Below are 72,089 nucleotides of genomic sequence, written 5' to 3'. Positions count from 1 at the left end.
CATCGTTTGTAAAAATTGAAAGTTCACAGTTCAATAGGCTTGGATCTTTGTGCGATTAGTGTTCTGATGTTGTTTGAGGTGATTTGAGAGCTCGACTAAGAGAGTATCCTATTTTGGGACTTGTTGGTATGTTTTGTTGAGGTCCCCGGCACTTCGGGTGACTTTCGGATGGTTAATGGATCAAATTTGGAACTTAGAGAATTGCTGAAGTTGGAAGTTGCTGGGGTAATCGCACCTGCCGAAGTCTCATCGCAGGTGCAAGCTCGCAGAAGCGAGAAGTGGAGCGTAGAAGCGGCCTTGGGAAAGGTATGAGCGGTGGTTGCAGGTGCGAAGGATTTGCTGCACGTGTGTTGGCGCAGATGCGGCGAATGAGCGCAAAAGCGGAAGTAGAGAGGTAAGTTGGGTCCGTAGAAGCGAGTCCGCAGGAGCGGATGGTTGGGTTGCGGGTTCAGAGGAAACCGTAGAAGCGGGTGTGGAGTCGCTCCTGTGAAACCACAGAATCGGCTAAATTGGCTGTATAAGCGAGATTGCCGTGCAAAAAATTTAAAATTGAGGGTTCCAAGATTTTCAGTAGTTCTAACATTTTGAGGTCGGGTTTTGGAGATTTGTGAGAGGGATTTCGAAGAGATTCTTGAGTTAAGTCACTTGTGGTTAAATTTATTCAATAATTATGTGTCCTTATTGATTTTCCCACCTAGTTTATGTATTTTTGAGGTGTATGTTGGGGCTTTGAGGCTAAGGATTTGGAGTGTTTGATTTAGGGATTTGGGTGACGATTTGGTGTAGGATTTTGATAAAATTTTGTAGGATTAGACTCTTGGTTGAATGAGCTTCCAGGATTTTTGAACTTTTGTCAAATTTCGTGACGTGGGACCAGGGGCCGGCTTTGAGCCAATTTTGGATTTTGATTAATAACTTCGTATTTTATTGTGAAATTGATTCCTTTTGCCCATGTTGATTGAATTGTATTGTTGTGGCTAGCTTCGGGACATTTGGATGCCGATTCGCGAAGCAAAGGTGTGTTAGAGTAGAGACTTGCTCGGATTGAGGTACGTAACAGTTCTAAATTTGGTTCTGACGGTATTAAAGCCCAAACTATGTGTCATGTGATTGGTTATGAAGTGACGCACATGTCATTAGTGATTCACAAAGTATCGTTAGTAGTTTGCAAAACATCTTTAAGGATTTAAAAAGTACCTTAGTAATTCACAAAGCACCGCTAGCGGTACTTAGAGTGTCGTTAACGGTTTTCAATACTTCGTTAGCTCTATTAGAGGTTCACAAACATTGTTAGTAATTCACAGAGTACCATTAATAGTAGGAAACATTATTGGACCAAATTTTCAAAACATAAGATATACTTAATTTTTTTTTTGTAGAGGATTCAAAATACACACACATTCTCGGTTGGGTTTGGATATTTAGTTTTGGTTCAACTATTTTTGATTAATACCAAATTAATTTATATATATTGATATTATTATTCAAACTTAACACGAAATCTAGTCAAGTCAAACGAATCAAAGTTTTTTTTTCCCAATCAATTGATCTGAATTTTCTGTTTGGTTTGATCTTATGATTTTTCTTAAATATTTCTAGCTTACATACTTGGAAAAACTCTCACTTTGAACAATATTTTAGAAGTAAGTAAAGAACGTTATTTTAGTTCAAAATTTCATACATGAGCAATTTACGTCAAAGAGTCAATAGGTTTAGTCAAAATAATCTCAGATTTAATTTATATAATTATCTACCAATTATGGCAGTTAGAAGGACATAATTTGTTTGACGCTTTTAATGAATTTATTAGAAACGAATCTGAATTTATATTACTTGTCAAACATCAACGGGAAATTAAGGGACTCACTTTCCAAAGTAATTCTTGCAAAATAAGATTGTGTTACCATAGTATTAGATTTAATTTCTTTAGTTTATGGAAATGACCTAAAGTTATTTATCTTGGTTACTATATCGTCATCAATTGAAAATTTGGTGCATATCTTTTGCTTCCCTATAAATACATTCTTAAAGTAACAGTTAAAACATCAATAATAGCAGTCATATAGCTACAATAGTGCTACCACAATACTTCGAAGACAATGGAGAAGACAACATTTCTTAAGATTTTCTTGGTCTCGTTTTTGCTTATTTTGCTAGGTAAGCAATTTAGATCTATTTACATATTTTATATAGTAGTTAATAATTAACCAGGTTATAGTCACACTTATCTTATAACTATGAGGTAATTAATACTCTATTCATTTTTTTTATTGTCATGTTACCCTTTCGCATGCCATGATGAAATAACTTTCTTACTCGCAACTTTTACTCTAGAAATAATTTGTGTGTCTTTCTTATATTATGAATATGATAGCTTTAGTTAATAATTCTTTTTTCTTTTTAATAGCTTATTTAATATTGTCAATATTGTTAGGACAATCAAGCAATGCGGCGTTTAAATGCACCAAAGATATTGAATGCACAATCAACTGCATAGGACATCCCAAATGTGACTTGACTACGCACAAGTGCGTCTGTGTGCCAGCTCCAGTAGTTAATAATGGAGCAGAGAGAGTTCACAAGACAGATCGGGACTAATTTATGTTTGTTATTGTGCAAATTGAACCATGACTTTTTGTTCTAAATTTTCATAAGTAATAAGGTTCTTAAGGTGCATTAATTTCATATTGATATGTTGGAAAAGGAAATATTCAAAAATATTTTCTTGTGGTCCTTTTTTCGCTTATTTTCTTATTTACATAATCTAGCTATCCTTCTCTATATTCCACTTTTAATGGGGTTGTCTACACAAAAAAATACGACAACCTCCTCCAATATTTTAGGTCACAATTTGAACAGTAATATTAAAAATTTCAAACTCATTAAGTATAAAATCACCATTGACTCAATTGGTGTTGGATTATATAACGCAGTGGAAGCAATGCTACTATTGAATTCACTTGTAAATTAAACAATTAGTTGTAACGACCTGACCGATCCTTTTACGCTTCAGAGTTCCGTTCAGTAGTTCGAGTTATTGAGTGGCTTTATATCGTATATTATGACTTGCGTGCATAATCGATTTCGCTTTTCGAACAATTTGGGATTGCGTGCATGATCAATTTCAATTTTCGAGCAATTCGAGATTGATTTGGAAAAATATTTCCATTTTAGAAGCTTAAGTTGGAAATGTTGACCGAGGTTTGACTTTTATAAAACGTCACTAGAATGGTGTTTTAATAATCGGTAAGTTTGTATCATGCTTTTAGACTTGGGCGTATGCCTAGAATCGAATTCGGAATTCCCTGGGTTGATTCGACTATGGTTAGTCTTTATGGATACTAGGTTCGGATGGTTGTTTTGAGACTTGGAATAAGTCCGTTTTGTTATTTGGAACTTCTCCGCAAGGTTTGGTATCATTCCGAGATGATTTGATGGGAATCAGATGCTCGGTTGGGATTTCAGAAGTTATTGAGTTTCATTGTAAATTTTATGTGTTTTGATGTCTGATTTTTTGTTCTAGATCTTTGTGACGACCCTGAAACCGACCCGGTCGTAATGGTGCTTATCGTGAAACTATTCCAGCCGACACAATTCTTGAATCAAACCATTATTTAATAAAAGTCATTTTTCAGCCATTAATTAACAAGAAATCTCATAATATAAGTCTACATAACCAGTGCAGAATAGATACACAAGCCCGACATCGGGGTGTCACAAGTCATGAGCAACTGCAAATCTGTCTCAATACAATAAAGTCTAAAAAAGACTGGAAAACCATACTAAATAAATCTAGGGAAGATATGAGGGAGAAGAACAAGGTTGCAAGCACCATGCAGCTACCTTGTTGACTCCGAGACCTGCTGAATGAATGAACAATGCTCACTATCGTGACCCACAACTCCTAGATCTGCACACAAGGTGCAGGGAGTAATGTGAGTACGCCAACTCAGTAAGTAATGAGAGTAAATAAAGACTGAGCAATAAGAAAATACATAATCCACGTCATAACACCACAGTAAGTACATTGTTTTTCCAAAATATTATATAAATCAAATCATTTCATTAAAAATCTAGTTTATAGTAGAAATCATTTGAAGATGTGAAAAATTCGTTTAAAACTTCTTTCAGCAGTTTTCAAACAAGTGGTGAAACAGTGAGTAGAAATGATGAAAACATAGTCAGCCCGGGCAAAAACTCGCTCATATACAGCCCCTCGGGAAAAAAAGAACCATAAACTGCCCCTCGGGCAAAATATCAACAGAACCAACCCTCGGGCTACCTCACAATCACTCGTAATCAGCCCCTCGGGCAAAACATAAATCAATAACAACCCCTCGGGCAACATCACATCACTCACATTGTGTATCTGCGTTCACTGGGGGTGTTCAGACTCCAGAGGGGCTCCTACAGCCCAAGCGCTATAACAAGCCATCTCGTGGTATAATCAATCAGGCCCTCGGGCTCTCATATATCACAAATTAGTACAGCATGTTGCGGTGCTCTGCTCAATCCCATGATATCCTCACAACAAAGGCCCTCGGGCGATAGTAAAACAGGATGCTCAGCCCAAAAATATTATTTAAAATATCAAAATAGTGTAAATATGATTGAGTTGTGAAATCAGTAAAACACAGCATGACTGAGCACAAATATTAAGTCAAAATGGTGAGGAATAGTAGTAAAAGCCCCTGAGGGTCCAAAACAGTTATCACGAGGCCCAAATATGGCACTCAGCCCACAACATAGTAATACTTTCCAAAACACAATAGTATAAAATAGTTTTCAATCAAATACGCGACATAAAAATTGTACATGACGGACCAAGTCACAGTCCCCAACGGTGTACGTCCCTACGCTAGTCATCTAGCGTGTGTGTCACCTCAAGATAGCACCACGAAGTGAAATCCGGGGTTTCACACCCTCAGGACAACATTTACCATCATTATTTACCTCAAACCAGTCAAAACTCTAACTTGTGATGCCTTTGCCGCTCGAATCGGTCTCCAAATGCTCCGAATCTAACCAAAATCAGTTTCATGTCATTAATACACGCCAAAGGAACAAAGCCCAAGCGAAAATAATTAAATTAACTCAAAAATCCCGAAATTAGCCAAACTCGACCCCCGGCCCCATGTCTCGGAATCCGATAAAAATTACATCACTAAAATCCTAATCCTCTCACGAGTCTATACATACCAAGAACATCAAAATCGGACCTCAAATGGCCCCTCAAATCCCAAAGTTAAACTCTCCAATTTTTCTTCCATTTTTCCCCAATTTTCACCCCATATTCCCAAATTAAATAATAAAAATTATGACATAATCATGGGATTTTACAAAATTTGAGTGAAGAATACTTACCACAATCAATCCTCTAAAAATCCCCTCCAAAATCGCCTTCTCCCAAGCTCCATAGCTCCAAAAATGCAAAAATAGCCAAAATCCTCGAAATAGAGTACTTTATGAGGCTGCCCAGGCTTCCTCTTTCGTGAACGCGAGACAACCATCGCATCCGCGATGAAGAAAAATATCGGCTCCCAAATATTCTCTACGCGTTCGTGGCATAAGCCTCGTGAACGCGATACATACTGAAGACATAACTACACAAAGGCGATACGCCATTTGCGAACGCGAAGAACACAGCATCAACATATTGCAAACGCGACCACCAAAGCACGAACATGAAGAACAAAACTGTGCTCTGGCCAAATTACCCTTCGTGAGCGTGATGCTCCATCCGCGATCATGAAGAACATCTGAGACACCACAAAACTAGCAAACATAGTAATGCAAAATGAAGGAAAAATAGCCCGAAATCAATCTGAAACACGCCCGGGCCCCTCAAGACCACGACCAAACATGCCAACACATCCCATAACATCATTCAAACTTATTCGAGCCTTTGAATTACTCAAAACAACACCAAAACACCAAATTAACCTCAGATTCAAACTTAAGAACTTATAAAATTTCAAATTCCACAAACGACGTTGAAACCTATCAAATCACCTTCGAATGACCTGAAATTTGCATACACATCCCAAATGATACAACGGACATAATCCAATTTCCGGAATTCCATTCCAACCTCTATATAAAGATTTCCACTGCCGACCGGAAAATGCTAAATTTCCAATTTAACCAATTCAAGCCTAAATCTACCACGGACCTCCAAAATTCATTCCGAACGCACTCCCAATTCCATAATCACCTAACGAAGCTAACCAAATCATAGAAATTTAAATATGAGATCGAATGCTACGAAGTTAAACTTGGTCAAACCTTTCAAATTTAAAGCTTTAAACTGAGAATTATTCTTCCAAATCTATTCTGATTATCCTGAAAACCAAAACCGACGATTTACATAAGTCATCATACATCACACAGGGCTAGTCATGCTTGAGAACTGGCGAGCGAAATGCAAATGCTCAAAATGACTGGTTGGGTCGTTACATCCTCCCCCACTTAAATATGCGTTCACCCTCGAACGTGCCCAGAGTTGTTCCAAAAACTATCGAATCAATGTGTAACCTTACCTTGCACATACCGAGGGTGATCCCACGTCACCCTATCCCATATAAGTCTGATAATGCAACATAACTGAAATTTCGCAATCCAAACAAACCCATGAACCTTAGAACCAAATTTCCATTTCCGTACTTATCTATAATATTACAATCTCTCATCTATATGCTGGATAAGTCCAAACAAGCTGTAGCAAACCATTTCTACAACACAAGATGCAATTACATGATATACCACATAACTCAATCACTCGTAGCGATAACTTCAACTCACGACAGTTGCACACAACAACCAAATACCGATAATAAACCTCTTATCAAATAAAGTCTCATTCTGACCCTTTAGTATACTACCAATGATGAAAGAAACACGCAAGAAGTCATAACCATTCCTCAAATCAATCATTCATGAAGCTCCCTCTCCTTTAGCAAGGACCATAGTAAATTTCTAAGCCGAATCCCGATATTATCCTTCCAACATGCTGCAATCAAATCCGATAGTATTCATTCTAGACCCCAATGACCTCATCTCATCTAACACGACCACTATAATGACGTGACACATCGATACAATCTAAATCCACAACCCTTGCGACCTAAGCACCAATAAGCAACAGTCCAAATGTACTCAAATCATGGGAAAAAATGACTCAAATGAGAGAGTTGTATCGCAAGCTCACCAGTACCACCACAACACAATGCTGAGAACCCGTCACACATCGTAGAACAAGAATACACGAATCTAACCTAAAGGATCATACTTCCACAAAACTTCGCTGCAATGCACGACCCTGTCCAAACACCAGTCCACATGAAACACCTCAAGTAGCTATGCTCAAAATCAATAACCACGTGCAATTTGATGTCTAGTACCAAAACAAATCATCATAACCACGGAAAAGCAAATGACATAACACCACACAAACCCGAAAAAACACAACCGATACGCCATCCACTGAGCAATACCACATACTCTTCCCGCTCGAGTTCCACTATGAGACCCCAATAGAACCGCACCATATGTGCCTATAACCAATAATTCATAACGCCTCACAGCACAGAAGGTAACTCATACATCTCCAAGAATACTAATAAGCTCAATAACAATTAAATCAGCACATCCCTCAACAATAGCAACTCGGAGTCCACAAAGTCGACTCGATGCAGAACATACATCCATATTGGCCTACCAATGAACCCCTTATCAAGGAGTTCCTGAAGTTGCTCCTTCAACTCCTTTAACTCCGCCGGTGCCATACGATACAGTGCCCGACACCAAATCAATACTGAAATCAACAACCATGTCTAGCGTCATGCCTGGCAGTAGGAAACACATCCAGAAAATCCCTCACCACCGGAACCCAATCAATGGTAGGAGTCTCTGGACTGACATTCCTCACGAAGGCCAACTAAGAAAGGCAACCCTTCCCAACCATCAGTTGGGTCTTCAAAAATGAAATCACTCTATTGGGAACATAACCCCTCGAACCTTGCCACTCAATCTGTGGCATCCCCGGCATAAACAACGTCGCCGTCTTAGCATAACAGTCCAGAATAGCACAACACGGAGACAGCTAATCCATACCCAATATCAAATCAAAATCCACCATGCTAAGCAACAATGGATCCACTCGGGCCCCCCAACCTCCAATAGTCACCACACAAAACCGATATACGTGGTCCATAACCACGCCATAACTTGCCTATGAGAACTCCCAGTCTCTTGATCCATAAGGCACACGAATCACCATATCCGATCCCAACTCCACTACCCGAACATCTAACACACATCTGATACTCGGTCATTCCACGAGGGATACTCCTATAATTCTTTTGTGTTACCAAGCAAACTTGAATATCAACAGTCGATCCAACAAGAGAGTGTCGCAATGCTAATGAAGTATCCATAACCCAAATACATTGCCCTTTCTGAGATGTATACCCTCATCAAGCCACACCAATCAGTACTATCATTTCCATAATCTTTTGAAACTGCCTGTGCTGCCTAAGAATTTATGACCTTCATTTCAGAACTGAACCGTGACCTTACACATGCAAATCTCAATCCTACACAACATACTGCATATACCATACCATCCTAGGATAAACATAATAACTTCGTAGCCATTCCAAGCTACAAGCAACTACGTACTCAACTAGCTAAGAAATTTCCATTTGATCCCATCTAGAAGAAAATCATTATACATCATATGCTCCTCACTCTAGTAGAAAATATACATCTCTAACCGTAGTGGAAACCATCAAGAGCTCTCCGAATCCCATTTGCACAAAACTAAACCATCATGACTGAATTCCTCTAACTCAACCAAAGCTATGTAGGTCACCAAAAACCCAAGAGCATTGCCATGAAACACCTGTAGAAACTCATTACCTCATAAGAACCCAAAGAACCAATCATATCCCTTACCATGCCGATCCGACCTACTACCAAGCTATCCTATTCATCCAAGTTCCCTCTAGGTTACCTTCAAATTAATACTCCTCCTCACTATAATACCGCAATCCTCAACTCAGACTCGCCTCACGAGACCCAAGCATAAAACTACACCGTCTAAAGGCTCATAAGTCGTTGAATACTCTCTTAAATATCCCCCAAAAGCACCACATTCAAAATACTCACCCTGAAGAGACTTCCTGTGAATCCAAAACCATTACCTTCACCTTCCTGATACTGGTATGCAGAATCCTTAGTTGATATAAAAATGCCACGAGTCTTGACACCCTCCAACGTAAACCTTATTTTCAGACAAATACACATCCTAAAAATCTCTAATTATTACATGTAAATCTTGAACCCTTTAGAACCATTCTTGAGAGCCATCCACTCTACTCAAACCTCAATTGCACTAATCAAAAATCGGAGGACATGTGCTCCATTAGCACTCCAACACCGCAGAAAGTAACCCTACCTTAATACAACCAAATAAATTCCTACTCCATGTACATTACATCCTTTACCAATAACAACTCGAGTCATTCCATAATTCTTATACACCCATAATGCATAACACAATCCCTATCCAAAATTTCCTTTATTCGGGTCATCCTCGATCTCAACCTCTATAAGCCATAACTGATTCACCAGTATGCCTCAAAGTGGAGCCAACATAGCACATAATCTGCAATCAATTGATCAATAGCAGACTCCCACACTTGTCTCAAAACCATAGATCAAAACACACAATAACTTATAATGTGTATACTCTAATACCACCATAATACCATAGTGAGATTAAACTCAATCCTTCATAAGCTCGTGCAACACAAGCCATCTAGTACTTCAAATCTTATGCGAATCTCACATTCACCCTCGTAGAAGTCAAGCCCACTCTCTTAAGTGATCCAAATTCAAATTGTAACACATATATTTTACTGGTAAAAAAGGTCTTCCAACAAACAACATAAGGATCACACAAACTTCAGAACACTCCGCGGGAGATAACCCAACTGCTTCACCTCAAACTGATATCTCTTTATGCCCTTCCACCGTCATAAACATCACGCAATCACTTAATCTTCCTGAGTCTGAACTCGTATTACAACATGAAATCTACTTCACTTCCCAACTAGACAACATGAAAAGATCCCTCAACACACCCACAACTCGGGGCTATGCATCAAATCACGATGGAAATCAAGCACTAGACAATTCATTCTACCCTTAAGCAGATCCTTCTCGTCATATTCAAATCATATGAATCTATCTCGCAGTCACATCATACTCGCCACGTAGCTACCAACCATCACTTCTCCTAATAGGGACACTATCAAACATATAAATCCAAAAACACGCGCTCACATAATCAACAACTCAGGGCTCAAGCTAGAGGAAAAGCCCGGCCTCAAGTCCTCTAGGCTGGCCCAACATCAACACACAGAACTCACATCTCGCCCCTCGATCAGGGAATCACAAGCCATCAATGCACAACCGATATCGAGTGCTCATGCGTGCATACAAACGCATGGAAGGAATTCAAAGAGTTACATTTCAAGTTGAATCAATGACGCATGATAAGAATTCAAGAATGTGGGATTTCCTAAAGGTTCTACAGCCTCTCGAAGATAAGTACAGACGTCTCCGTACCGATCCGCAAAACTCTACTAAACCTGCTCATAACTTGTGAGACCTATGTAACCTAGGCTCTGATACCAACTTGTCACAACCCTAAAACTGACCCGGTCATGATGGCGCCTATCGTGAAACTAGGCCAGCTGATACAATTCCCGAATCAAACCATTATTCTATAAAAATTCATTTTTATCCCATTTAATTAACAATAAATCTCATAATATAAGTTTAAATAACCAGTGTGGAATATATACACAAGCCCGACATTGGGGTATCACAAGTCACGAGCAACTACAAATCTGTCTCAATACAATAAAGTCTAAACAAGACTGGAAGACCATACTAAATAAATCTAGGGAAGATATGAGAGAGAAGAACAGGGCTGCGAATGCCAAGCAGCTACCTTGTCGACTCCGAGACCTGCTGAATGAATGAAGTATGCTCACTCTCGCGACCTGCAACTTTTGGATCTGCACACAAGGTGCAGGGAACAATGTGAGTACGCCAACTCAGTAAGTAATAAGAGTAAATAAAGATTGAGCAGTAAGAAAACACATAATTCACGTCATAACACCACAGTAAGTACTATGTTATTCCAAAACAGTATATAAATCAAATCATTTCATTAAAAAACAAGTTTATGGTAGAAATCATTTGAAGATGTGAAAAATCCATTTAAAACATCTTTCAGTAGTTTACAAACAAGTGATGGAACAGTGAGTAGAAATGGTGAAAACATAGTCAGCCCCTCGGGCAAAAACTCACTCATATATGCCCCTCGGGCAAAAAGTATCATAAACCGCCCCTTTGGCAAAATATCAACAGAACTAGCCCCTCGAGCTACCTCACAATCACTCATAATCAGCCCCTCGGGCACAATATAAATCAATAACAACCCCTCGGGCAACATCACATCACTAACACTGGGTACCCGCGCTCACTGGGGTGTTCAGACTCCAGAGGGGGTCCTATAGCCCAAGCATTATAACAAGCCATCTTGTGGCATAATCAATCAGGCCCTCGGCCTCACATAACAAGCCACCTCGTAGCATAATAAATCAGGCCCTCGGCCTCTCATATATCACAAATCAGTACAACATGTTGTAGCGCACTGCCCGATCTCGTGATATCCTCACAACACAGGCCCTTGGCCTCTGTCAGTCAGAAACCTCTCAAGCCACTCGGGAGATAGTAAAATAGGATGCTCTGCCAAAAAATATCATTTAAAATATCAAAACAGTGTAAATATGGCTGAGTTGTGAAATCAGTAAAACACAACATGACTGAGCACAGATATTAAGTCAAAATAGTAAGGAATAGTAGTAAAATTCCCCTAAGGATCCAAAACAGTTGGCACGAGGCCCAAATATGGCATTCAGCTCACAACATAGTAATAATTTCCAAAACACAATAGTATCAAATAGTTTTCAATCAAATACGCGACTTAAAAATCGTACGAGACGGACTAAGTCACAATCCCCAACAATGCATGCCTCCACGCTCATCATCTAGCATGTGCGTTACCTCAAGGTAGAACCACGATGTGAAATCCGATGTTTCATATCCTCTAGACAACATTTACAATCATTACTTACCTCAAACCGGTCCAAACTCTAACTGGCGATGCCTTTGCCTCTCGAATCGATCTCCAAATGCTCCGAATCTAACAAAAATCATTTTCACATAATTAATACACGCCAAAGGAACAAAGCCCAAGCAAAAATAATCAAATTAACTTAAAAATCCTGAAATTGGCCAAACCCGACCCCTGGGCCCACATCTCGAAATCCGATAAAAATTACATCACTAGAATCTTTATCCTTCCACGAGTCTATACATACCAAGAACATCAAAATCGGACCTCAAATTCCCAAGTAACTCTCCAATTTTCTTCCATTTTCCCCCAATTTTCAACCAAATTCCCAAATTAAGTGATAAAAATTAAGACATAATCATAGGATTTAACCAAATTTGAGTGAAGAACACTTACCCCAATCAATTCTCTGAAAATCCCCTCCAAAATTGCCTTCTCCCGAGCTCCATAGCTCCAAAAATGCAAAAATGGTCGAAATCCTCGAAATAGAGTAGTTTATAAGGCTGCCCAGGCTTCCTCTTTCGTTAACGCGGGACAAACACCGCGTTCGCGATGAATTAAAATATCAGCTCCCAAAAATTCTCTACGTGTTCACGGTACAAGCCTCGCGAACGTGATACATACTGGAGACATAACTACATGAACGTGATACGCCATTTGCGAATGCGAAGAACATAACATCAACACATCGCGAACGCGACCACCAAAGAGCGAACGCGAAGAACAAAACTCTGCTCTGGCCAAATTAACCTTCGCAAATGCGATGCTCCATCCGCGATCGCGAAGCACATCTTAGACACCAGATAACCAGCAAACACAGCAATGCAAAATGAAGGAAAAATAGCCTGAAATCAATCCGAAACACGGTCAGGCCCCTCTGGACCACGACCAAATATGCCAATACATCCCATAACACCATTCAAACTTAGTCGAACCTTTGAATCACTCAAAACAATGCCAAAACACCAAATTAACCTCATATTCAAACCTAAGAACTTATAAACTTTCAAATTCCACAAAGGATGCTAAAACCTATCAAATCACCTCCGAATGACCTAAAATTTTGCACACACTTCCCAAATGACACAACAGACCTAGTCTAATTTCCGAAATTCCATTCCAACCTCTTTATCAAAATTTCCACTGCCGACTGGAAAACGCCAAATTTCCAATTTCACCAATTCAAGCCTAAATCTACCACGGACCTCCAAAATACATTCCGGATGCGCTTCCAAGTCTATAATCACCTAACAGAGCTAACCAAATCATAAAATCCAAATCCGAGATCGAATACTACGAAGTCAAAACATGGTCAAACCTTTCAGATTAAAAACTTCAAACTGAGAATTGTTCTTCCAAATCTATTCTGATTATCCTAAAAACCAAAACTAACAATTTACATAAGTCATAATACATCACACGAGGCTAGTCATGCTCGAGAACTGGCGAGAAAAGTGCAAATGCTCAAAACGACCGATCGGGTCATTACAATCTTGACTTCCTCTAACCCCGCGAGTCCATATATGTGTTTTATTTTCAAATCTGAGTCTAATTCCACTCTCAAATCCCAAATTCATTTTTCAAAAAATAGAAAAAATTCCTAAAGTTTCTCTTTGATTCTCATAAATTTGATGTTAAATCTCATGTATGATCATGTAAAATAATTGAAAAAGGATTAAAATCACTTATTTATTGATTGTAGGTAAAATTACCTCTATAAATAGCCTCCTACCAAGTCTAGGATTGTAAAATATGAAAATGAGACCAAAATCCCGTCTTCCGGCCCTTTTCTTCAGGTGCAAATTTCGCAATTGTGAATGCAAACACACCATTAAAATTGTGTGTAACGAACCGGCCTGGCCCCATTTCACCATTTATTGCTAATTTTGTTCTTTACAGTGGCTATATGGCCTACCCTATTAGTCGGTTTGGGTCCGGCAGGATTTCGGAATGAATTGAGACACTTAGTCTCATAATGGAAAGCTTAAGTTAAAAAGGTTGACGTGATGTTGACTTATGTGTAAACGACTCCGGATTGAAGTTTTGATGATTTCGTTAGCTTTGTTGGGTGATTTTGGACTTAGGAGCGTGTCTGAATTATGATTTGGAGGCCCGTAGTTAAATTAGACTCGAAATGGCAAAAGTTGGAAATTTGGAAAGTTTGCCCGGGAGTGAATTTTTTTATATCATGGTCGGATATGGATTCCGAAAGTTGGAGTAGGTATGTGGTGTAATTTGTGGCTTGTGTTCAAAATTTGGGATCAATCAGATGTGATTTGATAGGTTTCAACATCGCTTGTGGAAATTGGAAGTTCAAAGTTCAATAGGCTTGAATCTTTGTGTGATTCGTGTTTTTGATGTTGTTTGAGGTGATTTGAGAGATCGACTAAGTTCGTATCCTATTTTGGGACTTGTCTATATGTTTGTTTGAGTTCCCGGGGCTTCGGGTGAGTTTCGGATGGTTAACGAATCAAGTTTGGAACTTAAAGAATTGTTGAAGTTGGAAGTTGCTAGGGTAATCGCACCTGCTGTCATAACCCAAAAACTGACCCGGTCGTAATAGCACCTATCGTGATACTGGGCCAGAAAACTTTACCCATTTACTCTGTTTTTCAATTAAAACTTAAGAAAAGTCATATTTTTAATAGAAATCCAATAAGATAAAAGTAGAAATCAAATCCAGCGGAAAAGAAATACAAGCCCGAACTCGGGTGTCACTAAGTCATGAGCAAAATACTACCACCGTTTGAAAAAACCAAGACTACATAGTCTGAGAAAAATCCAATAAAAGTACTACAAGGAAGATAAGGAAGGAGAAGGTGGAACTGCGGTCGCCAGGAAGCTACCTCACAATCTCCAAAGAAGAGTCTCCAACTGGTATGATCAGCAACCGCTATTGTGCCCCGAGATACTTGGATCTACACACAGGGGTGTAGGGGGTAACGTGAGTACACCAACTCAGCATGTAACAAGTCCAAACTATGGACTGACGATAGTGACAAAACCAAACCTCAACTGATAGCAACAATGTAATTGTACCGAAAAGTAGACATGCTCACAGTTCAAGAAAATTCTCAGCACTAATTAAACACAGTATGAGCAATACAGAGTATAAGGCTCAGGAGCCTCTATGTACCAATGCACAGATAGCATGATCAATGTTATGTATAATACTTCCACTCATAGTGCTCAACCACTCGGTACTGTATATGGTCCATTCAGCCCAGGGAAGATCCATCCCGAAATATATACATTACTGACTATAAGTCACACAGTACCGAGGAAACAGGCGAATCCAGCATCATGGAGAAGATCCATCTCCATATCAATACTTTGGACAAGATCCATGTCCAGGGAAGATCCATCCCTTAATATCATCAACTGCGTTCTCCAGGGGTGTAAAGACTCAGGACGGGATTCTCTTAGCCCAAGCGCTATATCAACGCCAGTGAAGGCATGATCAATATCTTGCTACGGCGTGCAGCTCGATCCCATACTATCAATCAATATCTGGCTCCTGGCCTCACTTAGTCGATACTCTCCAGTCTCAGACACACGGGCTCAAAATGTCATGATACTAGCCCGAACAATGATATGATATGTCACATAGCAATAATCGAGACTAAGGCATGATATAATATGCATGAACATGACAGAGTATAGAATACAAATGAAGCTAATGACATGATAGCAAGAAACGACCTCTTGGGTCTTAACAGTGTTGGCGTGAAGCCTTAACATGATTTGCAGCTCATTAACTTAATCACATAATTACAACACACATATTAGCATAAAAGAGTCACTAAGCGGTGCCATGGAATGATCAAGGCTGCATTTCTCATGGTGCATGCCCACACGCCTGTCACTTGGCATTACATCACCTCAATAGTAATCATAGAACACACAGTTCGGGGTTTCGAACCCTCAGAACCAAGTTTGGAAGCGTTACTTACCTCAAGCCAAGCCAAACTCTAATCTGCGATGCCCTTTCCTCTCGATTCGGCCTCCAAATGCCCCAAATCTAACAAAAATCAGAACCATAACATCAATATATGCTAAGGGAACAAAGCCCATGCGAAAAGAATCAATTTATATCAAAAACTTAGCAAAATTTTGCGAAGGCATCTATTTATATGTTCTGCCCAGCGATACCGCACCTGCTTGCCCAAAGAGTTGACCTTCGCTTCTACGGTCAATACACCGCTTCTGCGGCTCACACCTGCAGTCCCCAATCCGCAGGCGCGGTTATGACAGAAACTCAGCAGCTTAAGCTGCTCAAACTAATTTCCAAACTTCCCGTTAACCATCCGAAATCATCCCGAGGCCCCCAGGACCTCAACCAAAAGTACAAACAAGTCATATACCAGTATTCAAACTTATACCAATCTTCGGAACACTCGAACAATATCAAAACATCAAATCACCATCGGATTCAAGCCTAAGAAACTCCAACACTTCCAAATTCTGCTTTCGATCAAAAAGTCTATCAAACCTCATCCGAATGACCTGAAATTTTGCACACACGTCACAAATGACACGATGGACCTACTCCAATTTCTAGAATTCTATTCCGACCTTTATATCAAAATTTCCACTATCAACCGGAAAATGCAAAAATTCCAATTTTGCCAATTCAAGCCTAAATCTACCCCGGACCTCCAAAACCCATTCCGATCACGCTCCTAAGTCCCAAATCACCTCCCAAAGCTATCCGAATAATCAATACCCAATTCTGAGATCCTTTACTCAAAAGTCAATTTCTGGTTGACTTTTCCAAGAAAAGGGCCAACTTAAGAGACTAAGTTTCTCATTTCCCTATAAAACCACTCCGAACCCAAACCAACCAACACGATGCGATCAACTACAGCCGAACAACATATAAAGAAGTAGAAATGGGGGAAACAAAGCGATAATTCTTGAAACAACTGGCCGGGTCATTACATCATTTCCCTCTTAAACAAACGTTCGTCCTCGAATGAGTTAACAAACATACCTGAAGCCTCAAATAGGTGAGGATATCTTCTCTGCATCTCCTGCTTGGTCTCCTAGGTAGCCTCCTCCACGGGCCGACCTTTCCACTACGTTTTCACTGAAGCTATATCCTTTGATCTCAACATTCGATCCTGATGCTCCAAAATAGCCACTGGCTCCACATCATAGGTAAAATCACCATCTAACTGAACCGTGCTGAAATCCAAAACATGAGACGGATCGCCAATATACTTACGGAGCATCGAGACATGAAATATCGGATGAACGCTCGACAAGCTGGGTGGCAAAGCAAGCTCATAATCCACATCCCAATACGTTGAAGCACCTCAAAAGGCCCAATGAACCAAGGACTCAATTTACCCTTCTTCCCAAATCTCATAAAGCCCTTCATAGGCAAAACCAGTAGAACCTTCTTCCCAACCATGTAGGACACATCACGAACCTTCCTGTCACCATAACTCTTTTGTCTCTACTGCGATGTACGAAGCCGCTCCTAAATCACCTTCACCTTGTCTAAGGTATCCTGCACCAAGTCTGTACCCAAAAGCCTAGCCTCGCCGGGCTCAAACCAACCAATTCAAGATCTACATCATCTCCCATAAAAAGCCTCGTATAGAGCCATCTTAATACTCGACAGATAATTGTTGTTGTAAGCAAACTTTGCGAGCGATAGAAACGGATCCCATGACCAAATCAATGACACAAGCATGCACCATGTCTTCTAATATTTGAATAGTGCGCTCGGACTGCCCTCCCGTCTGAGGGTGAAAAGTTATGCTCAACTCAACCTGAGTAACCAACTATCGCTGCACTGCTCTCCAAAACTGCAAAGTAAACTGAGTACCCCTATCTGAAATGATGGAAACTGGGACACCATGCACGCGAACAATCTCTCAGATATAAATCTCTGCTAACCACTCTGAAGAATAGGTAGTACACACAGGAATGAAGTGCGCGGACTTGGTCAGCCGATCCACAATCACCCAAATAGCATAGAACTTCTTCAAAGTCCATGAGAGTCCAACTACAAAATCCATGGTGATCCGCTCCCACTTCCACTTTGGAATATCCATCTGCTGAAGCAAGCCACCCGGTCTTTGATGCTCGTATTTCACCTACTGAAATTGAGACACCGAGCTACAAACCCCACAATATCCTTCTTCATTCTTCTCCACCAATAATGCTGTCTCAAATCCCGGTAAATCTTCGCAGCACTCGGATGGATGGAATATCGTGAGTTATGGGCCTCCTCTAGAATTAACTCCTGAAGCCCATCTACATTAGGCACACATATCCGGCCCTGCATCCTCAGAACCCCATCATCACCAACAGTCACGTTTCTGGTGTCGTGCCCCTTTTTTTCCTCTACGGAAAAAGTCGGGGTTTCGACATTCACGGGGTGTAATGACTCATTTCTCTTTTGGGAATTGGGTATTTGAGGAGTCTCCACCTAACGGATTGTGGTGCGTTAGGACACCTAGAGTGATTAACTCTTGGGTTGGTTTGCATTACTAGAGATTAGGGTAAGGGCTGGAAGTAACCTCGAGGGGAAGGTGTTAGGCACCCCTCTTGGTCCACAACTATGGGTCCCAGCCGAACTTATATTTACAAATTAGTCCATATAAATAGTTGAATCAAATAATTTGCAAGTAAAGCACGTTGGATAGTTCAAGTAGTAAGAACAAGTTGTAAAAGATAAAAAAAATTTAAATAGAGAAAGGATTTGGTAAAGAGGGGTCCTAGGTTGTTTGTCCTATAGGATCACCCCACATAATGTCCGGTAAACACTCCTCGATGAGGGGCTACACGTGACATTAATGTGTAGTCATCATATCCCATGTTTACCCTTCCCATCCCCTTATTGGTCATGCAAAGTGAGTGTTTGGTCACTTATACCTATTGTGTGCTGCTACCCGTCCCTTCTTAATGGTCCCGGAGGGAGTTAGGACCTCTACCTATAGGTAGTTCTAGATGTACCCCAAAGGTTTATAATGGCAAAAACTCTAAGGCGATAGTCAAAACACTTAGGACTTTCACAAAATAGGCGACAGTCAAAACACTTAGGACTTTCACAAAATAGGAGCAGTTAAGAGGCTGAAAGTTTCCTCCTAAAAAAACACACATACAAGCAGCGCGACTCAAACGTAGTTAAGGTCTTTATTAATCAAAGTTTTAATGCAGGATATCTATGTGAATATGCAGAAACAGACAAACCTTTTTATACCCAGAAGTTATAACCTAGTAGTTGCCTAGGGACTCTTTTTAAAAGCTTATTAGAATCAGAAACGTTAAACGGCAGAAGCAGGTTCATGGAAATATAGTTTTTTGAAAACACCCTAAGGCTTGCCTATATGCAGTAGACTGCATCTATGTTAATGTAGGAATAAACATGTTTTTGAAATAGACCCCTTTAATACCTATAGGCATGATATCTAAAGAGATTGAAACAATTTTGAAAGAACTTGTTTCAGGAAATACTTGACACTTAATAAGACCAGTTTTAAAAAAATGAACTAGGCGTAATGAATTGATTCATTAGGCTAATTAAATTACCAAACAGAATTGCGAGTAAGGATCCCTATAGGCATGATATCTAGGCGTATTACTGATTTAAGACAATTTGCAGCAACATATAGAAAGTCTTATTAGAACTGAATCGGAGTTGAGTCTTATAGGCATGGCATCTATATTTGAATAGATTTAAACACGATTGTTTGGGACCTATAAGCATGATACCTAACATGACAAAATGCAGAACCTTATGAACAAGATTTCTACTTGATGCAAACGAAATAGGAAGTGAGATCCTATAAGCATGATTTCTATTAGACGTAGCAATCAGATTTAAAAGAGGAAAACCCTATGAGCATGTTTTCTATTGAGTAAAGCAGGCATACTTCAAAAATAAGGTCCTAAGTGCAGGATTTCGACCCGTATTACCCTTTAAAGCATACATCTACCCACCCTTTTACTAAATACCCCAAATATCTGTTTATAAATTATTACAGGCCAATAAATTACATAAGTAGAAATAGAAATCAAGAAGCTATTCTATAGGGAGCCTGCAATTAGGCCCAAGTTTCCCAAAGCCTCCAATGATCCCACAAGCCTCATTCCCATAGACAAATCAGAGTCTAGGTGCATCTAAGTTCCCTAAGCATCTCAAGGGCCCCGGGTAATGCTTACACATAGACTTAGTAACTAAGAGTTGAACCAATGCCGTGTGGAAAGGCCAACCTCAGTATGCTAGAGTTCAGAGGACTCTCAAGAGGATCCCAAGGCATTGCACATACTAGAGGGGGCAGAACTTATTGACTAAGAGTGAAGTGTAAGTGTAGGACACAAGTTGAAAGAGGTTAATAAAAGACTGGATTTGAAAGTCTGTTTTGAAAGCAATTAGTAAAGTAACAGAGATTGTTTGAAAAGAAGTTGGAGTAGTGAACAAAGCTCAAACGCCTTAAGATAGGATCACACACAGCTAGTCTACAGAATCCAAATGAATTTAGTAGTAACACAGGGGTCAAGGAGATTGGGATACACAGACATTTTACTAGAAACACATAACCCGGCAAGGGTCTTAGGACTGGTTTGGACATGCTCAGAAATAGTTGATACTGGCATAATCACAAACCAGCCAGGAAGAACACATAGAAAGGGGTAATAGGAGTTGGAGACTCATAGGATGGTAAGCACACAAGAAGTAAAAGGCAGTTAACAAGGTATGATTTGAAACTCACATAAGGGAATACATTAATCTAAAGGGAAGAGGAGACATAATAACATGATGCTAATGTAACTTAACTACAAGTTTCACAACAGAACCACAAGTAGAAGTAGACTAGAAATAAGAGTAACTGAAACAATAAGAGAAGCATGTTGTTGTTGAGGCTTTAAATTAAAACTAGGACATACCAGTGAAGAGAGAAGTAAGCAGAATGAAAGAACAAGAGAGCACAGATGATTAGCCTTGGCTTGCAGCCGGCTAATAGAAGCAAATAGCACAAGAGGGAGGGGAGAGCAGAGATTTTTAGTAAGAGAGGTAGTTTTTGAAAACCAAGTGTTCGTGTGTGTTAATGAAAGACTTAGAGTATTTATAATTGAAAGTAGGTAGTGAAATAAGGTAAGAATCATAGTAGCATAATAATTGAAGAACCCAGAATCAATCAATTAGAGAATCAAGGAAGTACTCCCTTAAGTTAGGGAATCAAATCAAACGGAAAGATTCAGTATCATATAAGGTAAGAAGAAGAATCAGTGCATGACTAAATAAGGAAGGAGACAAGGTTTAGTAAGCATAGAGTAGTCAATTAGGACTAAATTCATAAAACCTTAATTAAGGACACGACTCAGTAGAAATAAAGTATCATAGCATATATGGTAATGAAATCAGTCAGCTTAAATAGACAGGGTAAAGCTTTTAGGGATTTTAAAAGAAACTCTTTCAATCGCCATCAATTAAGGAAATCAGAATCAATTAAGAGGGAGTCATGATTCTGTATTTTCAATATATAAATAGAGAAGATCAAACAGACATAGCAAACAAGTAAGGTTAGCCATAGTGACAGAAAGAAGCAAGAGATGAACAAACAAAATGAGCGTAGTCATACAGAAGGGACATAAGTAGGCTAAGGATTCAGTAAAACACATTCGAAGCATGGTAACCACGGAAGATTAACAAGAATCAAGTAAACAGGCTAACACACAGAACCAAAACAAAGAAAATTGTAGAAATTAGGGCTTTTGACATAGGCAAATTAAAAGCAGTAAGAACATAAGATCGGTCAAAATAAGCAAGGAAAGAGGTTTAATCATAAATAAAATCGGTTAAAACAAGTGTAGAAAGAACTCCGAGAAAACCCTAATTTTTTTTAAAGAAAGTAAAAATGGTTTAAAGTCGAGGATCTTTCAGAAGAAGTTCGAGAATAGTGTAAATCATAAGAAGAAACCGACTTAAAGCGTTAAAAATAACACAGATCTAAGAGATTCAAACGAGAGTTAGGGTTTCAAAGGGAACCCAGATAGAAACGAATGAACATGTTATAAACTTCACCGATCGTAACATATAAGGTGTGATTTTGCCCAAAATCACACCGGAGATTCCATGAATAACAAAAACAGAAACTCTAGATCCAAATCGGCATGGCCCAGGACCCTTGAAGGCCTTAGGGATGATGAGCAAGGCGGTGGAGTGACCATTGGAGGCTTGGGGTTGCAAGTTAGTCGCCGGAGATGACCAGAGAAGGGAGGCGATTAATAGAGTCTAGGGTTAGGTTGAGAGAAGAGAGAAGATGAGAGGATTTGAAGGCGGCGGATTTAGAAAATGGTTTAGGGTTTGGGGGTGTATGAATTAAAAAAGGAAAGAACAAAGGAGGACCATTGATCTTTTAGATCAACGGCTAAGATCTGATGGGTTTAGGTCGAGTAGGAAGTGTTTGGGGCCTGGGTTGGGTTATTTAATAGGAGATTGGGCTTGGGAGGGGTCCGAATTAGGCTAAAATTGAAAACCAAATCTGGCTATGATTTAAATAGCCAATTTTCCATATTTTAATTTATAATAAATAATAGATAATTTCTGGAAAATAATTTAAGGGGCCAAAATAATTTAAAATACATAATTATCGTTTTAAAAATTAGGTACCAATTTTATGCATTTAAAATATAATTATACCTTAATATGGGCTAACATTGCAATTATATGCAATTTAGCTTAAAAAATACTAAATGTAATTATAAAAATGAATGAAAAATATATTAGCCATATTTTGGCATAAGTATAAAAATTAGATGAATAACATTGCAATTATATACAATTTAGCTTAAAAATGCGAAATGTAATTATAAAAATACAAGGAAAATATATTAGCCATATTTTGGCATAAGTATAGAAATTAGATGAATAAATAACCATAAAAACAATTTAGGAAATAATTATTGGTGATTTTATGAATAAAAGGGGAGAAAATAAATCAATTTAAATCCTTAAAATTATGGGAAAAATAATAAAAACCTTGTGCATGCTTATTTATGCATATATATGGTATTTAGAAGGTATTTATACATATTTAAAATATATAGGAAAAAATTGTGTATCAACATCTGGCATCGCCGTGCTGAACCTTTTCCTTAAGGACAAGCAAATGAGGATCATCATACTGGTGCTCTCTGATGCGATCAAATAAGGAACACCGAGAAATCACACAAGCTAATACCCGATTGGGCTCCGAAATATCCAACCTCACGAACCGATTGACCAAGGCCTGAACATCAACTGCAAGAGGTCTCTCCCCAACAAGAATAAATGCAAGACTGCCCATGATCACCGCCTTCCTACTCAAGGCATCGACCACCACATTGGCCTTTTCCGGATGGTACAAGATAGTGATATCATAATCTTTTAGCAGCTCCAACCATCTCCGCTGCCTCAAATTGAGATCCTTCTGCTTGAACAAGTGTTGGAGGATACGATGATCAGTAAACACCTCACAAAATACACCATACAGATAATGTCTCCAAATCTTCAATGCATGGATAATGGCAGCCAACTCCAAATCATGAACGGGGTAGTTCTTCTCATGGGGCTTCAACTGACGAGAAGCATATGCAATCACTCTACCCTCCTACATCAAAACACACCCAATACCAACTCTCGAAGCATCACAATACACTGAATAAAAACCTGAAGCTGATGGCAACACTAACACTGCAGTTGTGGTCAAGGAAGTCTTGAGCTTCTAAAAGCTCGCTTCACACTCATCTGACCACCTGAATGGAGCACCTTTTTGAGTCAATTTGGTCAAGGGTGATGCAATAGATGAAAATCCCTGAATGAACCGACGGTAATAGCCCGCCAAACAAAGGAAGTTGTGAATCTCTATGGCTGAGGACGGTTTGGTCCAACTCTGAACCGCCTCTATATTCTTCGGATCAACCTGAATACCCTCACTGGACACCACGTGCCCCAGGAAAGCCACTGAACTGAGCCAAAACTCACATTTGGAGAATTTTGCATAAAGCTTCTCCTCCCCCAATCTCTGCAACACAGCTCTCAAATGTTCTGTGTGCTCCTCCTTACTACACGAATATATTAGAATATCATCAATGAATACAATTACGAATGAGTCGAGATAAGGCCGAAACATGGTGTTAATCAAATGTATGAATGTTACTAGGGCATCGGTCAGCCCAAAAGACATCACAAGGAACTCATAATGACCATATCGGGTACTGAAAGTTGTCTTAAGAATATCCGAGTCCATGATATTCAACTGGTGATAACCTGAATGGAGATCAATCTTGGAGAACACTCTCGCTCCCTGAAGCTGGTCAAATAAATCATCGATATGAGGCAAAGGATACTTGTTCTTGATTGTGACATTATTCAACTTTATGTAATCAGTGCACATCCTCATAGTGCCATCCTTCTTATTCACAAATAGAACAGGCACACCCCACGATGACACACAAGTCCGAATAAACCCTTTATCAAGGAGCTCCTGAAGCTGCTCCTTCAACTCCGTGGGTGCCATGCGATACAATGGAATAGAAATGGTCTGAGTTCCCGGCAACAAATCAATACCAAAATCAATATCGCTGTCCAGCGGCATGCTCGGTAGGTCTGTAGGAAACACATCGGAAAAATCCCTCACTACAGGAACAGAATCGATACTAGGAGCCTCTGCACTGACATCCCTCACAAAGGTTAAGTACGAAAGATAAACTTACCCAACCATTTGCTGGTCCTTCAAAAATGAAATCACTCTACTGGGTACATAATCCGTCAAACCTTGCTACTCAATCTGTGGCAACCCCAGCATAGCCAATGTCACTGTCTTAGCATGACAGTCCAAAATAGCATGACACTGAGATAACCAATCCATGCCTAATATCACATCAAAATCAACCATACTAAGCAACAAGAGCTCTACTCGGGTATCCAAAAACCCCAATAGTGACTACACATGACCGATATACATGGTCCACAATAATAGTATCACCCACCAGAGTAGATACATGAACCAATGAAACAAGAGACTCGTGGGGTGTATCCAAATAATGGGCAAAATATGATGACACATATGAAAAAGTGGAACTGGGATCAAATAATACATAGGGATCTCTGTGGCAGACTGAGATAATACCTGTAATCACAGCATCTGAAGTAATAGCATCTGGTTTGGCTGGGAGGGCATATAAACGGGCCTACCCACCACCTAAAGCTGAAGGCTGACTCCTCTGCTGGGATGAACCTCTCTTAAGACGGGGACAGAACCTCTTGATATGACTCAAATCTCCACACTTGAAGCAACATCTCCCGACAAATGGTAGTGGTTGCTGAAGGGAGCCTCGCGAACCGGGTTACCCACTAAAAGAACTAGGCGTATATTAGTCCTGAACTGATGGTGCCTGAGTTGAACTCTGAGCTGGAAAGGGCACTGAGAGACGAGTGACCCTTATATGAACTGTGAGAACCATGGCAGATGGCCCACCACGGTAACTTGAACGGGCTGGCTGAGCATGTCTAAATGGACGCCCTCTGTCGTACTGAGGCTAACCTCCCGAAGGAGCACCACTGAAGCTACCAGATCCCCATAACCTCTTGGCCTCCCTCTCATATTGCTCTTGGAGGCGAACTAACTCTATCTCTCTAGCAATGTCAACCACCTCCTCCAAAGGAGCGCCAGATACTTTCACTCTGGTCTGAAAAACCCGTAGCTGATAGTTGAGGCCATAAACAAACCTTTTGATCCTCTTCATATCCGTGGGAACTAGCCAGATGGCATGACGGGACAACTCGGAGAACCTTATCTCATACTACAACACAGTCATATCCCCTGACGTAGTTGCTCGAACTACCTACGCAGCTCCTCTCTATGGGAATGCGGTACATACTTCTCTAAGAAAAGAATGGAGAACTGATGCCAGGTAAGGGGCGGTGTACTAACAGGTGAAGGCAGTTAGCCTCTCATAAGCCTCCCACCAAGTGACGGCAGCTCTAAAAAACTGAAAAGTAGTAAATGAGACTACACTATTCTCCAGAATACGCGTTGTATGCAACATCCTCTGACACTTATCCAAGAAACTCTGGGCATCCTCGCCCTTCGCATCGCTGAAAGTCAGAGGCTGAAGTCTACCAAACCTCTCCAATCGGCGCTGCTCGTCGTTAGGAAAAATTGGAACCACAAAGTCCGGAGCAGGTGCAACCGGCTGGGCTAGTAGTGCCTCCAGTGTCTGAAGTCCCTAAACAACCTGCTCGGGTGTACGGGAGGCGGGAGTCTGAGTGCCTCCCCCAGCCTGAGAAGTAGCTTCTGTAGTAGAAACTGTGATTGCCTGAGCAATACTGGTGCACACAGTTAGAATCTGAGCCAAAGTCTCCTAGACACTCGGAATAATAATAGGCACAGTTGGTGCTTGAGATAGTACTGCTGGAGCATCCCCCACTAGAGCCTGATCATGAACTGGGCGGCGGGTGGATCTACAGGTGTTGCCCTAGCTGTTGTATAGGATACACCCCCGCCCCTACCACAGCCTCGACCGCGTCCTCGGCCTCTAGTGGCCCCAACTAGTGGTACTGGTGGTCGTCCATCCTGACCGGTAGCATGCGTCCTCATTATCTGTGAGAGAATAGAATAACAGAAGTTTAGTACCAGAATCAACAGATTCGCACGACAAGAATTCAAGAATGTGAAGTTTTTCCTAAAGGTTCTGCAGCCTCCCGAGGATAAGTACAGGCGTCTCCTTACCGATCTGCGAGACAATACTAAACCTGCTCATGACCCGTGAGACCTATGTAACCTAGGCTTTAATACTAACATGTCACGACCCAAAAATTGACTCGATCGTGATAAAGCCTATCGTGATACTAGGCCAGCTAATGGTTACCCATTTACTCTGTTTTTGAAATAAAACTTAACAAAAGTCATATTTTTAATATAAATCTAATAAGATAAAAAGTAGAAATCAAATCCAGCGGAAAAGAAATACAAGCCCGACCTCGGGTGTCACTAAGTCATGAGCAAAATAGTACAACCGTTTGAAATAACCAAGATTATATAGTCTGAAAAAAATACAATAAAAGTACTATATGGAAGATAAAGAAGGAGAAGGCGGAACTGCGGTCGCCAGGCAGCTACCTCGCAATCTCCAAAGAAGATTCTCCAACTAGTATGATCAGCAACCGCTACCATGCCCCGATATACCTGGATCTGCACACAGGGAACAGGGGGTAACATGAGTACACCAACTCAGTAAGTAACAAGTCCAAAATATGGACTGACGGTAGTGACGAACCAAACCTTAACTGATAGCAACAATGTAATTGTACCAAAAAGTAGACATGCTTACAGTTCAAGAAAATTCTCAGCAGTGATTAAACAAAGTATGAACAATACAAAGTATAAGGCTCAAGAACCTCTAAGTACCAATGCACAGATAGCATGTGTTACTCCCCGCAATATTACGTCAATATTACGTCCCACAATATTATATTACGATGATGTTACGCTTCGCAGTATTAAATTACGATGATGTTGCACCCTGTAGTATTGTACGGTTGAATTTTTCGTAAGATAATTGACATCAGTCCAAGGAAAATATTATTTGGAGATTTTAAGAATTATGCTATTTTAAATAAGTAATTAATAAATTCGTGAAGGTGAGAGGGGAAGCAAGTCAAAGAAAATAAATTTTTATCCAAGTTCAGCATGCTGGGATAAAATACGGGCCGAGCGTTAATACCCGATATTTATCGACTAATGTCATACAAGGTGCCACATGGCAATGATAGTAAGGTGTATAAGGTGTGTTAAAAGTGAGTAGTAATTTTAAGTAAGTGGAGATAATTCTTAATTATGTGGATAATTGGTTAATTACCGGGTAACGAGACATTACATAATTAACTAATAAAGGGATAAAGATTATTAATCCCCCACAACGTGGCAAGACCTCCTAGATTTCTCTAATGACTTTTAATGAAATTGGAAAGGTGTCATACCTTAAAGACACTAAGCTCTCTATGTGAGGCCACCTACACTAAAGATTAAAATCTCATAAATCAAAATTATCAAACTTGTCCATAACATCTTATGAAAGCTTTCCAGCAAACTTTCATTTCATAATATCTTAAGAAAACCTTCTAGCAAACTTTTTGTAATACTTTTGTTCTAAAAGAGCTTCGTCAATGTTTTTAATTTTTAAGTTACTTAAGGAAAATGGTTCAATCAAGATGGTCTCTGCATAAACAATGTCGTTGGTTCGAGCTTTTTTTACAACTTATTCCGTGTTTTATCGCAATTGATATGTGTTAGAAGGATTGTCAATAGAATCGGCTAAGGTATGTTAAGGCTACCCTTTCTTTCTTTTTCGCATGATCCATACGACATGAACGAAACGAACAAATGCACAACTTCCATAAATGACTCTATTCATAGAAGTATTAGAGATGCCTTTGTTCTTGAATTCCCATATGTCTTATTATTCTATCATTTGTTCATGGGTCTCAGAAAATACGTAAGTTGATAAAGTTTATTTCATGATATTAATTAGAGGTATAATGGTCTTATGACATACTGAGAGATTTTATTAATGTATTTCATATGTATTTCATCATTTCATGATATTAATCGAAGGCATAATGATCTTATGTCATTCTGAGAGATCTTATTGACTTACTTCATTATGCATTACATTCATTTATACATGTTCATTGACCCATGACCAGATGGAGTTGTATACGCATATATTATATGTATATAGGATATAGAGAAAGGTTATAGTGTTATATATGAACCACCACCTGATCAGCTGGTATACGTTGATGATTTGCCCACAGTAGCCGAGATGATATAATGGGATGCCCTCAGTGGCTTGATGATGTTATGAACATATGTACCTATGCACGACATGACATTCATACGTATATGCATAGCATTATATATATTTCATGATTTACAAAGTTATCCAGACTTACAAGATAAGTCATTTACACTATATTTCTTCCATGTTGTACTTATTTGTGTGCCTTACATACTCAATACATTATTCGTAATGATGTCCCTTTTGCTTGGAGAAGCTGCATTTCATGCCTGCAGGTCCCGATAGACATGTCGAGAGCCCTCCAAGTGGGCTATCAGCTCAGCAGAAGATGTTGGTGCGCTCCATCTGCTTCGGAGTTGCTTGATTGGTTAGTATGATTTAGACATATATTGTTTGGTATGGCGGGACTCTGTCTTGACCATTATAAAAATTATGTGTTCTTAGAGGCTTGTAGACAGATATCATGTACGTAAAATATTGTATGGCCTTGTCGGCCCATATTCAGTACACAAGTGGTAATTTTTGTCTTATTGGCATGTACTTCATATGTATAAGTTTGTATTCCATCATGCTTTACTCAGGTTTATTAACCTACGATAGAATGATATGAAAGATATGTTACATTGGTACTCGGTTGAGTAAGGTACCGGGTGCCCGTCGTGGCCCATCGGTTTGGGTCGTGACAAAAGTGGTATCAGAGCAGTTCTGTCCTTAGGAGTCTACAAGCCTTGTCTAGTAGAGTCTTGTTTATGGGTGTGTCATGCACCACACTAATAAGCAGGAGGCTACAAGGCATTTAGGACTGTCACTCTTTCTTCTTGCTCTAGATCGTGTGGTAGAGCTCGATTATAAGAATTCAAATTCCGAACTTCTATTTTATTCGTAATAAGATGATGTCTACGTTCAAAAAGATGATCGATAAGAGATATAGTAGTAGAAGTGTTGAATTAGAGGAACTTGATTTTGCATCTTGCTTATGATGAGTAAATGTGAGGTCTTCAGCAGATCATGCATGTACTAAAAGGTGCACGATTCTTGATAAGGAGCTTTTAGGAAAGAATACTTATCCACTCTTGCGGTAAAAAGGAATAACAGTATCGGAAGTTAGACACAAGTTGCATCAAGTAAAACAAGCAAGGTGAAGAAGGGTACAAAGTACCCAATTAATAAAGATTATCATTATTTACCATCCAAGAAGGGAGATATAAGCATTTTGAATTACTTTCAATAGTAATAGTTGTGCGTACAATCAGCCACACCTATCTCAACCATGCCTTATGGGAGCTAACATATATGGTTTAAGAGAAGGACATGATAGTAGGATCTGGCTGGGGTTAAAGTAACCCAAAATGAGGAATGGATGGTTTGCGATAGTTGACCTTTCTGAAGGATATTACAAAGGTGCTAATAGATCTCCTTGTGAGACACCAGCTGGTGCACTCTAGAATATTATAATTAGATGAGAATACTAGCATGATCAAAAAAATTCCGAAGATAGGCACTGAAAGTTTGGAAGGGATAAATATTACCTTAGTGTGACTCTCGTCCCTAGTAGAGTGAGGGGATTGAGCAACCCGAAGAGCCGATGACTGAAGCAAGGAGAGCTAAAAGTGAAAGAATATCTTGTTGAAAGTTTCAAAATAAAATGATAGACAAAATGTTAGCAAGAAATAAGAAGAGAGCTAATGAAGTATTAAGAGTATGATGTGCTACCTGGATGACAATGGTAGGTCAAAAATATGATAGTATTACAAAATCTATAGTCAAATAAAAAAAAGATGACGTTGATGGGAATTAAGACAACAAAAGAATATAGACCATACAGTCACGTCCTCATTTCGAGAAATAAGTTCGCGACTCTAACGTGATTAACAAAATGGAAAGTTAGACCCCAGAGTAATGGAAATCAATATGGACCGGTGAACAAGATAAACTAAACATGACTTGGGAACTGAGTGATTTGATAATAGTCAGCATCGTGAGAATTTCATATTGCATTCCGACAGTAATAGAATGGACAATAGAAGAAGATCCATGGCGAATTCAGAGGATGGTCATTCAGGAAAACGCTTCCATAAAGCAAGCAATGTGAGCAAAGTTAAGATTAAGGGACTATATGTGCTAGTTACACTAAGTTCCACCATTGCGAGTGAGGAATTTTTTTATCCTTGGTACATAAGGATTACCGCAAGGCGAGTAAGGGTCATTGATGATGCGAAAAGACACCAAAGATGGAGAGGAAAAACATCTATAGGCAGGTCGTCGTAGCTCCAAGTCTTAGTACTGCCCTAAAGGGGGGAATATGGAATGATAAAGGAAAAATTCGATAAAAATGAGAAAGGGATGAGATTGAACTTATCTGAATCCTACAGATATGCTATGATTCAAGAACGTTATGTAAGCATGACATCAAAAAATGAAAGTAAGGGTTACTTCCCAGAAGGTTATTGATAAATAAGGAGTCAATGCAAGAGGTAAGTAAGACCAAGAAAATAACCCAAGAGAGATTACGCGGAATATGGATATGAGAATGGGTCGACGAGTAGTTAGTAGTTGATTCAGGAAGAGCCTAATCATGGCTAGAAAGAAGTTACAGACAAATCATCACATCATGCAAGATAAATGTAGTAAACCCCAACATGGAGAATTTAGCCTCGCAGTAATGTTATTATAATACTTTAGATATATTCAAATGGAAGTCGGGGTAATTAAAGGTACTGTATGAGTGTTACGGGGATAAAGGAAATTACCACTAGGAAGGGAGTCAAAATATCAGTTTAGAAGCAACACTATAAGCAAAATGGCACAGAGGTAGGCAACTACGGAAGATTATAGGCAAAGAAGGACATCAAAAGGTCCGTAACAAGCTCACAGTTTTACGAGAGTTAAGGGTTCTCCCTAAATACTACAACGATAGACTAGCTGAGGAAATAAGGAAGAAGGCTTCAACCTAAGCACAACGACCTAAAGAGAAAATGGTTATGTAACAACAGTCTCACAACAACATTGGAAGCACTCCAAAGGAAAGTGGCACCTATCGTGGCTAATGAACAGGAAGTAAAATTAGAAGTAATATTCGAGATCACATGAGTTGTACAAAAATTTTAGCATGTGTGGGCACTAAGATAAGCTAAGTACGGACGCAACACGGGGGGCAAAAAGACCAGGAAAAGCAATAGCTTACCTTGAAAGAAAGTTAAGATAGAACGAAAGGAATTATTCGATCAATGATCTAGAGCTGGTTACGTTATGAACGCCCTTAAGGGTTCAAAGTTTTAGACATATAGCATATACACTCATAGAAGATTCTGGTATACGTTAAAAGAAAGAATTGATCCCAGGTCATAAACGAAGGATTAAATTATTAAAGGATTGTATCATGCATATTCCTCAGTGCCAATGAACGACATAGAATAAATAATACCATGAACCCCATAGCGGGAGATAATTTAAGTCGACATAAAGACCGGTCAGAAGAAGGAGGAAACTAAAGAGTAACATCAACGAAGTAAATCAGGAATCTGATTATTGGACCCAGAAATTATAGAAATCGTGATTAAGAATATTGCAGAATTAGTCTTAATATCAAAGGTACAAGGGAGATATTACAAAAACCATATCCTATAATAGGTCTACGATAAAGCCAGTTAGAAGAAGTACCAGCCTCATAAGAAGTCAGTATGGAGCTCCCACCGAATTGTATATGCACCAGAGGTGCAAGTATTATAATAGAGCTTCAAATGATATATGCGATTTATATATATGGAGAAAGGTTATGAAAGAAAGATAGAAGAATGTAAGGTAATATTTTAAAGTAAGTAAGGCAAAGGTGAACAACGTACGAAATACTCAAGTATAGAAGGATGAAAGTGGTCCATACTTCAGGTAAAGGACTAGAAGCGCTGGGATTCAGTATCCAGGAATGATAGCAGCGTCATCAGTGGAATACTTCCCTGCCTATGTTTTCTAAGTACCGAAAGGTCTAATTAGAGTGTAAGAGAAGAGTTAGAGACGATGCAGTGTCTCTCTTAGTGTTCCAGAAAATGCATGGGAATTGATCACAATCTAAAATATGATAGAACGACAAGGTTGTAGAAAGAAAAGAGTAAGGATAAGAAGATGGCAAGTGAGAAGGTGACGAAAATGGATAAGTCCTCGGGATTAAGCCTGTGAAAATAAAGGAGCTGACGGTTCCTCTAAGTCATAAAAAGCTCAATATAGCCTGAATGAACTCAAAGGAATTTAAGACTAATAGCATTTAGAAGAAATGGAATGCTTCCCTGATAATACAATGATAATTAATTGTGATAGATAAAGGATGACGTTTGGGCCTTCGATTGAGTAATGATCTAACAAAGAAAAGAAAGGGATCTCATGAATTGGACATGACTAAAATACCCACACAAGGTGAATTACATTGGGATGTTGTGAGATACGGTAATGGAAGCCTAGTATCGCCCCAGGTGGATTAGTCTAATCACTTCAAATGATCCTCAATGCAACGTGAGCCCTAATGACTACGTAAGAGGTTTCAAGTTATCAGTGGTAGAGTGTAGATCAATATTGAGGTGAATCAACAATGAACGGATACAAGATACAAAGTATGACATGAGATTAGGCCATCATTCTTAAGATGAACGGTAACGAAAAAGCATTAAAGGACAGAAAATTTATACCTATAGGATAAGCAACAAAAGTAACCTGGAGTTTGGTGGTATACCCCAGTAATGATAAATTGAAGTAATAATTATGGTAGAGTATGACCTACCTTAATGCAATCAAGTCATACGAATGGATAAACGAGTCTATGAAATAAGGCATGGCAATATTCGTAAGTTCAACAAAGTATCGAGCGAAGAACTTTAGTACACCTATAGATGACTAGAGAGGCATCCTATTAAGCTTTGTATATGTTTACAAAGTAAGGCCTAGAGATTGGCTAAAAGCTGGAGGAAAAAGGAGAGAAGAGTCGCATAGGCGCACTTACAAGGTCAGTATCGTAGAGGCTGCATGATAGAAGGTAGCAACAGTTACGAGATTATAAGGAATTCAATCACGAGTCGTGGCATGGGAAAGAGGCCTAAAAGGGGGATGCCCCGGTCTTTGGATTTATTCACAAAACAACTGCCTAAATGGCAAGGAGATTATTGAGGTATTCACAAGACTATAAATTAAGATGATGTTACGCTTTGCAGTATTAAATTAAGATGATGTTGCACCCTATAGTATTGTATGGTTGAATTTATCGTAAGATAATTGACATCAGTCCAAGAAAAATATTATTTGGAAATTTTAAGGATTATGCTATTTCAAACAAGTAATTAGTAAATTCGTGAAGGTGAGAGGGGAAGCAAGTCAAAAAAAATGAATTTTCGTCCAAGTTTAGCATGATGGGGTAAAATACGGGCCGAGCGTTAATACCCGATATTTATGGACTAATGTCATACAAGGTACCACATGGAAATGATAGTAAGGTGTATAATGTGTGCTAAAATTGAGTAATAATTTTAAGTAAGTGGAAATAATTCTTAATTATGTGGATAATTAGTTAATTACCGGGTAACGAGATATGACCTAATTAACTAATAAAGGGATACAGAATAATAATCCCCCCCAACGTGGCAAGTCCTCCTAGATTTCTCTAATGACTATTAATGAAATTAGAAAGGTGTCATACCCTAAAGACACTAAGCTCTCTATGTGAGGCCACCTAGACTAAAGATTAAAATCTCATAAATCAAAATCAGCAAATTTGTCCATAACATCTAATAAAAGCCTTCCATTAAACTTTCATTTCATAATATCTTATGAAAACCTTCCAGCAAACATTTTGTAATATTTTTGTTCTAAAGGAGCTTCATCAAGATTTTCATTTTTAAGTTACTTAAGGAAAATGGTTCAATCAAGATGGTCTCTGCATAAACAATGTCGTTGATTCGAGCTTTTCTTATGACTTGTTCCTTGTTTTATCGCAATTGATGTGTGTTAGAATGATTGTTAAGAGAATTGGCTAAGGTATGTTAAGGCTACTCCTTCTTTCTTTTTGGCATGATCTATACGACATGAACGAAACGAGCAAATACACAACTTCCATAAATGACTCTATTCATAGAAGTACTAGGGATGCCTATGTTCTTGAACTCACATATGTCTTATTATTCTATCGTCTTTTCATGGGTCTCATAAAATACGTAAGTTGATAAAGTTTGTTTCATGATATTAATCAGAGATATAATAGTCTTATGACGTACCGAGAGATTTTATTAACATATTTCATATGTATTTCATGCACTTATATATGCACATCGACCCATGACTAGATGGTATTATATACGCGTATATATATGTATATGGGATATGGGAAAGGTTATGGCGTTATATACGCACCACCACCTGATCAGCTGGTATACGTTGATATTTGCCCACAGTGGCTGAGATGATATGATGGGATGCCCTCAGAGGCTTGATGATGTTATGAACATATGTACCTATGCACGACATGACATTCATACGTATATGCATGACACTATAAGTAATTCATAATTTATAGAATTATCTTGACTTACAGGTTGAGTCATTTACTCTATATTTTTCCATGTTTTACTTATTTATGTGCCTTACATACTCGGTACATTATTCGTACTGACGTCCCTTTTGCTTGGGGATGTTGCATTTCATGCCCGCAGTCCCGATAGACAGGTCGAGAGCCCTCCAAGTAGGCTATCAGCTCAGCGGAAGATGTTGGTATGCTCCATTTGCTTCGGAGTTTCTTGACTTGTTAGTATGATTTAGACATATATTGTTTGGTATGGCGGGACTCTGTCCCGACCATTATGAAAATTATGTATCCTTAGAGGGTTGTCGACAGATGTCATGTACGTAAAAGATTTGATGGCCTTGTCGGCCCATATTCAGTACACAAATGGTAATTTTGGTCTTATAGGCCCGTACTTCATATGTATAAGTTTGTATTCCCTCATGTTTTACTCCGATTCATTAACCTATGATAGAATGATATGAAAGATATATTACATTGGTACTCGGTTGAGTAAGGTACCGGGTGCCCGTCACGGCCCATCGGTTTGGGTTGTGACAACATGATTAATGTTACGTATAGTACTTCTACTCACAATGCTCAACCACTCGGTACTGTATATGGCCCATTCGGCCCAGGAAAGATCCATCCCGGAATATATACATCATATGTCACCCGGTACCGAAGAAACAGGCCAATCTAGCCTCATGGAGAAGGTCCATCTCCATACCAATACTTCGGAAAAGATCCATGTCCCGGGAAGATCCATCCCTCAGTATCATCAATTGTGCACAATGGGGGTGTAAAGACTCCAGAGGGACTTCTCTTAGCCCAAGCGCAATATTAATGTCGGTGAAGGCATGATTTAATATCTCACTACGGCGTGCAGCCCGACCCATATTGTCAATCAATATCAGGCTCCCGGCCTCACTCAGTCGATACTCTCCAATCTCACACACACGGGCTCAAAATGTCCTGATACTAGCCCGAACAATGATATGATATGTCAAATAGCAATAATCGAGACTGAGGCATGATATAATATGCATGAACAGGACTGAGTATAGAATATAAATGAAGCTAATGACATGACAGCAAGAAATAATCTATCGGGTCTCAACAGTGTTGGCGTGAAGTCGTAACATGATAATTAGCATGATTTGCAGCTCATTGACTTAATCACATAATTACAACACAGATATCAACATAAAAGAGTCACTAAACTGTGCCATGAAATGATCCTGTAAGGCCCCATAAAATTTCTACTCAAAACTCAAAAACTCGTAGTACCAAATTAGGAATATGTGTTAGAAATTTGTAAGGAATAATGTTTTCCAGAAAAGTGCGTTTCTGCGGTCCATTATGTGATCGCATAATAGCTTTGCGGACCGCATAGTCGTCGCAGAGTCAGACAGTTTGATGGTTAATTTGAGGTCAACTATACAGTCAATTATGCGAACATATAATCAATATGCAGGCCGCATAGTCATCGCATAATCCCCTTTGAATTTTTGTAAGGGGCAGTTCTGCGGTGCATTATGCGACCGCAGAACAGGTATACGGACCGCATTTCTATTGCATACCCAGATAGTTTGTTTAGGTTTTTTGGGCCATTTTTGCGGTCCCTTTTTGCGGGCCACGTGTCCATTATGTGATCGCAAATTTCGTCGGGGCTCCTATTTTCTAACTTGTAAAACCCGACCCCATCCCATTAAAAACACCCCCATTAGACCCTTTTTATGTTATTTTCCTGCAAATAGAGTGAGAGAGGGTGATCTTCATCAAGTCCCCACTCAATCCTTGCCTAAACCCTTGAAGATTAACAAGTAAAGCTGCTAGACCTTCACCCCAAGAGGTAAGAACTTGAGACCTAGCCTTTGGTTTCGAAATGCACACTAGAATGTGTAATTAGCTTCGGGGTTCATGGGTATAAAAATAGATTTTCTTCCATGCATAAAATATAATAGGGTATGGGGAGGTTGTTAACTAAAAAGATAGGAATTGGGGTGTAAGATAATAAAAATCTCTCACAAAGGGTACTATAATCACAATGCACACCTAGGGCTTGATAATGTGCTCAAATAAGCTAGAATCTTAATCATGTCTCCAACTTGTGGTTCAATTTGTAAATTTCATAAAATAGATCGAAGTTACTAAGAGTCCGGGAATTTTGTAAGAATTTAAAGAAAACTCTGTTGAGGTATGTATGGCTTAAACCTCCTCTTATTAGAAATTGAGCTCTGTTGGTGTATGTGCAAATATGGTAAGACTGAAAACTTGATTGATGTATTGATTGTTACTTCACATGAATTGGTTTTGAAATTATATATATATATATATATATATATATATATATATATATATATATATATATATATATATATATATATATATACACACACACACACACACACACACACACACACACACACACACACACACACACACACATATGCGAAGAATATGAACCATGTATTGAAATGCCTAGACTTCATGTCAAGATTAAAACTGAGATTGTTATGCCAACTATGGGAAATCTTACTTATGCTTACAACTTGAATTGCTTTTGTATGTGCTTGTGGTCCCAAGTTGCAAGGTTGACATTGAAAATAGAAATGATGTGATAATTGTGGCTATAAGTGCCTATGAATTGATATATATGAAATAAAAGATTGAAACGAGATGATTAATGAGAAAGGAACAACGCCTCGGTAAGGCAGCCAAGCCAATCGGGCCGTGATCGGATGTCATGCCGCACACATGGTGGTATTGTGCTGGTATTGAATTCTGTACAGGGAGATTAAGATTGTGATTGAAGTACATGTCTCAAATAAGGCAACCTAGTTGATCGGGTCGTGATCGGACTCTGCTCTAGAAAGCGGTGGTATTGTGAGTGATTATGGACAGTATGAAGTTCCCCAAACTAAAGCTATAGAAATTATGCGAAAGATTATATGATTCTTGTATTTGATGATGTGGTGTTCGGTTAAAAACCTTCGGTTATCTCTTGTGATTTCCTTGTTCTTGTATGATAGTTCTTTCTAATAAAATGGTGTTTAGTTATACATACTAGTACTATTCCATAGTATAACTCCCCTTTTGCCTAGGGCGCTACATTTTTAAATGAATGTAGGTGGCTCCATAGAGGATAGTGCCGATCATGCGTAGCAGAGTATCCTCCTCTCAAAGTCTTGGTGAGCCCCTTTCTCCTTCAAGGGATTATATTGTACATCTTTTGTTGTAGATATTCACTTTTGAGGTATAGCTAGGGCCTTGTTGCCAGCGTTGTCATAATTGTCTTTTGTATCCTTAGAGGCTCCATAGACGTTTGTGTGGATTATGTACTGGTGTTGGATGGGTCTATGAACTATGTTATAAATCTAAACTCTTATTTCTCTAGATTGTAACTGGATGGAACCTTGGAAACTTAACTACGGTTTAAGGTTGTGATATAAAATGAACTATCAATGTTAAATGTACAACCTTTCCTATTGTCTAAATAAACGAAGGCATGGTTTCCTTAATCGTATTGAGTTGGTAGAAAGTGTTTGATAAGGTTTGCTTGGTTGGGTTCACTCGATTGAGCGCCGATCGCGCCTCCCGAGGTTGGGGTGTGACAGATCCAGGCCGCATTTTTCATAGTGCACGCCTACACGCCCGTCACTAGGCATTGCGTCACCTCAATAGTAATCATAGAACACATAGTTTGGGGGTTTCGTACCCTCATAACCAAGTTTAGAAGCATTACTTATCTCAAGCCAAGCCAAACTCTAGCCCGCGACGCCCTTTCCTCTCGATTCGGCCTCCAAATGCCCCGAATCTAACCTAAGTCAGAACCATAACATCAATATATGCTAAGGGAACAAAGCCCACGCGAAAATAATCAAATTACATCACAAATCCCGAAAATGGTCAAACCTGAACCTGGGGCCACGTCTCAGATTCCGATAAGGTTCACAAAACTAGAATCCTTACACTCTCACGAGTTCATACATACCAAATACACCAAAATCTAACCACAAACAACTCTTCGAATCCCTAAATCAAAGTCTCCAATACCAAGCCCTAATCTCCCAACTTTCTTCCCTAATTTTCCACGAATACCATGATTAAACAATGGAGAAATGGCCCTAAAACATGATTTTCCACTATCCAACCGCTTCTGCGGTTTTTTATTTAAATTCTTTTACCGCACTTGCGACCCAATCTCCGCATCTGCAGGCTCGCTGGTGCGACACACCTTCCGCATTTGCGGTGCTCGCCCAAACAGTTGACCTTCGCTTCTACGATCGACGCATGACATGACTAAACCAATTCAAGCAGCCTATTATAATCCTCAATGTGTGTTACTTGAACCTTCTTGGGAATCATTTCTAATCTTGTATGATCACACATCCATCTTAGTATCTGCATCTCTACAATATTCATCTTTTGGATGCGTTAAATTTTAGCGGCCCAATATTTACTCTTATATAGCAGTGCTGGACTTGTAACGGTTCTATAGAACTCACCGCACACTTTAGTAGGCATCTTTCTATCACATAACACCCCTTTAGCACTTTTTCCTTTCACTATTCGATTGTGACCTTATGAATAATATCTTCACCAATCATTCCATTCTCCTGGAATAACGAGCCTAAATATCTAAATTATTGCATGTAGGCACTATAATCCCATCTAATTTCACCTCAATTTCACTCTTCTTGTATTGACTAAATTTGCGGTGCATACATTCAGTCTTACCTCTACCGAGAATGTTTCTCCATTGTTCAAGCATTTGGGTGACACCTTTGTTTTCGTCAATTAGTACAATATTGTCAGCAAATAGTTTACACCATGGGACTCCATCTTGTATTGTATTGGTCAGCTCATCCATAACCACGGTAAAAAAGTACATGCTAAACGTCAATCCTTAGTATAAACCATAGTTATGAAAAACTCCTTTATATCTCTTACTAGTGTTCTCACACTAGTGAAGGCTCCTTATCAATATGAATTCATTTCTTTTTCAACACCCATCAAAAGGACTTTTCTTGTTACTTTATCATATGCCTTTTCTCTTTATCGAAACAAATATCATATGCCTTTTCTAGGTAAATGAATTCTATGTGCAGATCTTTCTTCATGTTGCAATAAATATCCATCAATCTTCTAAGCAAAAATATAACCTTCGTAGTAGATATAAAACCAAATTGATTCTTCATCACTCTTGTAATGTCCCTAAGTCTACGCTTTATCACTTTTTCCAAGAGTCTGCACAACTTTGAATATATCCTTTGCTCTAACACATTGTGATCGCAGTATTATTTCTCCCCAGTCAGACTTCCTACCACATCTTAGTATATCTTTAAATAACTTGGTAAGCCATCCTACTCCAAGTTCGCCCAAAAACTTTCAAACCTCTATGACGATACTATATCGACATATGCTTTTGTAATTCTCATATTTCACAAGGTACATTTTACCTTTGTAGTGTAATTTCACAAGTGTAACTGAAGTTCCTACTATGCACATATGTATTTGGAGATCCATAAAGTCATTTTTGTGATTCAAGTTATACACACTTGAATTATATACATAAGATGGAAAACAAAAGAGTATATTGAAATAAAATATTTTGTCCCTTTTCAGCCCCAAAAGGATGACGAGATTCAAAACATAAAAGTCAAACCAAATAGTATTCAGTTTGAATTTGGACATTCATTTCCTACGTATTAAAAACAAATTTATATCTTTAAAAATGAGACGAAATGAGTCAAAAAGCTCTACATATCACGACTTTTCAAGTTAAAAATATATGAAAATTTGTACTCCCCTGTTCAAAAATTAATAACATTATTTCTTTATTCGTTCCACAAGGAATTGCATCTTTTTAAATTTATAAATAATTTAACTTTGAACTTTTTATTTTATGCTTAGTGAAAAGTTTTTATAATAAGACAAATGTTATGGCATGTTTAATCATAAGTTGCAAAAATCTTATAGCACACAATGTTATGATATGTTTAAAACCACAAATTTCAAAAGTTTTCATTTATTTCTTAAATTATGTATACAATCAAACTACATCAAAGTCAAAACAATTTTCATGCTTTATAACTAGGTTTTGACCATTAAGTAGGCGCTTGGCCATAAGTTTGGGAAGTTTACTTTTAAAAAAAAAAAATCAAATGTGTGTTTGTTTATATCAATAAATGTAATTTTTGGGAGATTTTAAAAATCAAAATTTCAAATCTCAAATATAACTTAAGACATCTTTTTGGGCCAAATCATGACCATGTGAAACATTTTAGTTAGAAAAAAAAAAGACTTTTTAATATATTAAAACTTGTCCCAAAATTCATATCCAAACACATTTTCAATTTCAAACCAAACTTAACCCAATTCAGCTTCTTTAAAAAAAATTGAAAACTTTAAGAACATTACATGGTATTCTAGAATATTGAAAATCAAGTACAAAAAGAATTCAAAAGTAGAATAAGATGAAGGAGATGAAAAAGATGAATGAATCCAACTACATACCTTGGATATGCAACTACAAACTCAAGGACCCAATCAAGTTTGATAGAAAATTTGGATCTAATATAGGCAGCCAAAATGTTTGACCATTTTGAGAAACCCTAAACAAAAATTTTATTTCCTACGGTGCCGTTTCATAAACTTAAAGGCCCAAACCCAACATTTCTAGTAGGGCAGTGAACAATAAAGCTGCCACGTGTTCTTTCAACTATTCAGGAGTTTAACAAAAGTAAGAAGATTTTTAAAATTTATGGCCTTAAAAGTTTAAGGGGTAAAAAATTTAAAAGTAAAAAATATTTGTGTAATTATAAAAGTTTTTCGTTAGGGGTAAAATGAGTAAAATGAAGAGTTTAAAATTAATTATTTTTAAATTTAAAAATATGCCATTTATTTTAAAACGGACTAAAAAAAGGTATTGCTTCGGGTGAGTAATATAAGTTATCCTTCATTGATTTGTATTGTACCACCCATACTTGAATTTCTGAGCAAATTGCAGTGACAATTTTTCGGGTGTAACGAATTGCTTCGTAAATTTTGTTGGAGAATAGATACGAAGCTGAACTTCTCTTCTAAGAGTGAAACCATATTCTTGTTAATCAGCCATTTAAATTTCGTGTCAATTAAATTAAGTCATATAAATTAAAACTTTTAAGTGATATTTTTAATTCTAATTTATGTGACATATTTTCCTAGCTTTTTAAAGTAAAATATTAATTGTTTCATTTTATTTTATAATAGGGTTTGAATAAGCACGAAAAATTAAGGGAAAAATATAATTGAATCAAATTCTAAAGTTAGCCAATAATTAATGGAAATTATCAATAATGGTTGTTTGCCATCAAAATCCGTATGCATTTTTCATCACACAAGAATACTGTTAGGGATGATATTAGTAAAATTTGCTACTCTAAGTCCGGAAAACTACTCATCACATCTTCTTTAACTGCACAAATTGCAAAATTATTCTGCTAAAATATTGCAAATTTCTCTACTCCTAGCTGGAAACACTCCCCACCAGGGACGGTTGCTAATTTATATTATCGGGTTCATCTAAACTAAGTACTTTCAATATAGATTATAAATTAATGTATAAAATTCATTAAAATTACAACAAATAACATTTATGAACACCGCCAATGCAAAAATTTACATTAAATATTATTTGAAAATCTCGAAAAGAAATATTTTACAAATTAAATACAGATAGAGTCTACAAAGCAATAACAAAGATTAACCACCAAAAGGATGTGGTGCAGCGAATGGGGCTGCTCTTCTCTTAACCATAGGTCTCGAATTCGAGCCCTGATATGGAAAAATCCTTGTGTTTACCCTCAAAATCGGATAACAATTGAATTTGTAAGTGGTTTTAAGGATATGCGGATTAACTTGACACAAAGCAATAAATTAAGTTGCAATTGAAATAAACAATGATAAAGTAAATTCAAACTACACGAATTGAACAGTTACAGTCTTGGGAGGTCAGTCACCCTCGAACTGGATGCACTTCGATCGGTATCAAAATATAGGAGAATAAGCGCTTAAAGAGAGAAATAGTAATGTATTGCTTTGGAATGTGTGTTAACATGTGCTAAATGAATTATAGATCCCCTTTATATATTAGAGGAGTCCTACTTTAGGTGCAATTCTATAAAAGGTAAAAAATCTCTTGATTTGCTTATTGTCGGTTCCTTATTGATAACTGCCGAGATTCCCACCGTAATATCTGACCGGTCACAGATATTTCGGTATTCTGTTGGCTATGCTAACAATGTTGCTTCGAGCTTATTCGGGGCTAGGATCGATTACGGGATCGCGGCCTCGATATTCTCGAAGGCAAGAGCTCTGACTTCGGGTTCTAGCCCGGTGGGACTTGGGGTCGATCTTCAGTCCTTTTATTGTCATGTTTCAAGCCTGACCTACCATGCCGTAGGCAAGCTCAATTTCGACCGTATATAGATAGTCCCCTCTTGATGACTTCAGATACCTCTTGATGACTTTTAATTTGTACTTAGGCTAATTTATAGATAATCATAACATTTTTCTTTATGTCTATAGGCCTCGGTGCTTCATCACGAGACTTTTCTCCGATATAGGGACGAGTTGAACTAGCTTGAGGCCGAGGTTCGAGGGCTCAATGAGAAGAGGGATACTTTCAAATTTCTCAGCGAGCAACGTGAACGGGAGGCTAAGAGCCTCCAAGCTGAGCTAGAGGTTGCTCAGAAGGAGTACACCGGCCTGGTCTAGCAGGTAAAAATATTTGAGGTTAGTGATGATGAGCTAGACTCGGTGACTAATGTCAGAATATGCAGGTCCAACAGAAAGTCGATTGGATTGACCAGCTCCGAGATGAGATGGATGTTGTCAAGGCCAAGATCGACGAATTGAGAGGTAGGATGGACCTCCTGGCCTCGAAAAAGGAGACTGCTCGGGCGCAGCTGACTTCGGCTAAGGTCCAGCTTCGGGCGGCAAAGGAAAGGCAGAGGTGCAGGACAAAAAGGTCTAGAAGCTCCAGTCTCAGCTAAGTTCAACCGTCTCTGATCGAGAAACTCTGGCCAAGGAGCTTGAAATGGCCAAGTTGGTGGCCATGATGGTTAAAATCGATGCCGACGATATGGTGGACCAATCTAAGGCTGATGCCGAGGCAGCCAGGATCAAACGAAGGATATCAGCGAGTACGTGAAGCGGCAATCCCGAAGGGAGGCCCTTGAGGAAATCCATGCTCGGGGCTTCGACTTGTCGGCCAAAATTGAGAGTGCTAAGGAGCTTGAAGCCGATGCCAAGAAGTTGGCTTATCCCGAGGATGAAGAAGACTCCGAGGGCTATAGTGGGTCCGAGGGTGGAGGAGACCCCGAAGACCCTGGCGACGAGGCAGGCTCCAATAAAGACCAGACAGTTTAAGTGCCTTGTACATTTTTCTTTGTTTTTTGTATTTTGTACTTTTGTCAAGGTCGTTTGGCCGTTGTAAAGACTATATGTATATATAATACAAGGCTTCGTTTTCCCTTCGACAATCTCTGAGTATTGTTTTCCTTTGCTTTATTATTTATATTTGCAAAGATCGAAATACCTTAGCATGGAATAGTTAGGTTATGTTCGGAGGTTCGAACAGGCCTTTCCTTTGATATTATTTTGTTTAAGTCATCGTGTGGGTTCGGTATAACCAGAATTTTTTTCCCAAAATACTTATTATTTTTTAGATTATAGTTTGTCGAGGGTAGCCTTTAGAATCGTTTAAGAAATTTTGAAGGCCTTGTTTTTTGTTATGGGTCTCGGACATATCCGAACCGTTTTAATATACCCGTAGCCTTTAAGGCTCAGGCGCTGCCTAATAGGTCTTGTGCCCCGGGATCTGATAGCCCGGGCCGTCCAAGTTTGTCTTTGGATGGCAGTCTCCAAGTGGGAGTGATCGTTTGAACTCGGATTAAGGCGGCCCTTGGGCTTGATACTTTTATGGGATCGGATGTAGGAGATTCCTTAAGAAAAAAGAAAAAAATTTAAGGTACAAGATATTTATCCACGAGGTAGAGACTTCTTTTTATTCTTGTGCGTATTAGTTACACATGTGTACACGCTTTATGCACGATTCATTTGACCGTTTGGCCCTTACAGTAAATCCTATGGATCGAGTTGAGACCATTCAATCACAAAGATTCTTTCCTTGCTAAAGTCGCTATCCGAGGGTAATGGCCCCCCTTCAATGTTCGGGGTCGATCATAGAGAGGCCTCAAATACTGTTGTCTTAATCTTTGATATCGGCTCGTAATTGGCCTTCAATTCTAAGTTAGCACGATTTACTGTTGCCTCATTAAAAAACTTGCATGAAAACCTATCTGGGACAAAAACGGTCTAAGGAAAAAAGAGTACAACGCGTGCTTTTAGGCCTAAAAATTGTATCATTCTTGCAAGTGTTAGTTCGAAATGCAAATAAGTAAAAGGAACAAATTTGGTCGTACCTTAGCAGTAGTATCGCTTCAAGTGATTTACGTTCCAGTTGTTTGGTAATCTTTCATCGTTCATTGCTTCGAGTTTGTACAGTCCTTTTCCGGTGATCTCAATAATTTGATATGGTCCTTCCTAGTTCGGCTCCAGCTTCCCTTCATTCGAATTTCGGGTGCTTAGTGTGATATTCCTTAATACTAAGTCCCCGATATTAAAATGTCGAAGATTGGCCCTTCGGTTGTAATATCTCTCGATCCGTTGTTTTTGGGCGGACAACCGGACAGGGGCGATCTCGAACCTTTCATCTAATAGCTCCAGGCTCATATTCATGGCCTACTCATTTGATTCCTTGGTTGCATTTCAGAACCTGAGACTTGGTTCTCCGACTTCGGCCGGTATTAGAGTTTCAGCACCATAAATCAAGGAGAACGGGGTGGCCCCGGTACTGGACTTTGAGGTCGTACGGTATGCCCATAAGACTTCAGGCAGGATTTCCTTCCATTTTCCTTTAGCGTCGGTTAACCTCTTTTTGAGGTTTTAGAGTATGGTTTGTTGGTTGATTTTGCTTGTTCGTTCACACTAGGGTGATATGGTGTTTGATCTTATGGTCTTCGAGAAACTTGCTTATTTTGCTGCCGATGAATTGTTTCCCGTTGTCGCACAAGATCTCGGCTGGCATTCCAGACCAGCATATGATATGGTACCAAATGAAATCAATGATTTTCTTCTCCCTGATCTTCTCGTATGCTTTTGATTCCACCCATTAAGAAAAATAGTCGATCATAAAAAATATAAATTGAGCCTTATCGGGTGCCCACAGAAGGGGGGCAACGATGTCCATTCCCCACTTTATGAACGGCCATGGTGACAAAACCAAATGCAGCAGTACCCCGGGTTGATGAATCATCGGAGCATGTCTTTGACATTCATCACATTTTCGTACGATCTCATTTGCGTCCTTTTCCATATCGGTCCAATAGTAGCCGGCTTTGATTATTTTTCAAACCAATGATTCGGCACTTGAATGATTTCCGCAGGTGCCTTCTTGGATTTCCCTTAGAATGTATTCGGTATCTCCTGGTCCTAGACATATCGCGAGCGGGCCACCGAATTTTCTTCTGAACAGGGTTTTGTCTTCAGACAAACTAAACCGGATTGCCTTCATACGTAGGGCCCTCGATTCTTTGGATCCGAAGGTAGTTTTTCGGCCTTCAGATATTTTATATATTTGTTTCTCCAGTCCCAATTAGGCTCATTGAGTTTATCTCGGCATGACCTTCTTTTACTATCGATCTCATGAGTTGTACGACTGCCCCCGAGTTGAGCTCGTCGTCCTCGATCGACGATCCTAAGTTAGTAAGGGCATCGGCCTCACTGTTTTGATCCTAAGGTACGTGTTGTAAAGTCCACTCCTTGAACCGATGTATGTAACCTGTAACTTATCCAGGTACCTTTGGATTCATTCTTCTCTGACCTCGAACGTCCCATTAACTTGGTTCACCATAAAGAGGGAGTCACACTTAGCTCTGATCACCTCCGTCCCCAACCTTTTGGCTAGTTAGAGACCTGCAATCATGGCCTTATATTCGGCCTCGTTGTTAGTCAATTTCACATTCCTAATAGATTGTTTAACTACATTGCTTGCTAGTGGCTTCAATACGATGCCAAGTCCGGACCCTTTTTGCGTTTGAGGCGTCATCCGTAAAGAGGGTCTCCCCCGAAGACATCCCCGATTTGACAAATAACTCTCTTCCCACCTCGGGTATTAGTGCCTACGTAAAGTCAGCCACGAAGTCTGCCAAAATTTGAGATTTGATGGCGGTCCGGGGTCGATATTCAATATTGTACCCGCTGATCTCTACGGCCCATTTGGCCAATAGTCCCGAGAGCTCGAGTTTATGCATTATATTTCGCAATGGGTAAGTAGTCACAATACATACAGGATGACATTGAAAATATGGTTTCAGTTTCCTAGAGGCGCTTAGCAAAGAGAGCGCCAACTTTTTTAGGTGAGGGTACCTAGTTTCGGCCTCACCTAGAGTCTTGTTAACATAATAAATTGAAAATTGCGTACCTTGCTCTTTCCGGACCAGGATTTCACTTACCGCTATCTCTGATACTGCCAAGTACAGGTGTAACACCAAGAATTTTATAAATAAATTATGTTTATTTAGGTGATCTTGTTTTTATTGCTAATGTTTTATCACTTTTCTTAAATTTAATTTTTCTATTTTATTTGATTAAAAAAAGGAGAGTGAGGTAAAAAAGACTTAGTATATCCTATTGGATCCCTTAGATCTATTTTTGACTCATTTGATAAGGAATAATATCTAGCTTCTACTCATTTGGGAGATAGACCCTTTATATTAGCAAAATCACTTTCTCTCTCTTATCTTCTTCTTTGTTCTAGCCCTTTTATTGGAGAACTCTCAATCCACACAAGTTTCATTCTGCCACTACAATCAAGATCACATTTGTCTGCATAAAAGTTTTAGTCATTATCTTTTGAATATATGTTGGAATGTTATATTCAAGAATCAAGATGGGTTAAGCTTATTTGAAACCCTAGGTTTGGATTTGTGGAGAAACTCTTTCAAACTTGTGGTCAGCTTCTTATTCAATATATATTTTGGTGAAATTATTAAGTTTGTTGTTAGAGAATTTGAGATTTTGAAAGTAAGAGATTCAATCCCGTTTTTGAACTGAGCAACAGTTAGTATTTTGAGCGTAACTTTTTCTCTAAAACTCGGATTGTAGTGCTTCAAAATTCTGTAGAAATATAAGACATAGATCTACAATTGTTACGAAGATCAAAATGGTCAGTTCTGCTGTCTACTATGTCAAAAGATGGCTAAAATACATGACAGAGTTGCTGCCAGATTTTTAGTAAAATAGTTGTGACCCATTTAGTCTCACTTTTTGATATTCATCATGATTTGGTTTAAACATATTTAATTTCAGACCTTAAGTGAGTGTTGATTACATGTTTAAGATACAAGAGATATTCGTTCAAGCTAAAGAGCACACCTTAGGAAAATCGTTATTTTCTTGGCTTAGAAGATCTTAAATCCCTTGATGTCGTTTGAGCTTTAGCAACACTAAAGCTCTAAGATTTGCACATAAACTTGAGTTTTTCTTTCAATTTAATTTGTTGAGATATTGTAAATGGTTAAGGTTTGGTGAAATTTAGGTAAAATTTGTTGTCATATTGACTTGGTTGCTACTTTACTAGTTTACTTGCTTTGTTGCTTGAGAAAGAATATCTTGAGGCATTTTGATTTATTAGTGGTCATTGAAGGTGTAGTTTCGTAATTGGGTTATGAATATGTTAAAAATCATATGGGTGTCATCATTCAGTATTTTTAAAAGACAATTTAACTCGCCTACATATACTGATTGCTTGAGCATCATTGCATTATTGTTGGGATTTTATCCCTCTTGTGATAGTGACTTTGTCACTTCTATCGGCATGCCTTTTGTTTGGATCTTGACCCATCTTGACTTTGGATTCACACTCCATCCTAATCATGGACTTTGTCCATTTTGAGTATGGATGGAAAAGTCACTTTCAATATGGGTCTTGATTCTCTTGATAATTGGGTGACGACCCTATTTGATCTAGGACTCTAGTCCTTCTTGTTACTTGATTATGTTTTGATGTAATTGCATGACGCATGTGTTAGACGAATTAACTAATAGATAGACTTTTTCGGATTATAGTTGAAAATCTTCTTGACATTTGAGATTTTGAATAATAGTATCTTGAACTATTTTACATCATGCAAGTACCTTCATAAGTCTATCTATTGTAAGTCTACATTTGAGATGATTGTACCTTCATAAGTACTTGATGTTGATTTTAATAAGCTCATATATAGAATTTATTCCTTGTATTCATTCCATAGTTTACCTTTCTTTTATTATGAAATGTTAGTTAAGGTTATGTGCCACTAAGCTTTATGCTTAGCGATAGTTTGTTACTATCGTAGGTGATATGCCGAGAGATGCTTGAGGATATCATTTGAAGTAGACTCTTTGAAAGATTAGATAAAGATCACACTTGCATAGGCATATGTAATTTTTTGTTTGTAAACTTTTGGGAACTTGTACATGATACATATGATACACTTAGATATGCACTCTTGAATAATTATTGGGTCGTGACACTAGTATTTTGGTAACTTAATCTTGGTGAATGTTTTGACTATTTTGTGGGTGTTTATGCCCAAGTCTTGTAATTTATTAAATTTGGTACTTGAATTGAACTTGGGAGATTGTTTTTGAAGATTTAACTAGTTTTTATTTGATTGAGAGTTGAACTTTATGGTTAGTTTGAGTCTTGAATGGTGTATGAAAAAGATATTCTTCTACTAGATATTTGGTAAATTTTAAAGCATTAATTTAACTTAAATAGATGTTGCTATTTTTTTTTAATAGTTGTATCTTGAAATATTAAAGAGATTTTTATGATATTTTTCTAAGTTGAGATGTTGTATGTTGAAATTTATTCATGGGCATATTTTCTTTTTCTCTTTTTGCTAGTTTATTTTATTAAAAGAATGTTTAAATTTATAAGTATTATATTAGTGTTTATAAGTGGCATCCCCATAGGGGGTTGCTACAACAGGTATAGTTGTTCGCCTATCTTCAGTGTGTGAAGCAACGGTGGGACCGATAGATACCGTTTGAGTTCCTCCAAGGGCTGTTGGCGCTCCAGGGTCCATGAGAGGTTATTCTTCTTCTTCAATAGTGAGAAGAATTGGTGGATCTTATCGGAAGACCTCGAGATGGAATCGCCCTAGGGCGGCTATACATCTAGTTAATCTTTGCACGGCCTTCACATTGTCCACAACCGTGATATCTTCGATGACTTTGATCTTATCAAGGTTGATCTCGATTCCCCTATTGGATACCATAAATCCGAGGAATTTACCTGATCCGACTCCAAACGCACATTTCTCCGGGTTCAGCTTCATATTATACTTCTTCAATATGCCGAAAGTTTCCTGCAAATGTTTTAAATGGTACTCTACTCACAGGAACTTAACAAACATATCATCAATGTAAACCTCCATTGATTTTCCTATTTATTCCTCGAACATCCGGTTTACTAGGCCTTGATAAGTGGCACCAGCATTTTTTAATCTGAATGATATCACATTATAGCAGTATATATCGTACTTAGTTGATGAAGGAGATTTTTTACTGATCACCCGGGTTCATCCATATTTGGTTGTATCTGGAGTAGGCGTCGAGAAAACTGAGGATCTCGTGGCCAGCCGTGGCATCGATCATGCGATCGATGTTGGGCAAAGGGAAGGAGTCCTTGGGGCATGCCTTATTTAAATCTTTATAGTCTACACACATTCTTAATTTATTCCCTTTTTAAGGACTACCCCTGCGTTTGCTAACTATTCCGGGTATTTGACCTCCCGAATGGACCCTATTTTAAAGAGTTTAAATACCTCGTCCTTGATGAAATCATGTTTGACCTTGGACTGGGGTCTCCACTTCTACTTGACCGGGTAGAACTTCGGGTCCAGGCTTAGCTTGTGAGTGGTTATCTCCGGCGAAATCCCTGTCATATCAAGGTGGGACCAAGCGAAGCAATCTTCGTTAACTATAAGAAATTGAATTTTTTTCATAAGCTCGGGGCTTAACCCCATGGCCAGGTATAACTTTCGATCGGTCAAGTGTTTGGTTAGTATGACTTGTTCCAGTTCCTCGACCGTCAATTTTGTAGCGCCAAAATCGTCAGAGGCTATGAAAGATATGGGGACTCCGTAGTCGTCGTCCTCGTCTACCCCTCATTCTTTTGACTCTATCAAGGCAAGTATCGGTGATTGCTATATGGCCCCGTCTTTGACCATCCGATTCGGATCCTCCAATGTTGAGAGTGTGGATGTGGGGATGACTTCATCGACCGCGAACATCTCATTGGCGGTTGGTTGTTCCCTATCAATTGTATTGACTCCTCCGGGTGTTAGGAATTTCAACACCTGGTGCAACATCGAGGGTATTGCTCTCATGTTATGAATCCATAGCCTCCCGAACAGAGCGTTGTAACTCATATCCCCTTCGATTATGTAGAACTTGGATTCCTGTATGGTTCCAGCGACGTTCACCGGTAATGTTATCTCCCCTTTAGTGGTCTCGCATGCCATGTTGAACCCGATCAGGACTCGAACCGCAGGTACGATATGATCTTGTAGGCCAAATTGCTCCACGACCCTTGATCTGATGATGTTGGCCGAGCTACCTAGATCAATTAACACACGCTTAATTCGAGATTTATGAGTATAAATATTACAAGTGCATCGTTGTAGGGTTTTATGATCCCCTCAGTATCTTCGTCGTTAAAAGACAAGGTTCCTTTCAGTACATAATCCCGAGTCCGTTTTCCCTTGTGACGGATACTTTGGTGCATTTCAGCATCAAACCATGGGGAATGTCGATTCCACCGATGATCATGTTGATGACGTGTTGAGGCTCTTCCTGCTCGGTCTGCTTATTAGAGTACTTATTCTTGAAGTGGTTCTTGGCCCGATCACTCAGGAATTCTCGGAGATGTCCGTTGTTAAACAACCGGGCCACCTCTTCTCTTAATGTTCAACAGTTTTCTATTCTGTGGCCATGAGTGTCGTGATATTTGCACATTAGGTTGGGATCCCTTTGGGCTGGATCGGACTGTAAAGGTCTAGGCCATTTGGTATCTTTGATGCGTCCGATAGCATATACAATAGCGGCAGTATCAACATTGAAGTTGTACTCCGATAATCTTGGTGCTTCTTTAGGCCCGATGGGCATATCGAAGCTGTTTTTGCTCATGAGTCCTGGTTGCTCCAACCTCGATTACTTATCCTTTCATTTCTTATAGATTTCCGCCCAGACCCACTGCTCTTCGGTCTCTATTGTACGACTAATATCGTCCCTGTTTAATCTCGGTTCACGATCGATGTCTCTCTTGACTTTGTCGATAGTTCTGTCGGGATACATGGACCCGGAAGAGGGCCCAAGTTGATAATCTTTGACCCTGATTTATGATTGATACCGGTTATGGACATCTGCCCAAGTGGCAGCCGAATATTCTACCAAGTTTTGTTTTAACTATTGTGAAGCCAATGAGTTCCGAATGTTGAGTCTTTGGGTGAAAGTGTGAACTACCCAATCATCATCGACCGGTGGCAGGTCCATCCATTCTATTTGAAACCGGGACACGAATTCTCTGAGCATCTCATTATCCTTCTGTTTTACTTTAAAAAGGCCTGACTTCCTGGTCTCGACCTTAATAGCTCCGGCGTGTGCTTTTACGAAGGAATCTGGAAGCATAGCAAACGAGTCAATACAATTAGGATGTAAGTTGTGATACCATATCATAGCTCCCTTTGATAGGGTCTCCTTGAATTTTTTCAACAAGACAAACTCGATCTCATCATCCTCTAAGTCATTCCCTTTGATGACACATGTGTAGGAGGTTACATGCTCGTTTGGGTCGGTCGTTCCGTTGTACTTAGGAATCTCGGCCATCAGAACTTCTTAGGGATCGGCTTTGGAGCTGCGCCTGGAAGAAAAAGTCTTTGCACGAACTTCTTGGAATCCAGGCTTTTCAATATCTGCGACGCTCTTGGGATTTGGTAGACCCTAGAATTGTAGGTTTCCACCTTTTTTTCATTAGCGTCGATTTTCTTCTCCCTTGATTCAACCTGTTTTGTCAATTCCTCGACCATCTTTATGATCTCGGGGTTAGTCCCAGATTCGTTTTCATTCTACCTCTTTGCAACTGGTTCATCCATACGGATGACTTCCCAAGATGCATCGGGTTCAATTCTGCTCGGTGCGCGGCTTTGGTTCTATAACTGGGCTATCGCCGCCTGTTGAATCTGTAACATTTTGAATATCATCCGTAAATTGACCCCGTCTCCTCCAATGTTTTGTTTATTTTGAGCTGCCGATCAGGCTCCACCACGGACGCTATTCTCGGGGTCAGTAGGCAAATTTCTGTCGATGGCCACATGCGAGTTAGCGTCAATCAAGTTCGCAACTGGAATTCCGATGGGATCGACTGGCGATACCCCGTCATTGGGCACTATATGTCGTTATTTTCGCCGTGGGGATCGGATTTATTGTCAATATGTAGGGGTGCCAATTGTGAGTTTGACATTTTGAGCTTTAATCTGAAATTAGAGGCACTTCAAAAAATAAGTGTAAAGTAGTGTGTGATATGGAAATTTATATCAAATAACCACTATTATCCTTAGCCCCACGGTGGGCACCATGCTGTTTACCCTCAAAATCGGATAACAATTGAATTTGTAAGTGGTTTTAAGGATACACAGATTAGCCTGACACAACGCGATAAATTAAGTTGCAATTGAAATAAACAATGATAAAAGTAAATTCAAATCACACGAATTGAACAATTACAGTCTTGGGAGGTCAGTCACCCTTAAACTGGATGCACTTCGATCGGTATCAAGATACAGGAGAATAAGAGCTTAAAGAGAGAAATAATAATACATTGCTTTGGAATGCGTGTTGACATGTGCTAAATGAATGATTAGACCCTTTTTATATAGTAGATGAGTCCTACTTCTGGTACAATTCTATAAAAGGTAAAAAAACTCTTAATTTGCTGATTGTCAGTTCCTTATTAATAAGTGCCAAGATTCCCGCCGTAATATCCGACCGGTCACGGATATTTCGGTCTTCTGTTGGCTATGCTAATAATGTTGCTTCGAGCTCGTTCGCGGCTAGGATCGATTCCGGGATCACAACCTTGATATTCTCGAAGGCAGGCGCTCTGACTCCGGATTCTAGCCCGGTGAGACTTAGGGTCGATCTTTAGTCCTTTATTGCCATGTTCCGAGCCTGACCTAGCATGCCAAGGCAAGCTCGATTTCGACCGTATAAACCTTAGTAGGAAGTGCTTTTCCTCGAATGAGGCTTTACGTGCCGCGAATACGGATATAGTCGGGCTCCAATGCGGATACCGAACACCGGGTGAGAAAAAAAACAAAGATGACAAGCATATAGGATGCATCTTTAGATAAAAAGTTGCTAGTGCACTTTATAAAAACATATGGGATAAATATATTAAGAATGATACGGTAGTAAATATATCAATTATGCCTAGTGTCTATATTAATGGATTTAATAGCTCAAGTATTTTAGCTGAGGAATTCCAATAGAACGGTTTGTTAAATTAATAATATTGACACTGCTATAAATTTACATGCATCGAACTCAAAACAAGAAAAATTAATGCATTTGCTGATAAAATTATGTTTATTTCCTATAATATAACGAGAGGGTGAGTGAGAGAGGAAACTAATTGCTCTGTATCTCCTAGCTAAGTGCAATTATGATGGGAGAAATTTAAATATAGCCAGATCTACAAGTGGTCATTCAAAAATAGCCCAGTTTTAAAAATAATTGAAATTTAGTTACTTTTCATGTAAAGATAAATCTGAACGAAAATACTGTTTAAAATTCAAAAAAATACTCCAGCATAATATACCGATCCAGCATAATATATTGAAGTTTGGAGCACCGGTGCTCCAATCTCCAGTATATACTGGAGCCAGCAAAGTATACTAATGCTGGAAGTTCATACACAGGTGCACCGAATTCCAGTATATTATGTTGGACCGATCTCTATTACAGCAAAATAGTGACTATTTTTCATTGACTTGGTAAACGCTTGCTATTTTTGAATGACCAGTCCGAAAACTGGCTAGACCGTGTTGTCAGGACATCATAACTATCAAATAAATGTACACAAAGAGATACAAAGATTATAAAAAAGAGAAAAACTTTTGAATCGGGGTACTGCATATAGAAGGTATTAAACACAAATGATGCTATATATATATATATATATATATATATATATATATATATATATATAGAGAGAGAGAGAGAGAGAGAGAGAGAGAGAGAGAGAGAGAGAGAGAGAGATTATATATTAATTATACACACACACATATATATAATATAAATTATGCATATATCATACCTCAAACGATTATTTTTGATTTAAGTGGTTGGATGAACGGCTATTTGGGTTAACTCTTCTTTTGTATTTTGCTTTTTTTTTTTGAGATAGAAGAATTAAGATCTTTACACAAATAGCCGGCCATACTAATTGTCTATTTTTTTACTTCTTATACATAAATTATACATTAATTATATATATGTGCAATATATAAATTATGCATATATTATATATTTATCGGCTAATTTTAATTTAAGTAGTAGGGTAGGCGACTATTTGGGTTAATTCATCCAAATACATAGATTGGACCGGCCCAAATATAGCCCATGAATCAGTCCAACGTCACAATGATCTTATCCAAAACTCAATGCAACCCAACTCACCAAAAAACCCAAAACAGTATTTTAAAATTGGTGGGACCAATTTTAGCCAATCAACTTTTATTTTTTTTTACTAGGATATCAACCCTCTTCATGAAAAAGAAAAAGAAAAAAAGATCCCCAAAAGTCCTTAACATGTACAAGTGTTAACTGTTAAGAGTAGAGCATCTAGGTTATGAAGGGACCCTCAAGGGGTGGGAGGTGGGGTAGAAAGGGGGTAGGAGGGGAGGGTTTGCTACATATTTAATTATTTAAATTTAATAAATGCTAAAAATACTAATATTAATTTCTTTTTGTTGACAGAAAGGTAATGTAATTTTGGCTATTTTGGAGGAAATAAACAGCAAAGTCCTTATTCCCAAATCCCATCTTCCTACTAACTCAAGGACTAACAAAAAAATTCCTCAAATTCAAGTTAGTAAATAGCAAAAAAAAAAAAAAACTTATAAAGGAGAAAACACTCTGAATATACCATCACAAAATGAACAAGCATAGTAATAAAATTGTCACTACAAGAAAAAAATCATAAAATAATTATAAAGAAAAATAAATCATCATAGAAAGAAAAACCCTAAAAGAAAGCAAAAATATTATGTGAGTTATTCCCTGTTCAATGATAAATAGAGTTATCGTTATGCACTCGATCATAAAAGAGAAGAAAAAATCCTAAAAATATACATTAACATGAGAAAAAACATGAAATAATTATAAAGGAAAAAACCTTTAAAATAACAAAAAGGAAAAAGAAAACCTAAATATTAAAGAAAGAGATATACATAAAGAGAGAGGTACACAAACACAATACCCAAACCCATCTTCCTGTAATTATGTGAATTATTCTTTTTTTAAAAAAGAATAAGAAATAAAGGGGGTATATATAAAAATTATATTTTTTTATTTCCGCCTCTGTTCTGCTGCTTCTTCCACCTCTCAAATCTCTCTCTCTCTCTCTCTTTATTTCTTTTTCACAGCTTCCATTGACAAAAGCTTTGTTCTTTTGCTTCAGGTCTGCTCCTTTTTCCTTGATCTACTCTCCTAATTTTATTTTATTTATGTTATTATACTATTTTCCTTATTTTTTTGCTCCCCTTTTACTTTTTTAAAAAAAAATTGTGTTTTAGGGTTTATTTTATATTTTGTGTTGTCGTTGTTTTTTGGAATTATTGTTTTTTTTTGATCTGGGAATGTTGATTTTCAATTAGGTTTATGGGTTTTTGTTCAATTGGGTTTATGGTAAATTAATAATTGATTCATTTTTCTGGGTTTATCTGAATTTATTGATTGATTTAATTTTCGGGTTCTTTTGATTTTGTGGAAGATGGGTTTGAACTAGGGTTTATTGGGAGTTATTCTAATGTGGGGTTTCAGGTATAGTAATTGTGAATTGGAATATATCCTTATTTGGAATATGTACAAATTTGTATTGTTTTATTTTGGCCAAGGTTTAAGAATTCTTATGTATGTACTATAAGTTCCGCTGAGAAGTTTTAGACAACCTCAGACAGCGGTGAAGCCAGGAATTTCGTTAATATATGTGTAAAAAAGTAATTTTGACCTATATATGCAGTATTATTTTCTATCGACACTAGTATAATTATCAGACGAAGGGTGTTCAACTTCACTGTATGTGGCTCCGCCACTGACTACAGATTCAGCTTGTTGCATTGCTTTTACCTTTTTAATTTAAAACTGTAAAGGTGTGGAAAGAAAGGTTTTTGTTTGTATTTTTAATGGGGTGTAATTATTTTTGGATGAGAAAGGTGAAGCTTTTAATAATTTGGTGGGAGTTGTGGGGTGAGAATGGCTTCAAGTGCATCTGAGGAAGCTGGTACGGGGCGGTCGTTGGAGGGAGTGTCAAATGGCCAGCAGAGATGCCAATCTAGTGAAGCGTTGGCCGAATGGAGGTCTTCGGAGCAGTTGGAGAATGGAACTCCGTCCACATCGCCTCCTTACTGGGATAGTGATGATGATGAAGATGCTGGTATGCTGCTTGCCTGTTTCAATGTTTTTCTTTGTAATTCTGAAGTCTTCTTTCAATTCTTGACAGATGTTGCTTGCAATTTTCAGTGTTCTTTTTCCGTATAAGAATAGTTCTGTTGGTTTCTTTAAGTGTCATAATTGGGGAATGAGTATCAGGAGACTAGTACTTTGTTGGGGGAAGTTGGACCATTCATGTAATAATTGTCAGTTGCTTGGATTGGTTCATGACAGACGTATCTGAATCCACCATTAATTTCTTTTCTGCAAAAATGAGCGTAATCACTGCATACTTATTTTTGGATTGACAGTCTTCTTTGGTTTCAGAACTCTGAATATCACTGAGTCTGAGTCTTGTTAATAGTGTTTAATCAGTTTAATGTCTTCTTCATATTTAGTGAACTGCTTGCTTACTTTAAAGATGAATCCTTAGAATGTCAATCATTGCTTATTAAATATACCTGTAATATTCACTTTTTAAGTTTGAGATGGTTTTCAGTTAGATGTTATTTGATGGAGACATGATTGATTTTGAAGATGAACCCTTAGAATGTTTATCATTGCCTACTAATTGCTGGTTACCCTTGCATATGCTGTTGGTTTTCAATATAACCATCTCGTTGCCAATACTTCCTGGCTATTTGATAGTAGACCATGCACACACATATTTCTTTCTCCTTAATCAGTTTCGTAATTCTTTATCCTTACCATCTCTACCTCTGTGAGCTCTTATATTGTCACCAAAGCCGCTGATAGTGCACTCCAACCTAGCTTGTTGTCCTTTTCCAAGTCTCTAAATGAAAAGTGAACACGTCTAGTGTAAATTCTTGGAGGTTACATGACCATTGATATTACTACTGCTATCTCTGACCTAAGCAATAATGTGAAATGGATTCTACAAGAAGTAACTTCTCTGCTGTGGAATTTGGTTTTTCACAATTGTGATATGATGAGATCCATTTACATCATTATTGAAGAGTAGTTTTCTACTATAGTTGCTTGACTCCATTTTATATGTGCTTTTCATTCAGGGTTAGTGGTGGGGATGTTATACTGTTGATTAAAAAGAGGCAACAGTAACTATGTGTAACTGTTTTTCGACCTGATTTCGATAATGCATGTGTTTTTAACTGCCTCTAGGCTGTGAGACTATTGGTATTTCTTCAGAAGTTTCTTCTTTACACTTAACTAGCTCTGTCCTTTTGTATCCTTCTACCGTTCTGCGTGCTTATCGGAAGCACCTTTGATTTATTTATTCAGTTATCCTCTTTTATTTTCTTAGGACCTAAACCTTCCGAGCTTTATGGGAAATATACCTGGAAGATTGATAAGTTTTCACAAATTAACAAGAGAGAACTTCGGAGTAATGCATTTGAGGTCGGAGGCTTCAAATGGTATGATATCTTTGGCAAGAATTATTTGTGAATATACTTGTTCGGTTCCCTTATATGTGTTCTCATCTTTCCTTTAACCGGAAAGTATTTAATGTGTTCTCATCTTTCAACTACTTGTAGAACGAGATATGTATTGTTCAACGAGCAAAATGCTGTCTGTCCAGTGTCTATCCATTTCAAAAGCTACCTGCTGCTGCTTTTCATATGTTAATGGTTTTCCACTATTTACTTGGATAAAGTAAATTGTAATAGGAAAAATTCGACTTTCTATCTTCTACCTGTTGAGTTAGGAAGTAAGTTTGTGGATAAAGTTATGTATGGACCCTTTTCTATTAGTTTGGATGATGTTACATTGGTTTAGAAGAGGAGCCAGGATGTAAATAAGAGAAGAGGGATGGTCTATTCCCAGTTCTCTGTTAGGAAGTAAAATGAGATGGGTGCACAACTTATCTTGTAATAGAAAGTTACGAAGTAAGTTATGGAGTAAGTTGGTTACATGTGCATACTCTGTTTCTGGTTGGGACCATGTTAGGTTGGGTTAGATAAGCAGCCAAGAGCAGGATGTAACAAAAGAGAAGAAGAAAAGGGTTTTCCGGTGATGTTCTAAGGAAGTAAAAGCAGAGGGGCATGCAGTTTGTCTAGGTCATCTTTACAATCCCCTTTGAAATTGGATGAATATAAACAAGTAAATTCATTTTTACTTCCTGGGGTAGATGAATGATTACCTGAGAAAATTACAGGAGCTTCTTCCCTGCACTCTTGCGCTATCTTTTTCTGAGAGAAATTGCATGACTGCAAACACTGTTAGTTTACTCTTAGAGAATAGGCTGATGCCAGCTTGAGTTTGTTCACTAGGTTCTCCTTTTTCATTGACATAGAGGTAATTATAGACGCTGTTTATCTTGCTTCATCTTATGTTTGGAGTTTGGGTTGTACGAAGTTTGATATTCTTACACCCTTAATTGAAGCTTACTGTAATCTTGTATACTTGTTTATTCCTCTCATTGAATGAGAATTATCTGTTTCAGGAATTATAAAATTACTAACAAATATTTGATATGATCAAACTGGTGGCAACAGGTATATTTTGATTTACCCTCAAGGATGCGATGTCTGCAATCATCTCTCTTTGTTTCTGTGTGTGGCTAATCATGACAAGCTCCTTCCAGGTGTGATAATGTTGGTAGTTCACCCAAACCTATCTTCAAGTGTTGCTGTAGCTGTGTTGTTGATGTTTTCTTGTCTTTTGATAAAAACAGGTTGGAGTCATTTTGCTCAATTCACTATTGCTGTGGTGAACAAAGATCCTAAGAAATCCAAGTATTCAGGTGGGTACATTACATATGGTCTTTTGTGATGGATCTATTGAAGTCCTTGCATGTTCGTGTTAAAATACAGTTGCAAATTTCTGCAGATACATTACATCGTTTCTGGAAGAAAGAGCATGATTGGGGTTGGAAAAAGTTTATGGAGCTTTCAAAAGTTTTAGAAGGGTTTATTGATGCTGATACCCTCATAATTAAAGCTCAAGTTCAAGTTATCAGGTCTTTTCTCACTTTGATCTCCCTATTTTATAATTTTGTACCAATTTCTGTATCTTACATCAACCGATAGCAAGGTGAGACAATAGTATGTTTTTCCACCACCATTTGCTAGTCTAAGTCGATGTGATTCCTCTTCATGCTTGCATGTGAAGATTTGAAAGTGCTAGTTGGTTCGACCTTTCGTTCAACATAGGTGTTCCCCTATAAATTTTTATCAAACAGGATGATGTCAACATGTATGTGAACATGCCATAAATGTTTGACATGGACATGCTGGCATTGATGTTTTATTAACTGTTTGATTTACAACACTGGATTCAAATGGAACTAAAAGACATTCTTGCATCAAAATTCATGGTTATAACCCATTACCTTTATAACTCATCATCTTTTCCTTGCAGAGATAGTTTCATTAGTGTTATTAGGCTTTGTATATATCAGGAAGAATGAGATACAGATATAGTAGTCTTCAAACATTATGATGTCATATATATATTTGTGGTCAAACGAAGAAAGGAAAAGTTGGGAGATCAATGATTTGTGTGTGGAGCGGGTTTGTGGTATGTCTGTGAGGGTCATGTTAAACATGGTTTTTAATATGGACACAATAACATTTAGAAATGTTGCTACTTTGTGTATAACAGTGTTTGGATACCATAACTTACACCAAAGTAGACCTAGGAGACGCGATTGTTGCTACTCAATATCTATTTTATATAATATTGAGAATTCTTAACTTGTTCCATGGATGTTGTGATGGATCTCAAATGGTGATTCTGGGCTGTGTTCTTTGTTTGCAGGGAGAGAGCGGATCGTCCCTTTCGTTGCCTTGACTGTCAATATAGGAGGGAGCTTGTTAGAGTATATTTGACCAATGTTGAACAGATTTGCCGCCGTTTTGTTGAAGAGCGGAGAGGAAGACTTGGAAAGTTGATAGAGGATAAAGCTAGATGGTCGAGGTATGCTGTAAATTTTCTCTATTGCTTACCTGGTTCTAGAGACTGTTAGCCTTGATAGTTCTCTAGATTCTAATATCTAAGTTTTGTGGTGTCTTATTTAGCTCTTTAATTGTGGTGGTGGATGTGGATAAGTTTTCTGTTGAATGACATATTTGTTCTCCATAATCCTCATGTAGGCAATGCTATATGTGCTCGCTTTTAGATTTTTGATTTTTTTAGCATTTTATCATAGAATACTGACTTCTCACATGACATGGAAATGCAGTTTCTGTGCTTTTTGGCTGGGAATGGACCAAAATTCTAGGTGCTGCATGTCTCGGGAGAAATCAGATTCGATTTTGAAAGTGATTGTCAAGCACTTCTTCATTGAAAAAGAGGTTACATCTACTCTGGTGATGGACTCTTTGTACAGTGGGCTTAAGGCTATTGAAGGCCATACTAGAGGCAAGAAAGGTAAGGGGAAATATTTGGATGCAGAAGAACAACTCGTTCCTATTGTTCGTTTGGATGAAGACATGTTTGTCTTGGTCGATGATGTCTTGCTATTGCTTGAGAGGGCTGCCTTGGAACCGCTGCCTCCAAAGGATGAGAAAGGTCCCCAGAACCGTACAAAGGTAAGTGACACAATCAGTGGTTGAAGCTCTATTCTGAAATGTTCCAAATTTATGGCTTGAATATTGTATGACAGTTTCTTGTTATTGCTGCTCTTGGATTTATTTTTGGATTTTTGTGAAATATAGATTAGCCCTTCTGTCAAAGGTTTTGTGAGAGATAAATATGCTTCAGTAATATTTCCTATTTGTGGACACACTTATGTAGACAAGAGGGGTTGCTCTGATGGTAAGCAACTCCCACTTCCAACCGAGAGGTTGTGAGTTCGAGTCTCCCCAAGAGCAAGGTGGGAAGTTCTTGGAGGGAAGGATGTCGGGGGTCTATTTGGAAACAGTCTCTCTACCCTAGGGTAGGGGTAAGGTCTGCGTACACACTACCCTCCCCAGACCCCACTAAGTGGGATTATACTGGGTTGTTGTTGTTGTTGTTGTTGTTGTTGTTGTACTTATGTTATGATTCCTTAACGTGTTTGGATATATCTCAAACTGCTTTTGTGGATAAGCCATGAAAGTCAGTAAGAATGAGATTGAGCTTTTGTCATGAAACAGGGTCAATAATTGTGAGTGAACTATGTTTTTTATGGATGACATTTGAATTGGGTCCTATTTCAATGCCTAGCATAACTGAAAAATTGTAAATATGGGCCAAGAGTTACTTTAGTCAGAGTCACTTCTCTTACTTCCTTTCTTTTTGGTGTATCACTGGGGAATTTGTTCCCCCACTCCTGGGAAAAAAAAGGGGAAGGAAGACAAGTACTTATCCTACTATTCTTTGTTTTAGGATGGTGCTTCAGGAGAAGACTTCAACAAAGATTCCATTGTGCGTGACGAGAGGCGCCTAACTGAACTAGGTCGTCGAACAATTGAGATATTTGTCCTTGCACATATTTTCAGGTAAACTACGTTAATCAATTAGTTGCTATTAACTGTGATTGCTGCTATTGAAATGGCTAAACATAGCTTCTGCTTTGGATTCCATTTGTATTGCGTCAGGGTCTTTTGGAAACTTTTAACAGTAGAGGCAGTCTAACACACTAATTAGTTTTGCCGACTTTTAAAGTTAGAAGAGATCTAACTAGATTTGCAAACCTCAAATTTGGAAGCAGCTGCATTGTCAACTGCATTTTCTGCATTGATGTGGGATGATGTTGTACCTAATATCGTGTAATGAGAGGCAAAGCTCGTCCACTTTGTCTAATTTGTGGGTAGTTGTCATACTGCACTTTTTGATGGTTAACAATTACTTGAATTTTTTTTTTGTTTTTTTGAAATGGAACAATGACTTGAATATACTGATTAAAAAAATGACTTGGTTATTTCCTTCTGTAGTAAAATTGAGGTCGCATATCAGGAAGCTGTTGCTTTAAAGAGGCAAGAAGAGCTCATCCGTGAAGAAGAGGCTTCTTGGCTGGCTGAAACTGAGCTGAAAGCTAAAAAAGCGTCTGACAAGGAAAAGAAGTCAAAGAAAAAGCAGGTATTGTCCTTGCATATGATTATGGTATTTGATTACACAGTTAAGATATCTGAAATATTTTTTATTTACAATTTACGGGAACATCTGTTTAAGTGAGGCTACAGATCATTGTTTTTAAAAAAAGCTCCTGCAGCGTTGGTATTAGAGTTTGAGTCTCTGCTATCAGCTATTTAACTTTGTCGAGGGGCAAAGTTAGCCTTTGCTTGTAATTCCTTTTATGCGCAAATTGTGGTTATAGCCTTGAAGGAATTAGGAAATGCTGAAGCAAGGAGCTCTTTATGTCAGCTCAATTGAAAACCATGTCCTGGCTTTCAATTATTGGCATCAACTAATGTAGTTTCTATACTGTATATCAGATAATTGTATATTCTGCCATTGCACCACCTAAATTTTTTTGTTCAAGATATGGTCATTAAAGCTTGGCTGATAAAAGTTGCTTACACAAATGTGTAAAAAAGCATGTGATATAGTAGTAGAACTGAATGTTCTGGGATCCCCAACAGAGGAAAAAAAATGAAAAAGAAAAAGAAAAAGAAAAAGAGAAGAACGAAAGAGGGTTAATTTTTTTTTGACAAGAATCTGTGTTGAGACAGTTTCAAAGTTGTAGACTTTGTCAACTAGTTGGTGTGCGAGCTCTTAACTGTCCGTTGAGGCTTAGTGAAAGTATTTATCCTTTTCACCTCCTGAAGAAAGTGCTTTTTTGGGGATATTGTGTAAATACATTTTATCATTCTTACCTTGTATTTCAGGGTAAACAGAAAAAGAATAATCGCAAAACAAAGGATAAGGGGAGGGATGAGAAAATTTGTGTTATCGAGCAAGAGAAGGCTGAACGAGATGGGTGTATCGGTGATGGAAATGACTATGAGACTGAGGAGCCAGAGGCAGCATTGGGAAAAACAGATATACTGGAAGATGTTTCGGACATTTCTGATTCAGTTGATTGTGTCCCAGAAGCAAACCATCCTGATTTTGAGGACAGAGGCGCAAGTCCTGTCAACTGGGATACTGACACCTCTGAAATGCGTCCTTCAACAGAAACTAGCTGCAGTGGATTGAGTGGCCTTTCATCTGTACAGAATGGAATTTCAGGAAAAAGTCTTTCTGTTATGGATGATAGTTCATCAACGTGTTCTACTGACTCAGTCCCTTCAGCAGCTACGAATGCGCCTTACAGAGGGACTTCGAACCATAAAAACCAGAAATCACCCAGCAGGTGACCTTCTATAATTTATTTTTTTGGCATCCATTTGATTATCTTTCATGATATCTGTTGTTATTCTAATTCCTGGTGTGTCGACTTTTTAGAGTGGCTAACCACAGAAGCAAATCAACCAGTAATGCAGCTGACTGCGCTAGTGAAACGCATAGTCAGCCAGTAGATGCTCTTCCAGATGCAGGGCGGCTGAGTGATACAGCTGTAAGTTATGGGCCAACTAGATCCGAGTCTCAGGCTATTGCGCATTCGCACGAGCAGGAAGTGGTGAAGAAGGTTTGTCTTCTTCTCCCATTATGCATTATAGCCTGTTTGGCCAAGCTTCTCCAAGTTGAAAAGCACTTTTTAATGCTTTTTTTTTTCCTTCAAAGTTGAAGTGTTTGGCCAAGCGTTTAGAAGAAAAAAAAAGTGATTTTGAGTAAAAGCAGAAGCAGTTTTGGAGAAGCAGAAAAAAGTAGCTTCTTCCCGGGGACGGCCAGACCCTAAAGCAAGTGAAGCACTTGCTTTAGGCCCCAAGAATTTAAGGGCCCCAAAATTTCTCTATATATAGTATATTATTTATATAATTATTTCTTAGTATTTTATTATTAATTTTTAATAACTTAATATCTTCCTCTAATTAATATTCCTATAACAAAAATATTTTTTGTCAATCTTATTTTACGTTTTTACTAAATTATATTTCTCTATTCATTAGTTAGTCACGTAAATATATCTGATAATCTAACTTATCATTTATTTTCTTCACATAAATTATACTCCCTCTGTCTTAATTTATATGAAGATGTTTGACTAGACATGGAGTTTATAAAATAAAGGAAAATTTTAGCTTGTGATCTAAAACAAACCATAGAAACTTATATGGCTAGAAATCATCCCATTAAGGGTAAAAAAATCAAAGTTGAATTATTATCAAATAAAGAAAGGGGAGTGACTTAAATAAAGGTATCACATAAGGTTGGACGGAGTAAGTATGTTTTATGGGTTCGCTCATTTCAGTTGTGATGCAATCAACGTTAAATTCATTCAATTTTTTATACTTTATAAAATCTAGTTCTCATTTTTTTTCATTTCACATACTCACTTGTCTAATTTTTCGGATAACGGTGCTCAATATATATATATATATATATAAGGCCTCTTATTAAGTCTTTGCTTTAGGCCTCGGATGCTATTGAGCCGCCCCTGTTCTTCCTCGAAACACTTTTTTGAGAAGTACTTTTGAGAAAAATACACTTAGAAGCGCTTTTTAAAAGCTTGACCAAACACTAATTGCTGCTTAGAAGTGTTTTTCAAATTAATTAGCCAAACACAAACTACTTCTCACCATAAGTACTTTTAAAAAAGCACTTTTCAACAGGCTATTAATCTTTTACCCGTTGACTTGATTTCATCCTAGAAAAAATCAAAAAATCTTTTGCTGAGTATTGTGAGTCATAACACTCGAGCATATTTCATCTTTTTTTCCTTTTTGGGGTTTTAACTCCTTCACTCCCTTTTCAGCATTTCGTTCATGTTTATATAGTTAACAGAAAGGAGATGAAAAAAAATCTTGCAAGCTGAGTGTCCTGTTCTTCTTTCTATTCGTGCAAAACACAATGTATTCCTGAAATATTGGTAAACTACCATGTTTTTTTTTTCTTGGGTATCCTTGTTTTTTTGTTAAGGAAGTTCCTTTTTTTGGGTTTTTGAGGGCAATTTCTTTACTGTGGATGCCATGATTCTGTTTATGTTCTTTTCAGCGAGTTCCAACTTTCATTGCCACGTTTTCTTGTTGTATGCAGAAAATAGTAGTTTCACAGCAGAGAAAGCTGACAGAGGCTGATACACAGAGACCTCTCTTGGAGAAGCCACATGTCATGTCTCCTCCTAGAAGCCCTCCAAAAAGTGCAGCATCTGCCGTTCAGTCGAAGTCAGAACTAAAGGTCTCGGTCACAAGTGATCCAAATTTTGTTAAAAGATTGTCTTTGGAAAGTCCTAAGCTGACTCATAAATCGACAACGTTGGCTAATTCAGCTGAAACTGCTGTGTTGTCGAAGGCTGATCCTCATAAAGTTTTAGAACGACACGCGGCAGAGAAGCCTTCGGTGCATTCAGTATCTATTACACCTCAGAACTTCCAATCTCGTCAAGTGACTTCCTCTGCGACAACTGAAAAACCCAAATCACAAGTTCCTGCCCTGTCCAGACCCTTGAGTGCTCCTGTAGTACCTGGGCCTAGGCCTGCTACCCCTGTTGTTTCCATGGTTCCGGCATCGCCATTACTGGCCCGTTCAGTGAGTGCAGCTGGTCAATTGGGCTCTGACCCGTCACCAGCAACACACAGTTATGTTCCTCAGTCCTATCGAAATGCAATTGTGGGCAATCCTGTTTCTGGAAGTTCGGCTGGTTTTAGTCAACCCTATTCTCCAAGTCCAGTGGTTAACAGTTCACAGTCATATCCTCAATCACCTTCACTGATTTCTGGGCCGTCATTTTTACCACAAGGCTCAGAAAGAATAGAACCTAGTTGTATCAGACCAAGTTTTTCATATGGAATGATGAATCATGATACCCTCCAGAATGGACTGCAATGGGAGAGTTCCCAGAGGGACAGCAGGAGTATGTCCCGGGACCATGCTTCTATGAGAAACGAGTTTCAAAACTTTGATTTGTTCAAGCCTGTAAACAGCAGAACACATGATCATATCCCATCCGAGTTTCCAGCCTGCACGTCTGGACGCCAGTCTCAAAGTGCACTGGCCGATGAATTTCCACATCTTGATATCATCAACGACTTGCTTGATGATGAGCATGGAATTGGAAGGACTTCGATGCCCAACACAGGCTTTCATCAAAGTTATAACAATGGGTCACACCATCTGAATCGGCATTTCTCTTTCCCTGGTGATATTGGGATGCCTGCTGCTGATCTAGGTCCCTCAACAAGTTCCTGTAGATTTGAGCGAACACGAAGTTATCATGATGAAATCCAGCATAGTTTTTCCGGAGGCCCTTTTGATAGTGTTAATAGGGATATGATTCGGCAGCCTAATCCACGGTTTATAAGTGGGCAGATTGATGGTTTAGTTCCTAACCAGTGGCAAATGATGGGTTCTGATCCATCATTTCTTGGAATGAGGAATGTGGAAAATGATCCTAGTTACCCATATCACGTTCCTGACTACTCGAACGTGGCTTGTGGAGTAAATGGCTATGGAGTATATAGGCCTCCAAATGGTCTTTGACTAGTTCAGCTCTATCGATGGGGCGGAGCATAGGCCATTAGTGTTTAGGCTGTATTCCGTTATAATAATGTACTGGAGGAGAGTGTGGTCGTTGGAGTTGCGGAGGAGGTTGTAATCCTCTGGCAAGGAAACATTTTGTAAAGAGTGATTCTGCCTTTCTTGGTTTCCATTTTTATTAGCTTTGAAAATGTGGCTTTTTTATCACCCCAATTGGGGGATCTGATGTTTAGAAGTTTGGCCTTCTATTTCTTGAAGTCTGGTAATATGGTCCTTTTTTCTCTCCAGAAAATAGCACGAGATAGGCAATTTTCGGATTGATAATTGAAGAATAGCCGGCGCTTGTAAAGTCATCGCATAATAGTTACTATTTTGCTGAAACATAAGTTCCAACATAATATGCTAGATTATGGAGTTCATGCGTTTAAAATTTTAGTATATTATGTTGGAATTCTAGCACACGGGAAGTTTTCCTGCATATAAACTTCTAGCATATTATGCTGGATCTTCAACACATTATGTTGGAGTTTTTATATGTAAAATTCGAACTCCAGCATATGATGACGTAAGTTTTCCGGATTTTTAAGGGTGTTTATCTTTAGATTTTATCTTTATATGAAAAAGTGGCTAATTTTTGATTACCTTTGAAATTGTAGTTATTTTAAATTAACAGCTATAAATTTGGTTATTTCTGATTGTTTCCCCTCATATCTTGATTGGTAACTGTTAGTGTTAATGCAAAACTAAGTTGAAAGTAGTGAGTTCCCTAAATCCAACCATTGGTTCAGAAAAGAAACACAGAAACTTGAATATCTTTTAGAATCGGCAAATTATGCATAATCCCTTTTTACTTTAATTTCCACGTACGCAGTACGAATATCAAGCAAGCTCCTTGTTATTTTCCAAAATCAGAATTATTCAATCCCATTATTCCTAATACATTTTTCAACCAAACTTTCTTTAAAAGAGGCTTTTTGTGCCCAAGCATTTGCGTCTTTGGATTGGAAACAAAAAGGAATAACAATTCAACCTTCTTACTTCTTACTACGTAGTACGTACCATTGCCAAGTCAACACTTGATAACAAATTTTGCCAAATTAAAGTAAAAAAAAAAAAATAGAATAATAAAAAAAAAAAGTAACTTATTAGTCACTGGAACACGTCCTACTTAGAATTTCCCTGCCCATAAATACACTAAGTTACATCTCATTGTATTCACCATTACCGTTAGCATCAATTTTGTTCTATTAAAGATCAAGTACGAGGAAAAAAGTTAATTTCAAGTTTATATCCAAAAACATATATAATTCGCCGGACACAATATAAAGTTTCAAGAAATCACGAAGAGATTAGATGATCATTATGACATAATTCTGATTTCTGAGCTGTCTTTTAAATGATCCTTTTTTTTAACCAGCCATTTGAACAAAATAAATTCCCTTGAATGAAATTTACCTACGATAAACCATTTTAATAATTGCACGCAAAGGCGATATGTTATAGCAATTAATAATATAATTAATCCTTCAATCCATTACTAAATATCCTTTCTATATGGTCAATTATAGTTGCTTAGCATTAGACTATTAATTAAAATTTCAGTTTATCATCAACTCTTTTTATCTCTTTAGTCAATTTAGGCAGCTGCAAAAATCATAAACTTGGCAAATTTAAGATTGAGTATGCATATTTGCTTAAAGTACTAATTACTCAGTCATTAATTGCTCATTAGCTAATTACTGAGTTTAAAATTGTTGATGGGTGTTTAGCATTGATCCCTAAAATTATAAAGATTTGACCAGCCACCAATTTTGCATTGTTAACACAACCCAGCTTGGACTTTTCCTCGTATCCAATTTATAGAATTTCTTTAATATCGATACGCAATATGTTTGTTTCTTAATTTTATTTATTTTCATGCAATTAAATACTATGTGCCTTTTTGTTGCACGCTTAGTCATCTTCCACTTAAAAGTTAAAAGAGAGTTTCTCCAAATTTACGATTGTCTAAAATGTTTTTCCAAAGAACGACAAATAGTTTAATTAGTTAGGTAAAATAGCATATGGTTCTTGATATAAATTCTAAGATTTTGAAATACCTTCGTAAATTAGTTTTGAATTTAATGTTCAAAGTAGGGGTGTATATAAGTCGGGTTGGTTCGGGTTTTGCAATTAACCAAATCAAACCAATTGTGTCGGGTTATTAAATTTAAAGATCAAACCAAACCAATAAAACTCGGATTTTTCAATCTCAATTTTTCTCTGATTTTTGGGTTATTCGGGATTTATTTTCGGTAAAATTTTCGTAGCACAAAACATATAACTTGTGCTCAAAATATTTCTTTAATCATAGTAAGATACAACTATATAAGATATTTTCCAAGAAAATAATACAAAAATATGAGATGTGTCATGACATTATCCTAAAATATTCAACAATAAAGATAATAAAATTATGTAATATAAATATTGCTAATTAAAAAGCCATAATAAAAATAAATATAATCTAAAAGTACTAAATCATGCTAAAATAAGTAGACTTATAAGGGAGTATTAATTACATGACTAAACGCTAAAAATAAAATAAAAATAGGCTATGCATTTTTATCTAAATCATTGTAAAATAAAAAATAGATATTCAATACATTGTCGTTCCTAGTATTGAATTGAATGTCTTTTATTAGCATTAGTATTGATTTGATTTTTGTTTGGGCTTTGTTAGCGTTATTTAAGTTACTAATATTAATGGCTATAAAACTTATTGGAACATTCAAAAGTTCTATGTCCAATCTTGAAATAATACTTTAAAAGATAAAATAATAAAAATATTTAAACAATATTTATAAATTACATCACAATAATTATATTTATATATTAAATATATCTAAATTTTTTATATATGTAATATCGGGTTGGTTTGCTTTCGGTTTGACTTTCTTTAGTTAAAACCAAACCAAATCAATTATGTTCGGAGTTTTTTTTTTCCTAACACCAAACCAAATCAAACCAAACCATAATCGATTTTTTTTTCACGGTTTGACTCAGATTATCGGATTGATGCGATTTGTCGGTTTCCTTTGTACACCCCCGAGTTCAAACTGCATATTTGACACTGACGCTGCTAGTAGTATCTTATAATGTTAAGAACAGTTCGGTGCACAAAGCATCCCGTCTTCAAGCAAATTCGGGAAAGGGCCGTACCCCAAAGGCGTAATATAAATAGCCTACCCTAATGCAAGCATCAATAACTGCTTTTACGGTTCGAATCTGTGACCTATATATTACACGAAAACAACTTTACCGTTGATC

General features: G+C 38.1%; 1 protein-coding gene and 1 long non-coding RNA gene across 3 annotated transcripts; both read left to right on the top strand.

Annotated features, from left to right (window-relative positions):
• The first annotated feature begins 2,061 nt into the window (after positions 1-2,061).
• LOC107810912 (uncharacterized) lies at positions 2,062-2,683 on the top strand. Its single transcript, XR_001653776.1, has 2 exons — positions 2,062-2,157; positions 2,435-2,683. It is a non-coding gene; the product is annotated as an uncharacterized LOC107810912 (long non-coding RNA).
• Positions 2,684-57,247: 54,564 nt separating this feature from the next.
• Positions 57,248-68,971, top strand: LOC107810913 (TNF receptor-associated factor homolog 1a-like). Of its 2 annotated transcripts, XM_016635749.2 has the most exons (13): positions 57,248-57,387; positions 58,142-58,362; positions 59,641-59,752; positions 60,833-60,921; positions 61,012-61,080; positions 61,167-61,296; positions 62,097-62,255; positions 62,521-62,869; positions 63,648-63,760; positions 64,196-64,340; positions 65,090-65,556; positions 65,649-65,832; positions 67,341-68,971. In XM_016635749.2, the coding sequence occupies exons 2-13, from the start codon at positions 58,182-58,184 to the stop codon at positions 68,781-68,783; spliced, it is 3,441 nt and encodes a 1,146-aa protein (XP_016491235.1). In that variant the 5' UTR covers positions 57,248-57,387; positions 58,142-58,181; the 3' UTR covers positions 68,784-68,971. The 2 variants fall into 2 exon arrangements, with proteins under 2 accessions (XP_016491235.1, XP_075113078.1); XM_075256977.1 differs by having other exon boundaries at positions 57,252-57,387; positions 60,833-61,080.
• Positions 68,972-72,089: the final 3,118 nt, after the last annotated feature.

Source organism: Nicotiana tabacum, chromosome 7 (assembly GCF_000715075.1).
Source record: "Nicotiana tabacum cultivar K326 chromosome 7, ASM71507v2, whole genome shotgun sequence".
NCBI lineage: Eukaryota > Viridiplantae > Streptophyta > Magnoliopsida > Solanales > Solanaceae > Nicotiana > Nicotiana tabacum.
The sequence above is the reverse complement of the archived record's forward strand: the minus strand, read 5'-3'. Positions and strand labels throughout refer to the sequence as shown.

Excerpts from the sequence above, each read along its gene's own strand:
- LOC107810913 (XM_075256977.1), top strand. The coding sequence starts at position 58,182 with ATGGCTTCAAGTGCATCTGAGGAAGCTGGTACGGGGCGGTCGTTGGAG. Across the intron at positions 61,081-61,166 it reads TAAGAAATCCAAGTATTCAG|ATACATTACATCGTTTCTGG; the intron begins GTGGGTACATTA and ends AAATTTCTGCAG. Across the intron at positions 65,833-67,340 it reads AGCAGGAAGTGGTGAAGAAG|AAAATAGTAGTTTCACAGCA; the intron begins GTTTGTCTTCTT and ends TGTTGTATGCAG.